Source organism: Salmo salar, chromosome ssa07 (genome assembly GCF_905237065.1).
Source record: "Salmo salar chromosome ssa07, Ssal_v3.1, whole genome shotgun sequence".
NCBI classification, from domain to species: Eukaryota; Metazoa; Chordata; class Actinopteri; order Salmoniformes; family Salmonidae; genus Salmo; species Salmo salar.
In genome coordinates, this window is record NC_059448.1 from 45,291,574 (window position 1) to 45,355,901 (window position 64,328).

The following is a 64,328-nucleotide window of genomic DNA, read 5'->3' on the forward strand; positions in this document are numbered from 1 at the left end:
GAGAAGATCTGCAAAGAGGAGTGGGACAAAATCCCTCCTGAGATGTGTGCAAACCTGGTGGCCAACTACAAGAAACGTCTGACCTCTGTGATTGCCAATAAGGATTTGCCACCAAGTACTAAGTCATGTTTTGCAGGGGGTCAAATAATTTTTTCCCTCATTAAAATGCAAATAATTTTATAACTTTTGTGACATGCGTTTTTCTGAATTTTTTTGTTGTTATTCTGTCTCTCACTTTTCAAATAAACCTACCTGTAACGCCCTGGCCATAGAGAGGGGTTTTTGTTCTTTATTTTGGTTAGGCCAGGGTGTTACATTGGGTGGGCGTTCTATGTTCATTTTTCTATGTTTTTGTATTTCTTTGTTTTGGGCCGTGTGTGGCTCCCAATCAGGCAAAGCTGTAGTTCATTGTTGCTGATTGGGAGTCACACATAAGTAGCCTGTTTTTCCTTTGTTTTTTTTGTGGGGGATTGTTTCTGTTTAGTGCTTTCTGTTTCGTTGTTAGTACCTGACAGAACTGTCGGCTGTCATTTTGTTTATTTTGTCAAGTGTTCTCTTTTTTCAATAAAAATTCATTCAAGATGAACACATCCTCCGCTGCACCTTGGTCCTTCTCTAACGACGGCCGTTACAGAATCACCCACCAAAAACGGACCAAGCAGCGGAGGAAGGAGCAGCACAAGGAGGGGATGAAGCAGCGTGCTCGGGAGGTCATGGCATTCTGGTCGCTGGAGGTGTTGGAGTCAAGGATTGACTGGACATGGGATCAATTATTTGACCACTGCAACAACCTGCCGATGGAGAGCGACGGACACGGGAGGCAGCCCCCAAATTTTTTTGGGGGGAGGCACACGGGGAGATTGGCGGAGTCAGGCGGTAGACCTGAGCCAACTCCCCGTGCTTACTGGAGGCAGCGCAGTACTGGTCAGGCACCGTGTTATGCGGTTAAGCGCACGGTGTCTCCAGTGCGCGTTCATAGCCCGGTGCGCTTTAGGCCAGCCCCCCTGCAAGTGCCATGCGAGTGTAGGCATCGAGGCAGAACCGATTGTGCCAGCTCAGCGCGTCTGGTCTCCAGTGCGCCTTTTCGGTCCAGGTTATCTTGCACCGGCTCTGCGCACTGTGTCTCCAGGGCGCTGGGAGGGTCCAGTTCGCCCAATAACTGCGCTCCGCCCGTGCCGGGCCAAAGTGAGCATTCAGCCTGGAGTGTGGGTAAAGAGCCTTCGTACCAGAACTCCAGTGCTCCCCCACAGCCCGGTTTATCCTGTGCCTCCTCCTCGGACCAGGCCTCCAGTGGGTCTCCCCATCCTGGTCAGTCCTGTGCCTCCTCCACAGACCAGGCCTCCGGTGGGTCTCCCCATCCTGGTCAAGCCTGTGCCTCCTCCATGGACCAGGCCTCCAGTGGGTCTCCCCATCCTGGTCAAGCCTGTGCCTCCGCCACGGACCAGGCCTCCGGGGGGTCTCCCCATCCTGGTCAAGCCTGTGAGTCCTCCACGGACCAGGCCTCCGGGGGGTCTCCCCATCCTGGTCAAGTCTGTGCTTCCTCCACGGACCAGGCCTCCAGGGGGTCTCACCATCCTGGTCAGTCCTGTGCCTCCTCCACGGACCAGGCCTCCAGTGGGTCTCCCCAGCCTGGTGAGTCCAGTGCCTGCGCCCAGAGCGGGGGTGGATTGGTCTGGAGCGGTCCATCTTTGAGTGGAGCGCCCCCTGGCTGTGGACCAGTGGTGATGTTGTTAAAGTGATGAAGTGCAGCGAGTTGCAAAGCTGCTTCCCCCTCAACCCCATCAATTACCACTGTGGTAAGATGGTCTGGGTTGGTAACGGAGAACTGAAGTGGCTGGATGCTTCCTGTCATCAGGAATTACCCTTCATCTGTCAAGGTGCATTGAACAACTTTGGAGCTCCTATTTTGGGGCTTGTTCAGTGATGTGGAACACTCAGAACGTTGCAGAAGACATACATAAGTTTGGACACACCTAGTCATTCAAGGGCTTTTCTTTATTTTGATTATTTTCTACATTGTAGAATAATAGTGAAAACATCAGAACTATGAAATAACACATGGAATCATGTAGTAACCAAAAAGTGTTGACAAATCCAAATATATTTTATATTTAAGATTCTTCAAAGTAGCCACCCTTTGCCTTGATAACAGCTTTGCACACTCTTGGCAATCTCTCAACCAGCTTCAGGAGGTAATCACCTGGAAAGGATTTCAATTAACAGGTGTGCCATGTTAAAAGTTAATTTGTGGAATTTCTTTCCTTCTTAATGCGTTTGAGCCAATCAGTTGTGTTGTGACAAGGTAGGGGTGGTATACAGAAGATAGCCCTATTTGGTAAAAGACCAAGTCCATATTATTGCAAGAACAGCTCAAATAAGCGAATAGAAATTACAGTCCATCATCACTTAAGACATGAAGGTCATTCAATGCGGAACATTTCAAGAACTTTGAAAGTTTCTTCAAGTGCAGTCGCAAAAACCGTCAAGCATTATGATGAAACTGGCTCTCATGAGGACCGGCACAGGAAAGGAAGACCCAGAGTTACCTCTGCTGCAGAGGATAAGTTCATTAGAGTTACCAGTCTCAGAAATTGCAGGCCAAATAAATGCTTCACAGAGTTCAAGTAACAGACATCTCAACATCAACAGTTCAGAGGACACTGCGTGAATCAGGCCTTCATGGAAGAATTGCTGCAAAGATATCACTACTAAAGGACACCAATAAGAAGAAGAGACTTGCTTGGGCCAAGAAACACAAGCAATGGATATTAGACTGGTGGAAATCTGTCCTTTGGTCTGATGAGTCCAAATGAGAGATTTTTGGTTCCCATCACCGTGTCTTTGTGAGACGCAGAGTAGGTGAACGGGTGATCTCAGCATGTGTGGTTTCCACCGTGAAGCATGGAGGAGCAGCTATGATGGTGTGGGGGTGCTTTGCTGGTGACACAGTCAGTGATTTATTTAGAATTCAAGGCACAGTTAAACAGCATGGCTACCACAGCATTCTGCAGCGATACACCATCCCATTCGATTTGCGCTTAGTGGGACTATCATTTGTTTTTCAACAGGACAATGACCCAACACACCTCCAGGCTGTGTAAGGGCTATTTGACCAAGCAGGAGATTGACGGAGTGTTGCATCAGATGACTTAGCCTCCACAATCACCCGAACTCAACGCATTTGAGATGGTTTGGGATGAGTTGGACCGCAGAGTGAAGGAAAAGCAGCCAACAAGTGCTCAGCATATGTGGGACCTCCTTCAAGACTGCTGGGAAAAAATTACTCATGAAGCTGGTTGAGAGAATGCCAAGAGTGTGCAAAGCTGTCATCAAGGCAAAGGGTGGCTATTTGTTTAACACTTTTTGGGTCACTACATGATTCTATATGTGTTATTTCATAGTTTTGATTACTCTACAATGTAGAAATTAGTAAAAATAAAGAAAAACCCATGAATGAGTGGGTATGTCCAAACGTTTGACTTGTACTGTATATTACATAGAACTGTATTGGTTTACCCATGTAGAAAATAGATTTACTGTCTTGACTCTCATGTCAGCTCTATGCAATGTATTACTTTTTGTAATGCTCTAAATATACCTCCCTATTGAATAAGACTCAACCCACATAAGACTGAATAAGACTCAACCCACATCCCAGACACCCCCTCTTTACAGAAACATTTGGGGGCGAGATGTCTTTAACTCCCTCCCTTTAACAGAGTCTAGAATCACTCTTCTAGTAATAGTCTTTAGAATGAGCCAAAACATAATGACAAGGCCTGGTCATATAAGATACTGTACATTGATGTCCTCTAATCCTGTGTATGATGTTTCAACAGATCTCCACTAGAGGGCTCTCCGTGTCATTATGGACAGTCTGCAGACAGACTACCACACTCATGGTCTGGAAGGAACCTGCATTTCAATTCATTATATTTTTACACCACTATTATTAATATTATTACTACTTTTACTTATTATAATCTCTATTACATGATATTGCTTAATGATATTCTACTTACATATACAAACTCATAAGCATTGTTATTGGACCTATTGTAACGCTCTGGCCATAGAGAGTTTTTTTTTTGTTCTTTATTTTGGTTAGGCCAGGGTGTTAAATTGGGTGGGCGTTCTATGTTCATTTTTCTATGTTGGCTGGTTTCGTTGGTTTGGCCGTGTGTGGCTCCCAATCAGGCACAGCTGTAGTTCGTTGTTGCTGATTGGGAGTCACACATAAGTAGCCTGTTTTTCCTTTGGGTTTTGTGGGTGATTGTTTTCTGTTGAGAGTATTTCCTGACAGGACTGTTTTGCTGTCGTGTTTTGTTTATTTTTGTAGTGTTCTCTTTTTCAATTAAATTTCAAGATGAACACACGTCCTCCACTGCACCTTGGTTTCATTACTACGACAGCCGTTACACTTATAATTTAATATGATACTTTGATTGTTTAAAAACTGTGTGATCTGTACTTTTTGAGAACGCTATTTAGTTAGAATGTAATTATTTTAAATTTTGTATTTCCTTTCATCTCTGTTCTGAATAAACAACCATTTAGAGTTTGATCAGTGTGGAATTTCATTCTTCATAGAAAGTGCATTGAGTGATGAATCAAAAGCAATTAAAATGGTCATAATGTAACATTATTTGAGAGGTGTTCAATGATGTCTAGACTAAATCCACTTTATTAATATTTCAAGCAGGACTGAAGGAGTCCATCCAACTGTCAGCGACAACTTTTGACCTAATACTGCCATTCGATTTTTCGGGGAATGAGATGTCTGTGACATTTGTAATGTTGACATACAATTGCACTGATGGGCTGTACTTATGCAACACTGCTTTCCAAACCATAAGCTCAGATCCATTTTTCCCAGGTGCAGCCCCTGACCTCTTCTTTAGCCAGCAGTCCTTGGATGTGTCCTTCAGTGACACCTGAGCAGTCGAACCATGTGAATGTATGCTTATATACTATATCCTTAATGCTTCAGTGTAAATCAATCTAATATTGTAATATTGAGCACAGGATATCGGCATCAACTGGGTGGTAGTAACTGCCTCCATCTGAACACTCCTCTATGGACAATAGAGACTGCTCTCAGAAGAGATTGTTCCTTTGCATTGAAAGTAAGACTATCATATTTTTCTCATCTACGTATATCTTTTTTAACAGAAAGAGAGGATGACAGTAGGGAAAGATAGACAGAGGTTGCATCAACGTGCACTAGGCCAGATTCAAACCTACGCTGACACCATAGACGTGTTCCAGAGGATGTGGCATTACCGTTAGACTAGACAGGCCACAAGACTGCTGTCTTATTGGGGTTATATCTGTAAGACAGGTGAAGGGGTGACATTTTAGCCCCAATAGGGTCCCACTTGAACAAGCACTGTCAGATGCCGGAAACATTGATGCTTCATGTAGACAACACCACTGTCAGATGCCACCTCTCTCTCCCCACTCTTACCAGGGATTAATGCAAATATATGTGCTCATGTGGTTTCTAATATCGGATAATATTTCCATACTGGTTAACATAGAATACAGAGGCTTGCTACTACACAGTTCCAAAGTAATTTACAGCCTTTATAGGACATTGGAAGAAAAGTTAATTATTTGTTGTATATAAACTCAATATCATTTGAGTGGCTGTCTCATCTTACCATTCCAATGTCCCTCTAGAAAAGAGAATCAAGCAGACCATTGTAAGGATGTCACTGAAATCTAACTCAGGAGCTGACCTCAATGACCCAGTGGTAAAGGAACAGATGTTGGAGCAGGTACAGTAGTCCTACATCTCCCACATCAGAAATCAATGTCATGCTCACTCATTTCACTCTTCTCATATGATCTCAAGTTTATATTCCTATTGACCATATTAATAAACCAAAATGCTCGATTAAAATAGGAGGGCTGCTGGCTTTGATCTCATCGATAAGAAAGGAGTTTGCTAAGAATGGGAACTTCATCCTAGGCCTACGCTGGAGAGAACTGCAGAGTGGAGACGTTTTTCTCAAAACAGTTGAACTTGGAAGCCCTGAAGAATGTACACACTTTTTTCCCATATTTATGAAAAAGACCCTCCTCATGTTTAGTCTGTTGTTCAGAGTCCCTTGTATAGTGTCTTGTTAGATTTTGCACCCATTGACAGTATGGAAATTAAGTAAGGTGTTCATGAACTAATTCCAGTGAGAGTCTTTGTACTGTTGTGTTTGCTTTCTAAGGTCAGTGTGGGTCAGGATGAAGAGGACCAGCCATGATGATGCAACAAGAGAGGGATGGATGGTCCAAGATAACTAAATTAGACCATTATAAATAATATATTCAATAAGATTAAATCATTTTTTTTTACGTTATTCAAGTTATGAGAGTTAGCTTTCTCTTATGAAAGAAATATAGGAAGTATATTTATATTAGACTAGATTTTACAATGTTTTACTAATGCAACATCAAATTATAATCTTAATTTGTTGGTTGGTGTTTGGATGTATTGTGATAATATAGCTTGTTGTACATGAGGATAATTTGATTAGTGAAGAGAAGAGGATTTTCAAGTTTGTATATAAAACATGTATGGTGACAACTTTCAGAGATTCTCAGAGAGTAAAAATCTTCATAATGAGAACAATGAAGTTACACTCACTTATGTATGCAACTGTCGACGTACTTACATAAAATATGTTTGATTAGTGACAACAGTACTACCATTATTTTCACCCTCCAGCAAGAATGGTGAGATGGAGGCAGTAATCACATCAATGTAGAATGATGTGTCCACTTCCAGGTGACATCGTTCAGAGAACTGTAAAGATGGAGACAGACAGACTGTTGTGGGTGTGACAGTATGACAGTATCCATGTTATACCTACAGTAAACAACATGACTTGCCTAGTTAAAGGTTAAATAAAATAAAAAAAGCAACATTTGGATATCATTAGAGTTTTCCCTGTTATCATTGTTTGTTGACTGTGTCAGCTATTACAGTCATAAGCACAGGCTCATGGATAGCTGGGGAGGGGTGGGGGTTCTTGCCCTTATTCATGTAGTTGATGGCTGTTATACATTAAACAACTTGATAAATCATCCACCATGAATCATTTATTGGGTTGTTGAAAGCCGCTGGGAGAACTCACTGACACAGGTTAAAATGATATCAGTGGTGGTTTTCTTATTTTTTTAAATCTTATCTCATTAATCAGAGGTCAGTGGACATTGTACTGTGCAATGCAGTTGTTTTGTGAAGCCCATGTCCAGTGCAAATACAATGAATTGATTAGTGGTTATTAAATGTAATGCAAATTATTGTGACAAATGTAAACTTGATACACCAACAGAAATGTACATTCAATCAGGCAACATAGATTTACTTTATAAAAAACATGTAAGAAGTTAACTGTAATAACAGAGAAAATACATTAGGCCTATTGGTCAGTGTTTTTTTATACATGGAGGGAGGGGTTAAAACGGAACTTTCAGCATCACCTGGGGTGCATTCAGTACGATAGAATGGTGTGCAACGTTGAATTCAACGGAAATGGTACTGTACCGAATGACCAGTTGAAAAACGTTGTGATTACTGTTGCTCAGAGGGCGAGTACCATATGGTGTGCTGAACGAGATGTCATTTCAAATGGTCACACCCATACTGATCAGGCCACACCCCACCACACCCACCAAACGGGAGAAAACATACCTCAAAGGCTGTTGAAGAACTGCTCACCGTTTTGGGGAAACATGTTGATCAGTACAAACCGTCACGCAATGTAGCAAACGTTGAATCGAACTGAACGCACCCCTGGTTACCCTGTCAGCACAGAGGGAGGAGAGAAAGACACCTCTATAAATTCATCTCTCTTTTTCCCATGTCTCCCTATTTCACAACCGTCCTGGGGAGGGAAGAGCAAAGCTAACTGGGTAGGTGTGCCATCAGTCCAATGAGTTTGCACTCTGTACTTTTCTTTGAAGAGATACTTACTCACATATGATTAACAACCTTTTGTAACCGTTTTGTACAGTATCTCTTCTAAATTATTTGAATGGTGCTCTTTGCTTAATATGTGTATTTAAATGAAGTTGAGACTGACTAGAGGTCAAATCTAATACTGGAACAAAGCTTGTGAGTTTTATTTATACCTATTATGCATATCATAGTCAATGTGGGAATCAATAGATTTAAATCTCCATCACGTATTTTACATCAACTTAGATTATACATTTAACTGCTATTTTCAAAGTGCGTGTTCAGTTCATCAAAGTTAATGCCATGTAACTGCAATGTTACTTTGGTAGTCAAATTTCCTTATCATAGCTTCCTTGTTGTTTTGTTTCCCTTGAAAGGTACAGCACTGCCTGTGTACTCTCAGAAGGAAATTGTGCACATTAGTTCAGACTCATTGAAATGAACAAAATGTGGAAAAAGTCAAGGTGTCTGAATACTTTCCGAATGCACTCTATCTTGATTATATCAATACGTATTAAAGCCCCTACGTCAATACATGTTAGAATCACCTTTTGCAGTGATTACAGCTCTGTCGTCAGCGTTAGTCTCAATCCACACATGGATTGTGCAACATTTGCCCATTATTATTAAAAAAATTCTGAAATCTGTTGTTGATCATTGCTAGACAACCATTTTCAGGTCTAGCAGTACATTTTCAAGCAGATTTAAGAGATAACTGGCAACTCAGGAACATTCACTGTCTTCTTGGTAAGCAACTCTAGTGTAGATTTGGCCTTGTGTTTTAGGTTATTGTCCTGCCGAAAGATGAATTAATCTCCCAGTGTCTGGTGAAAAGTAGAATGAACAAAGTTTTCCTCTATGATTTTGCCTGTGCTTAGCTCCATTCCGTTTACTTTTTGTTCTGAAAGACTTCCCAGTCCTTACCATTTACAAGCATACCCATAACATGATGCAGTCACTACTATGCTTGAAAATATGGAGAGTGGTACTCAGTAACGTGTTTTATTGGATTTGCCCAAAACATAACACTTCGTAATCAGGAACAAATGTTTGCAACAATACTTTAGTGCATGTTTTAGAATATTTTCATTCTGTACAGGCTTCCTTCTTTTCACTCTGTCAATTAGGTTAGTATTGTGGAGTAACTACAATGTTGTTGGTCCATCCTCATTTTTTTCCTATTACATCCATTAAACTCTGTAAGTGTTTTAAAGTCACCATTGGACAATCCCTGGGCGGTTTCCATTCAATGTCTGCTTTAAAAATGTGTACCCATCTATCAATAGGTGCCTTTCTTGGCAAGGCATTGGATAACCTCCCAGGTCTTTGTGGTTGAATCTATGTTTGAAATGTACTGTACTGCTCTATTGAGGGGCTACTTTGGTAGTCAAATCACTTTATCATCACTTTGTCATTTTGTTTAACTGGAAAGGTACAACACTGCTTGTTAACTCTCAGAAGGAAATTGTGCACATTAGTTCAGACATTGAAAAAAAACTTAGACAAAGACAATTCTTTCTTAGATATTTTCTTCCACATGAAATCTTTCAAACAGGTCTGGATTGATAAATGATTGTGTTTTAACATTTGTTCACAACAACAATGCTTCTCTTGAGTTACAATATAAGGGTTGGGAGCATTAAACCATAATCTCTTCACAGTGGCCATGATTCAGCCAGCACTTCTACTCCTGCTACTGGGTAAGAGATCACATGGGATGAATATTCCTCTCTTGGTATTATAAACCAACCTGCTATGACTTATCTAGTTGACCATGTATTCAAAGTAGTTGGGTAGTGGTTCAGAACCTGTCAACATCTATTTATGTACAATGAGCTTCAGTTTAACCAACATTTAAGATGACATCTACAGAACTCTCTTCTTGAGTTGACATAATATTTTAGTACAGTGATTATGAAGTTGAAATGCTAGTCCTAAGGTTGATGTCGGTGTCACAATCTAAACAGAGAAAGAGACTGACCATCCCAAAAATAACATCTTTCTGATGTGACATTTATCCCCACAGCAGCCATGTCCTCACCAGTGTTTGGGACTGAGATATCAGTACTAGAGGGAACCGCTGTTACCCTTGTCTGCTCATACCTTTGGGGTATAAAGCTTGAGACATGCTGGGGCAGAACTTGTGGAATATTTCAGTGTACTGATCCCATAAAGGAAGATCAATCCAAATATGAAGTTAATGCTGGAGATCGAACAGTGAATCTCACCATTTTAAACCTAAAGCCTGCAGACAGTGTGAGCTACTGCTGCAGAGTTAATGTCCCTGGATGGTTCAATGATCTTAAACAGTCATATAGCCTGAGGGTAGTCAAAGGTAAGTGTTGCTCACTTCAGACTATAGGTAATCAATGGGTTTTGCTCAGTGCAGATGTCACCTTACAGTAGGACGGAACATGAAGGGTTAAAAGTCTTCTCCATGTACAGTGGGGGAAAAAGTTTTTGATCTCCTGCTGATTTTGTTCGTTTGCCCACTGACAAAGAAATTATCAGTCTATGATTTTAATGTTAGGTTTATTTGAACAGTGAGAGACAGAATAACAACAAAAAAATCCAGAAAAACGCATGTCAAAAATGTTATAAATTGATTTGCATATTAATGAGGGAAATAAGTATTTGACCCCTCTGCAAAACATGACTTAGTACTTAGTTGCAAAACCCTTGTTGGCAATCACAGAGTTCAGACGTTTCTTGTAGTTGGCCACCAGGTTTGCACACATCTCAGGAGGGATTTTGTCCCACTCCTCTTTGCAGATCTTCTCCAAGTCATTAAGGTTTCAAGGCTGACGTTGGGCAACTCGAACCTTCAGCTCCCTCCACAGATTTTCTATGGGATTAAGGTCTGGAGACTGGCTAGGCCACTCCAGGACCTTAATGGGCTTCTTCTTGAGCCACTCCTTTGTTGCCTTGGCCGTGTGTTTTGGGTCATGGTCATGCTGGAATACCCATCCACAACTCATTTTCAATGCCCTGGCTGAGGGAAGGAGGTTCTCACCCAAGATTTGACGATACATGGCCCCGTCCATCGATCCTTTGACGCGGTGAAGTTGTCCTGTCCCCTTAGCAGAAAAACACCCCCAAAGCATAATGTTTCCACCTCCATGTTTGATGGTGGGGATGGTACTCTTGGGGTCATAGGCAGCATTTCTCCTCCTCCAAACACGGCGAGTTGAGTTGATGCCAAAGAGCTCCATTTTGGTCTCATCTGACCACAACACTTTCACCAGTTGTCCTCTGAATCATTCAGATGTTCATTGGCAAACTTCAGACGGGCATGTATATGTGCTTTCTTGAGCAGGGGGACCTTGCGGGCGCTGCAGGATTTCAGTCCTTCACGGTGTAGTGTATTACCAATTGTTTTCTTGGTGACTATGGTCCCAGCTGCCTTGAGATCATTGACAAGATCCTCCCGTGTAGTTCTGGGCTGATTCCTCACCGTTCTCATGATCATTGCAACTCCACGAGGTGAGATCTTGCATGCAGCCCCAGGCCGAGGGAGATTGACATTCTTTTGTGTATCTTCCATTTGCGAATAATCGCACCAACTGTTGTCACCTTCTCACCAAGCTGCTTTGCGGTGGTCTTGTAGCCCATTCCAGCCTTGTGTAGGTCTACAATCTTGTCCCTGAAATCCTTGGAGAGCTCTTTGGTCTTGGCCATGGTGGAGAGTTTGGAATCTGATTGATTGATTGCTTCTCTGGACAGGTGTCTTTTATACAGGTAAAAAGGTAAGATTAGGATCACTCCCTTTAAGAGTGTGCTCCTAATCTCAGCTCGTTACCTGTATAAAAGACACCTGGGAGCCAGAAATCTTTCTGATTGAGAGGGGGTCAAATACTTATTCCCTTCATTAAAATGCAAATCAATTTATAACATTTTTGACATTTTTTTAATTTTTTTATTCTGTCTCTCACTGTTCAAATAAACCTACCATTAAAATTATAGACTGATAATTTCTTTGTCAGTGGGCAAATGTACAAAATCAGCAGGGGATCAAATACTTTTTTCCCTCACTGTATGAATGTTGAATTTATGCATCACTACTACTAATTTTGCTGGTGCCTAGTTGTGCTTTATTCTGTGTCCCTTTCTGATGGTCTGTGTGGTGAAAAAGAGTACATCTTGGTTACAGCTTGTGGGAGGGACCTACTGTATGGAGTGGATTTCCGGGGGAACAATATTGAGTATCAGCCACTCAAAACTGAAAATGCAAGTCGTTGCGGGCAGGAATGCACCAAAAAAGACAACTGCCAGTTCTTCACATTTGTTGGGGAAAAGGCAGACATAATAGACAACAGGTCAAAAAGCTAATTGGTGCTGGGCCGGTTTTATGACACCTCACGTCAATCGTAAATCTTATGCAGCAGAGAACCCTCTCATGCTCTTCAGTACCAACCAAATTAATGCCTTTGTCCTCCAGGAAACTTTTGCCGCCCAAACTATAACTTCCAAAAAAGTGAATATTTCAACAATATCTCTAAGATAGGAATGTTAAGAATGTTCTTTAGATCCCCACTGACCAATCATGTCATATTGCGTTTCATTTTGTGATGTTATTAAAAACTCTATGAACCAAATAATGTAATTTAGGAAGGAAACCCCCTTCGGCTGTTAAGTTTCCATCCAATATGATGTTAATACAGTATGAAGAACAATGAAACTTTTTTTGTTAAGATAGGAATGTGATTGTAGTTTTCTAACAAGATAATTTTTTTCATGTTCCTTGCACAATAACTAAGCCATGCCCCGAATGAGGTCAGTAGAGCGTGTCAGTGTGATGGTACCGTCCTTTTCGGCCAGAGTGTTTAAAAGGACTCGCTAAGAATTAACATGTAGACCAGCAGACGTGAAGCTGTGGCTACACGTTGAAATGGTTGGAAACTTTGAAACTCAACACGAGGTGAAGAAAAACTCACTTGTCACGTCCTGACCAGCAGAGGGCGTAATTGTGTTAGTCTTGGTCAGGATGTGGCAGGTGGTTTGTGTTTGTTAAATGTTGTGTTGGTGATTGGGACTTCCAATTGAAGGCAGGTGTGTTGAGTTGCCTTTGATTGGAAGTCCTATATAGGTGTGTGTGTTTTTCTTTGGGTTTGTGGGTGGTTGTCCTTGCACTGCATTGTATGTGCCTGCAAGACTGTTGCTGTTGTAAGTACTGTTTATTGTTTTTTTCAAGTGGATGCTTTACGTGTTTTATTTAATAAACATGAGTGTCCACAATCCCGCTGCGCCTTGGTCCTCTTCTCTCCATGACAACTTTTGTGACAGAACCACCCACCACCAAAGGACCAAGCAGCGGAAGAGGAGGAAGCCACAGGAGAACAAAATGGAGGAATGGACATGGGAGGACGTCCTGGACGGCAAGGGAGCCTACACCTGGGAAGAGATCCTGGCCGGAAGGGATCGCCTCCCATGCGAACAGGTGGAGGCACTCAGGAGAGTGGAGGCAGCTGGACAGAGGAACCAACGCGAACGTTATGCTGGAACACGGCTGGCGAGGAAGCCGGAGAGGCACCCCCAATAAAAAAAATTGGGGGGGCACACGGGTAGTTTGGCCAGGCCAAGGAAGAGCCGTAAGCCAGCTACCCGTGACTACAGGGAGGTGCGTATGAGGTGGAGGGTGCCATGTTACGCTGAGGTACGCACCATCTCGCCTATACGGACGCACAGCCCAGTCCGCCCGGTACCAGCGCCCCGCAGGTGCCAGGGCAAGGTGAGCATCGAGCCGGAAGGGGTGATGCCAACCCTGCACTCAAGACCGCCAGTGCGCCCTTTCGGTCCGGTGTTTCCCGCTAGACGCACTAGCATGGAGGTGCATGTCTCCAGGCTGGCACGTCCAGTACCAGCCCCACGCATCAGGAGTCTAGTGCGTCAGCCCAGCCTCGCCAGTCAAGAGTCACCAGAGCTGCCCGCCAGTCGTAAGTCGCCAGAGCTGCCCGCCAGTCAGGAGTCACCAGAGCTGCCCGCCAGTCGTAAGTCGCCAGAGCTGCCCGCCAGTCAGGAGTCACCAGAGCTGCCCGCCAGTCAGGAGTCACCAGAGCTGCCCGCCAGTCAGGAGTTGCCAGAGCTGCCCGCCAGTCGTAAGTCGCCAGAGCTGCCCGCCAGTCAGGAGTCACCAGAGCTGCCCGCCAGTCAGGAGTCGCCAGAGACGCCCGCTAGTCAGGAGCCGCCAGAGCCGCCCGCTAGTCAGGAGCCGCCAGAGTGGCCCGTCTGCCCGGAGCCGCCAGAGTGGCCCGTCTGCCCGGAGATGCCAGAGTGGCCCGACTGCCCGGATCTGCCCGAGTGGCCCGACTGCCCGGATCTGCCCGAATGGCCCGACTGCCCGGAACTGCCAGAGTGGACTGACTGCCCGGAACTGCCAGAGTGGACCGACTGCCCGGAACTGCCAGAGTGGCCCGACTGCCCGGAACTGCCAGAGTGGCCCGACTGCCCGGAACTGCCAGAGTGGCCCGACTGCCCGGAACTGCCAGAGTGGCCCGACTGCCCGGAACTGCCAGAGTGGCCCGACTGCCAGAGTGGCCCGACTGCCCGGATCTGCCAGAGTGCCCTGCCTGTTCGGATCTGCCAGAGTGCCCTGCCTGTTCGGATCTGCCAGAGTGCCCTGCCTGTTCGGGGCTGCCAGAGTGCCCTGCCTGTTCGGAGCTGCCAGAGTGGCCAGTCACTCAGGATCAGCCCGAGTGGCCTTCCTGTCCTCCGGCCCAGCCCGAGTGGCCCTCCTGTCCTCCGGCCCAGCCCGAGTGGCCCTCCTGTCCTCCGGCCCAGCCCGAGTGGCCCTCCTGTCCTCCGGCCCAGCCCGAGTGGCCCTCCTGCCCTCCGGCCCAGCCCGAGTGGCCCTCCTGCCCTCCGGCCCAGCCCGAGTGGCCCTCCTGCCCTCCGGCCCAGCCCGAGTGGCCCTCTTGTCCTCCGGCCCAGCCCGAGTGGCCCTCCTGTGCTCCGGCCCAGCACCGAGGGGCCCTCCTGCACTCCGGCCCAGCCCGAGTGGCCCTCCTGTCCTCCGGCCCAGCCCGAGTGGCCCTCCTGTCCTCCGGCCCAGCCCGAGTGGCCCTCCTGTCCTCCGGCCCAGCCCGAGTGGCCCTCCTGTCCTCCGGCCCAGCCCTAGTGGCCCTCCTGTCCTCCGGCCCAGCCCGAGTGGCCCTCCTGTCCTCCGGCCCAGCCCGAGTGGCCCTCCTGTCCTCCGGCCCAGCCGAGTGGCCCTCCTGTCCTCCGGCCCAGCCCGAGTGGCCCTCCTGTCCTCCAGCCCAGCCCGAGTGGTCCGTCTGCCAGGGTCAGCCCAAGTGGCCCGTCTGCCCGGCGCAGCTAGCAGTGCCACCGAAGTGGGCGACGCCGAAGGTGGAGCAAGGTCCATGTCCTGCACCTGAGCCACCTCCAGGATAGGTGGGTTGGGGAGGGAGGGTGTAGCACAGTGCCGTCGGTGACGGCAGCCACCCTCCCTTCCCTCCCTTATTGTTTAGGGGTTATTGTTTGTTGGTTTTGTTGGGGTATTGGGGATTTTCTTGTGTTTTTCTTTTTTTTAGGTGCATCCCGGGGTCTGCACCTTGAGGGGGGGGTACTGTCACGTCCTGACCAGCAGAAGGCGTAATTGTGTTAGTCTTGGTCAGGATGTGGCAGGTGGTTTGTGTTTGTTAAATGTTGTGTTGGTGATTGGGACTTCCAATTGAAGGCAGGTGTGTTGAGTTGCCTTTGATTGGAAGTCCTATATAGGTGTGTGTGTTTTTCTTTGGGTTTGTGGGTGGTTGTCCTTGCACTGCATTGTATGTGCCTGCAAGACTGTTGCTGTTGTAAGTACTGTTTATTGTTTTTTTCAAGTGGATGCTTTACGTGTTTTATTTAATAAACATGAGTGTCCACAATCCCGCTGCGCCTTGGTCCTCTTCTCTCCATGACAACTTTTGTGACACTCACTAGACCAAAACATTGACAGTCTGCAGCTGTGCATGTAAAGGGATCTAGAACTTTGACTAAAGACACGAGGTGGGAAGGAAGAAAATCGCATCTCAGTCAATCACGGAGTATCTCTTCTATTTGAACATTCCACTACAAGACCAAAACTACGACTCTGGCCTCTGGTGGACAACCAGAGCCTTACACCCATTAAGGTGAATCCGCATAGAAGGATCGGTTGGTTTCAACAGAGAGACCAGAGATAAAGACATCTACACGTAAATACATTGCATTTCTTACCCAAATGGGTGTTGGCTCTTGTGCAAGGTACAGTTGAAGTCAGAAGTTTACATACACCTTAGCCAAATACATTTAAACTCAGTTTTTCATAATTCCTGACATTTAATCCTAGTAAAAATTCCCTGTCTTAGGTCAGTTAGGATCACCACTTTATTTTAAGAATGTGAAATGTCAGAATAATAGTAGAGAGAATGATTTATTTCAGATTTTATTTCTTTCAACACATTCCCAGTGGGTCAGAAGTTTACATACACTCAATTAATATTTGGTAGCATTGCCTTTAAATTGTTTAACTTGGGTCAAATGTTTCAGGTAGCCTTCCACAAGCATCCCACAATAAGATGGGTGAATTTTGACCCATTCCTCCTGACAGAGCTGGTGTAACTGAGTCAGGTTTGTAGGCCTCCTTGCTCGCACACACTTTTTCAGTTTCCGCACACGCTTTTTTTGCTTTTTCAGCCCACAAATTTTCTATGGGATTGAGGTCAGGGCTTTGTGATGGCCACTCCAATACCTTGACTTTGTTGTCCTTAAGCCATTTTGTCCATTTGGAAGACCCATTTGTGACCAAGCTTTAACATCCTGACTATGTCTTGAGATGTTGCTGCAATATATCGACATAATTTTCCTCCCTCGTGATGCCATCTATTTTGTGAAGTGCACCAGTCCCTCCTGCAGCAAAACACCCCCACAACATGATGCTGCCACCCCCGTGCTTCAGTTGGGATGTTGTTCTTCGGCTTGCAAGCCTCCCTTTCTTTCCTCCAAACATAATGATGGTGATTATGGCCAAACCGTTATATTTTTGTTTCATCAGACCAGAGGACATTTCCCCAAAAAGTACGATCTTTGTCCCCATGTGCAGTTTCAAACCGTAGTCTGGCTTTTTTATGGCGGTTTGGAGCAGTGGCTTCTTCCTTGCTGAGCGGCCTTTCAGGTTATGTTGATATAGGACTCATTTTACTGTTGATATAAATACTTTTGTACTGGTTTCCTCCAGCATCTTCACAAGGTCCTTTGCTGTTGTTCTGGGATTGATTTGCACTTTTTGCACCAAAGTATGTTCATCTCTAGGAGACAGAACATGTCTTCTTCCTGAGCGGTATGACGGCTGCGTGATCCCATGGTGTTTATACTTGCGTACTATTGTTTGTACAGATGAATGTGGTACCTTCAGGCGTTTGGAAATTGCTCCCAAGGATGAGCCAGACTTGTGGAGGTCTCCAATTTTTTTTGTGAGGTCTTGGCTGATCTCTTTGATTTTCCCATGATATCAAGCAAAGAGGCACTGATTTTGAAGGTAGGCCTTGAAATACATCCACAGGTACACCTCCAATTGACTCAAATGATGTCAGATAGCCTATCAGAAGCTTCTAAAGCCATGACATAATTTTATGGAATTTTCCAAGCTGTTTAACAGCACAGTCAACTTAGTGTATGTAAACTTTTGACCCACTGGAATTGTGATACAATGAATTATAAGTGAAATAATCTGTCTGTAAACAATTGTTGGAAATATTATGTCCTAACCGACTTGCCAAAACTATAGTTTGTAAACAAGAAATTTGTGGAGTGGTTGAAAAAGGAGTTTTAATGACTCCAACCTAAGTGTATGTAACCTTCCGACTTCGGCTATATATGGTTACTGTGAGGGTAGTTACCAAATGTACGATACATGTCCCTTTCTCCCTATCTCTCTGTTTGCCCCAACCCATTTTCCATCTCTGTGTAATAAGCTATCATATCTTGTCAGTCCACTAGGGGATTTTGTCTCATGTAAGTGTGCATGTGTATTCTGTGTTATTATTTATAGTCTGTAAATAAATAATTAAATCAATTTGTGGAGAATTGAATTATCAGAAAAGGCTGGGGTTCTTGGGGATTCAAGAAGTTTGCGACGTTCAGAATGAGACAAATATGAGGTGTCGTGACGTGACAATCATTATTGTGATGACTGTTATTTATCGAATCAACAAACGATCGTAAATTGTTACCCGATTTAATTAATCATGTTAGAATTAACTCATTAGGAATTTGGGGCACCACGGAAGAAGTTTTTTAACGAGTTACCATCTCCTGAATTAAACTCGAAGATATATATAAATTATATATCGATAACAGCCACTTATTAATCATTACCTCATATCAGTCTCATTCTGAATGTTGCATAATCCTTGGATCCACAAGAACCCCAGCCTTCCTGAATATTCAGTACTACACAAATTGATTTAATCATTTATTTACTAACTAAATAATAACACAGGATACACATACACACTTACATGAGATAAAAGTCCCTAGTGGACTGACAAGATATGATGGCTTGTTACACATGTGGAGAGGGAGGGGTAGGTAAAGAGAGGGATACATTTGGAAGCTACTCTCAAAGGAATAGGAATAGTTTGCACATGAACCACCGCTCATTCAGATACAAAAATGCAATGTATATATTTACGCCTAGATGTCTTTCTCTGTCGTCTCTCTGTTGAAACCAATCGATCTGTCTATGGGGAGTGGCTCGATGTAAGGATCTGATTGTCCACCAGAGGTCACAATGTCCTTCTTAGTTGTAGAGCTTCTCTGGTAGGGAAGTGTTTGTTAGCCTCTCTGGGCTAGACGGGACGAATTCGTCCCACCTACGCAACAGCCAGTCTAATCCAGTGGCGCGATTTTCAAATACCTTAGAAATGCTATTACTTCAATTTCTCAAACATATGACTATTTTACAGCTATTTAAAGACAAGACTCTCGTTAATCTAACCACACTGTCCGATTTCAAAAAGGCTTTACAACGAAAGCAAAACATTAGATTATGTCAGCAGAGTACCCAGCCAGAAATAATCAGACACCCATTTTACAAGCTAGCATATAATGTCACAAAAACCCAAACCACAGCTAAATGCAGCACTAACCTTTGATGATCTTCATCAGATGACAACCCTAGGACATTATGTTATACAATACATGCATGTTTTGTTCAATCAAGTTCATATTTATATCAAAAACCAGCTTTTTACATTGGCATGTGACGTTCAGAACTAGCATACTTCCGGGGAATTTACTAACAATTTACTAAATTACTCACGATAAATGTTCACAAAAAGCATAACAATTATTTTAAGAATTATAGATACAGAACTCCTCTATGCACTCGATATGTCCGATTTTAAAATAGCTTTTTGGTGAAAGCACATTTTGCAATATTCTAAGTACATAGCCCAGCCATCACGGGCTAGCTATTTAGACACCCGGCAAGTTTAGCCTTCACCAAAATCAGATTTACTATTACAAAAGTTTGATTACCTTTTGTTGTCTTCGTCAGAATGCACTCCCAGGACTTCTACTTCAATAACAAATGTTGGTTTGGTCCAAAATAATCCATCATTATATCCGAATAGCGGCGTTTTGTTCGTGCGTTCCAGACACTATCCGAATGGTAAATAAGGGTCGCACGCATGGCGCAATTCGTGACAAAAAAAATCTAAATATTCCATTACCGTACTTCGAAGCATGTCAACCGCTGTTTAAAATCAATTTTTATGCCATTTTTCTCGCCAAAAAAGCGATAATATTCCAACCGGGAATATCCTTTTAGGTAAACAGACAAAGGAAAAGAAAGCTTTCGGTCGACGCGGGCACGAGCCTGAGTCTCACAGTACTATAACCAGCCACTACCCAAACGCGCTACTTTTTTTCAGCCAGAGCCTGCAAAGCCACGATTCAGGTTTTTGCCGCCTTCTGAGAGACCATGTGAGCCGTAGGAAGTGTCAGGTTATAGCAGAGATCCTTTGTAATCGATAGAGATAATCAAGAAGTTCAAGAAATGGTCAGACAGGGTACTTCCTGTACAGAATCTTCTCAGGTTTTGACCTGCCATTTGAGTTCTGTTATACTCACAGACACCATTCAAACAGTTTTAGAAACTTTAGGGTGTTTTCTATCCAAAGCCAATAATTATATGCATATTCTAATTACTGGGCAGGAGTAGTAACCAGATTAAATCGGGTACGTTTTTTATCCAGCCGTGTCAATACTGCCCCCTAGCCCTAACAGGTTAGAAAAGACCCTTCAGATGCACCAACGGTTGTCTGAGATGGGATTCTTCCTTCCCACCGAGTGTCTTTTACATGCACAGCTGCAGACTGTCAAATGTTCCGGTCTAGTCTTTATCTTCCTCACTCGTGTTGAGAGTTTCTTACCATTTCAATGTGTAGCCACCGATCCACGCTTTCTGGTCTGGTAGTTTCAACCATTCGTAATGTCCGGCTCACCGTCCGTCTGCTTGGTCTAATGTAAATTTCCTTACCAAGACTTTTATCCTTGGGTAAAAAGGAGGCGTTCCATCACGCCGACACAATGACTGTGCTCACTTGGTTGTGGTTAGTGACTGAGCAAAAGTTTATATAAAATAAAAAGATTTAAATCACATTGCTATCTTCACAAAAGTACTCTCATACTTAATCATATATTTGATAAATAGAACGTGTACACTTTCAGAGGTACAGTTATTTAGTTATATCATCCTTTACCTCTTACATCTAGACGTTCCGCTAGCGGAACACCTGCTCCAATATCCAATGATAGGCGTGGCGCGAATTACAAATTCCTCAAAAATCCAAAAACTTCCATTTTTCAAACATATGACTATTTTACACCATTTTAAAGACAAGACTCTCCTTTATCTAACCACACTGTCCGATTTCAAAAAGGCTTTACAGCGAAAGCAAAACATTAGATTATGTCAGCAGAGTACCCAGCCAGAAATAATCAGACACCCATTTTTCAAGCTAGCATATAATGTCACAAAAAACAAAACCACAGCTAAATGCAGCACTAACCTTTGATGATCTTCATCAGATGACACGCCTAGGACATTATGTTATACATACATGCATGTTTTGTTCAATCAAGTTCATATTTATATCAAAAACCAGCTTTTTACATTAGCATGTGACGTTCAGAACTAGCATTCCCACCGAACACTTCCGGTGAATTTACTAAATTACTCACGATAAACGTTCACAAAAAGCATAACAATTATTTTAAGAATTATAGATACAGAACTCCTTTATGCAATCGAGGTGTCCGATTTTAAAATAGCTTTTCGGTGAAAGCGCATTTTGCAATATTCTAAGTAGATAGTTCGCCATCACAGGCTAGCTATTTTGACACCCATCAAGTTTGACCCTCACCAAACTCAGATTTACTATAAGAAAAATTGGATTACCTTTGCTGTTCTTCGTCAGAATGCACTCCCAGGACTTCTACTTCAACAACAAATGTTGGTTTGGTTCAAAGTAATCCATAGTTCTATCCAAATAGCGGTGTTTTGTTCGTGCGTTCAAGACACTATCCATAGGTGACGAAGGATTATCCGCCCGACGCGTTTCGTGACAAAAAATGTCTAAATATTCCATTACCGTACTTTGAAGCATGTCAACGGCTGTTTAAAATCAATTTTTATGCAATTTTTCTCGTAAAAAAGCGATAATATTCCGACCGGGAGTCGTTGTTTTTGCTCAAAGACGAAAGAATAAAAACATGGTGTTGCCTCGTGCACGCGCCTCCAGTCTCTGTTCTCTGATCGACCACTACCTGAATGCGCTAGTGTTTTTCAGCCAGGGCCTGCAAAGACATCATTCAGCTTTTTGCCGCCTTCTGAGAGCCTATGGGAGCCGTAGGAAGTGTCACGTTACAGCAGAGATCCCCTGTTTTGGATAGAGATGATCAAGAAGGCCAAGAAATGGTCAGAGAGGGCGCTTCCTGTTTGGAATCTTCTCAGGTTTTGGCCTGCCAAATGAGTTCTGTTATACTCACAGACACCATTCAAACAGTTTTAGAAACTTTGGAGTGTTTTCTATCCAAAGCTAATAATTATATGCATATTCTAGTTTCTGGGCAGGAGTAATAATCAGATTAAATCTTGTACGTTTTTTATACGGCCGTGAAAATACTGCCCCCTATCCATAGCAGGTTAATGACATCACAAAATAATAAACAATATGACATGATTATTCTTTAGATCCCCACTAACCACTCCAAACATTTGGATGTCAGGAATAATGTTCTAATGTTTACTAAAATAAAAAGTTTTGGCGGCAGGAGTCTCTCAGTAACAAAGGACATTTCAGCCTTTCAATACTAGAGACCAAAAGGAGTCCTTTTCTGCAAACTATTTATGATTGGGTGTGGGGGGGGGTCTGGCTATCTGTCAGCCATTTGCCAAGCTGATCTGGCACCTTTGATCCTTACCAAGGAGAGAGAGTCATGACAGAGGTAATGATTAATAAATGACTGTTATCGATATATCTTATATATATCATCTTGAGTTTAATTCGGGAGGTGGTAACTCATTAAACAACTTCTTCCGTGGCACCCCAAATTCCTAATGAGATAATTGTTACATGATTCATTTAAATCGGGTAACAATCAGACATAGTTAGTTGATTCGATAAATAACAGTCATCACATTAATCAAAGTCACGACACGACAGGGAGCAATATCATTTTTAAACCAGCACTATTCTGATAACTACTACCACATTCGTTGTGATATTTATTCCACAGAAACAAGTGTTTCCTGATGGCCTCATCTGGTAAAATTACAGTACAACCCCTCGAACATGCAACCTCAGGCTACTCTCTGAGAAACTGCAGTGGAAAAGGTCAGTACATACAATGAAATTATTGGATTCATCATTTGTTTTGGCCATTGAATATCTAGTCAACGGGTGTTTCTCAATATACCTTTACAGACCAATGATGTGTGAAGTTCATTTACTGTAGTCTATAGAATACTATACAGTACAAGATAGTGGAAGCTAAAGATGGTGGAAGCTAAAGATGGTGGAACATAAAGATGGTCATATTTGCCACTCAACACAACAAGCAATCTAATAAACATTTTCTCTGTATTTCAAACAGTCACATACTCAACCAAAAAGTACAACCTTGTCCTTGAAATGAAAAACTGGACTGAATCACAAGTGTATTGCAGACAGCACTACACAAACCTGTCCATCATACACACAGAACAGGATTGGAAGGAAGTTCAATCCACTCTGAGTCATTTCAATGGTGGTGTGTGGATTGGGCTCCATGGAGATACACCTAATCCAGATGAAAAGTGGAGGTGGTCTGATGGGGAGGACTTCATGTTCTTTAACTGGAAAACGGGCTATGGTGGCCAGAACAATCATGACTGCACCATTTCTTATTCATCTCAATGGATGACAGTAGGGTGTACAGCTGCATATCAATATATGTGTCAACGAGGTAAGGACTGACTCACTGACTGTCTTTCTTTAACTCACTCACTCTTTCATCAATGGAAAATCTAAATTGTCATTGAACAAATGGGATTGATTAATTGCACAACATATACTCTAATACTGTATTCTTCATCTAATCAGTGTCGTGTCTTCACTATCATTAATGTGATTAACTGTTATTTTATAAAATAATTACATACCACGTTAAATTATTACGCGATTAAATTACTCATGTAACAATTAATGAAGTAGTAATCTGAGGCACCATGGAAAAGTTATTTAACGAGTTACTATCTCCTGACTAAACTCTAAAGATATAAACATCTCTTACATCAGTCACAGCCAATTCATTAATTGTTATTTACCTTCTATCAGTCTCATTCTGAATATCGCAAAATCCTTGGATATCTGCACGAACCCTAGCATAAATGATGAATCAGCGATATACAAATTGGCTTAATTATTTATTTACTAACTAACTAACTAACTAACTAACTAACTAACTAACTAACTAACTAACTAACTAACTAACTAACTAACTAACTAACTAACTAACTAACTAACTAACTAATCACACAGAATTACATAAACACACAAACAGAATAGCTTACACATTGATTACTACATAATGCAATGAAAAGTCCCTAGTGGACTAAACCCGATATGACGGCTTGGTAGACAATGGAAAGGGGTTGTCATGTCCTGGCCAGTATAAGGGTTAATTGTTATTGTAGTTTGGTCAGGACGTGGCAGAGGGTATTTGTTTTATGTGGTCCGGGGTGGTGTTTTGGTAAAAGGGTGTTTGATTTAGTATTTCCGGGTTTTTGGTTTATGGTCTATGTTTATGTATTTCTATGTGTAGTCTAGTAAGTGTGTTTCTATGTGGAGTTAATTGGGGTGGACTTCCAATTGAAGGCAGCTGTGTGGTGTTGCCTTTGATTGGAAGTCCTATATTAGTTGGGTGTGTTTGTCTGTGTGTTTGTGGGAAATTGTTTTGTGTTTAGCCTTGTGCCTTGCCAGACTGTCAGTGGATCGTTCGTTCTCTTGTTTGTTGTTTTTGTGTTCGTTTTGATTTAACAAATGTTCATAATGAACAAACACAGTCCTTCTGCATTTTGGTCCTCCTTCACCGACGATACCCATGACAGAATTTCCCACCAAACCAGGACCAAGCAGCAGAGGAAGGAGCAGTGGGATTTTGAGTTGGACTATGGTGAGAGATAGACTTGGGAGGAGATCTTGAAGGTAGAGGGCTCCTACACTTGGGAGGAGATCCAAGCCGGAAAAGATCGCCTTCCATGGGGACAGGTGGTAAGAGAGAGAGAGGCACCCCCAAGAATTTTTTTTGGGGGGGCACACGGGTAGTTTGGCTAGGCATAGGAAGAGCCGGAAGCCAGCTACCCGTAGTTATATGGAGGAGCGTATGAGGTGGAGAGCGCCATGTTTCGCTGAGGAGCGCACTCTCACCCATACGCACGCACAGTCCGGTGCGCGTTATTCCAGCCCCTCGCAGGTGCCGTGCTAGAGCGGGCATCCAGCCTGGTAGGAGGATGCCTGCGCAGCGCATCTGGTCGCCGGTACGCCTCCGAGGACCAGGCTACCCAACTCCCGCTCTACGCACGGCTACCATCAGGCCCCTGCACAGCCCAGTCTGCCCTGTACAAGCACCCCGCTCGTGCAGGGCTACTAGTTCCATCCAGCCAAGACGGGTTGTGCAGGAGGTAAGATCAAGACCGACTGTGCGCCTCCATAGCCCTGGGTTTCCAGCTCCTGTCTCTCGTGCAGACCCGGAAGTGCGTCAACCCAGTCCGACTCGTCCTGTTCCCGCTCCCCGCACTAGCCTGGAGGTGCGTGTTCCCAATCTGGTATGCCCAGTACCAGCACCACGCACCAGGCTTCAAGTGCGTAAACCCAGCCTCGCCAGTCAACAGTCACTAGAGCTGCCCGCCAGTCAACAGTCGCCAGAGCTGCCCGCCAGTCAACAGTCGCCAGAGCTGCCCGCCAGTCAACAGTCGCCAGAGCTGCCCGCCAGTCAACAGTCGTCAGAGCTGCCCGCCAGTCAACAGTCGTCAGAGCTGCCCGCCAGTCAACAGTCGTCAGAGCTGCCCGCCAGTCAACAGTCGTCAGAGCTGCCCGCCAGTCAACAGTCGCCAGACTGGCCCGACCGCCCGAACCGCCGGGGTGGCCCGACCGCCCGAACCGCCGGGGTGGCCCGACCGCTCGAACCGCCGGGGTGGCCCGACCGCCCCGAACCGCCGGGGTGGCCCGACCGCCCGAACCGCCGGGGTGGCCCGACCGCCCCGAACCGCCGGGGTGGCCCGACCGCCCCGAACCGCCGGGGTGGCCCGACCGCCCGAACCGCCGGAGTGGCCCGACCGCCCGAACCGCCGGAGTGGCCCGACCGCCCGAACCGCCGGAGTGGCCCGACCGCCCCGAACCGCCGGAGTGGCCCGACCGCCCCGAGCCGCCGGGCTGCCCGGACCGCCCCGAGCCGCCGGGCTGCCCGGACCGCCCGAGCCGCCGGGCTGCCCGGACCGCCCGAGCCGCCGGACTGTCCGGACCGCCCCGAGCCGCCGGACTGCCCGGACCGCCCCGTTTTGTAGATTTCTTAACCATTCGTGATGTCTGGTTCACACCGTCCGCCTGCTTGGTCTTATGTAAATTTAGGCAAAAAGGGCATTCCCTCCTTTTGTCATAACGTCTGTGCTCACGTGGGCGTGGCCACTGACTTGGTTCAGACTTCACATGAAAAACAATTCTCTCATTTAGGCGTATATGATCCTCACCCAAAAGGGCAAGTCACGACATCAGATCTCAAAGCACTTTATTAATTAGTTCATCACCTGTAACTTCCAGGTTTATTTCTTATTGTGCAAAGTCATTAACTGTCTCATGAAATCTGATGTGTCAGTTTTCACCTTCCCTCCTATAAGTTCAACCTGGTAATGGAACAACAGAGAAGGAGTATGAGCTGATGCCTGGGCCAAAGACTCAGAAGGCTGCTGAGACAGACTGCAGGACAATAAACGGCAGAGAACTGGCGAGCATCTGTAACCAGAAAGAACAGGAAGCCTTTGATGAGGTGACTACAGGGAACACCTGGATTGGACTTGAGAACAACAACAAACTATGGAAGTGGTCAAATGGAGAACCATTTCATCAATGGAAAAATAACATGGGAGATGGAAACTGTGTACAGCTGGACTCAGACAGAAAATGGACACCAAAAGATTGCTCTCGTCAAAGTGCTTTCCTTTGCTATGGAGGTAAGTTGAACCACGTGAGACTGTTATTAAACTGAAGCGTTTTCAGTCAGTCATAATCAATGACTAAATTGTACATAATCTACACCAAGAAAATCCTAATATATGTTTTAATATGATGACATTTTATATAGAGTAGGCCTACTTTGTTTTCCTATCAATTATAAAAATGTGCCTAAATGTATATGTATTCTACTTCATTCTGACAGATGAACGTCCACTTAACACCACTGGGGATTTGATCATTCCTGTTACCCCTGAAACCACCAGCCATACTTCAACTGGACCTCCCTCTATCAAGACATCCACCACAACACCTCCCACTTTACTACCTACTACTACAAATGGACAGTCCATCACCTCAACACCCACCACTACTATTGGACAGTCCACCACCTCACCACCTACCACTACTATTGGACAGTCCATCACCTCACCAACTACCACTACTACTGAACAGTCCACCACCTCACCAACAACCACCACTATTGGACAGTCCACCACCTCACCAACTACCACTACTAATGGACAGTCCACCACCTCACCAACAACCACCACTATTGGACAGTCCACCACCTCACCAACCTCAACTTCCAGTGGACAACTGACCTCATCGTGTCCCACCTCCCCAGACAGGAATCCCACATCCTCACCCAGTAGTACAACTTCTCCACTCCATCCTGGTGAGTGTCAGACATGGAGCTACATTCTGTACCAATCTGTACAAAGGTGTACAAGTGACAATTGTTGGGCTTTTAATGGTAGATAATACCATAAGTGTATTTGTGGTTTTGTGTTCATGAACTTGCATTTACATGTGTGCAATTTCATGTTTTTGTCTTGTCCATGCAGATTACCTGCACTACTTCAACGAGTCCAGGAGCTGGATCAATGCTCTGGAGTTCTGTAAAAGTCATGGCTCCAAGTCCAACCTGGTACACATCACCAACCAGACCGTGCAGACTGACTTGATCCAGCTCCTGGCCAATGTGGAGCTGCCATGTGGGGGAGTGTGGATTGGTCTGGAGCGGTCCATCTTTGAGTGGAGCGCCCCCTGGCTGTGGACCAGTGGGGATGTTGGTAAGGTGGTGAAGTACAGAGAGTGGCACAGCTGCTTCCCTCTCAACCCTATCAATTACCACTGTGGTAAGATGGTCCGGGTTGACAACGGAGAACTGAAGTGGCTGGATGCTTCCTGTCATCAGGAATTACCCTTCATCTGTCAAGGTGCGTTGCTTAACTTTGGAGCTCCTATGTTGGGGCTTGTTCAGTGGGGTGGAACATTCAGAACGTAGCAGATAGACAAATATTACATAGAAGTGTCATGGTTTACTGCGGAAGAGAGATTTACTGTCTTGACTCTCATGTCAGCTCTATGGAATGTATTACTTAATGAAATGCTCCCATTGAATAAGGCTCAACATACATCCCAGACACCCCCTCTCTACAGTTGGCTACTATCTGAATTGCTCTGAGGGGCTCAGAGTCTATACTCACTACACTCAGTGGTATACTGTAGCTTAATAATCTAAAACAAAATGCAAGGCCTGGCAATATAAGATACATTGATGACCTCTCCTCCATGTCCACCCATACTGTATATGATGTTTCAACAGATCTCCACTAGAGGGCTCACCATGGCAGCCTGGACAGTCTGCAGACAGACACTACGTAACACCATAGCTGATCTAATCTACCAGAGAGACTACCACACTCAAGGTCTGGAAGGAACCTGCATTTCAATTCATTATATTGTTACACTACTATTACTATTATTATTATTATTATTACTGTTATTATTATTTATATTATTATTATTATTATTATGATTACAACTTTTTATTACTTGTATTTATCATTTTCACTATTCGATTGTATTACTTAATGATACTGTATGTTCACTCATAACCATTGCTATTTGACTGTTATTAACTGTACTAATTTGATTGTTTAAATAGAGTAGATAACTCGTGTGATCACTATAGCCTACTGTAGAAGATGACTAGTTAGCAAGTGGTTAGAGCGGCAGGTAGCCTAGTGGTTAGAGCGTTGGACTAGTAACCGAAAGGTTGCAAAATTGCATCCCCGAGCTGACAAGGTAAAAATATGTCGTTCTGCCCCAGAACAAGGCAGTTAACCCACTGTTCCTAGGTCGTCATTGAAAATAAGAATATGTTCTTAACTGACTTGCCTAGTTAAATAAAGGTAAAATAAATAATTACATTTGGTATTGTGTTAAGATGTATGCATTTCATGCGACTTCTGTGAAATTGACACTGATGGGCTGCTATATTGATGCAACAATGTGCCATAAACTCTGAGCTTTGCAAAAACATGCGTTTTGGAGACATAAGAAAAGGGAAATGATTAAGGTTATGGGTAAGAATATTATTTGCAGTAGCCTATCCTAATAGATCAATAAGAGGAATCGCTCCCCTATCTCATCCCCCCTTTCTGCTCAGCAACCCCCATGTCTGAGACATCGTGCTCAGAATCTATTACCAGCTCTCTCTCTCTACTTACTACCCCCTTCTCAGAAATATCGAAAGAGATAGAGAGAGAGAGCAAGAGAGAGAGAGAGAGAGAGAGAGAGAGCGAGAGAGAGAGACGGCCAAGCAGCTCCCCTCTGTGCATCAGTTACCGCGGATTGTGCAGACAGAGCTATCAGTCCAGTTCTAAAAAATTTATTCACGGTAAAAATGTCGGCCAGACCAGGCTACTATCGGCAGGAGCTGAACAAGACTGTATGGGAGGTTCCCGAGCGGTACCAGAACCTGACTCCCGTGGGCTCTGGGGCCTACGGTTCGGTATGGTGAGTAGGCTATATGAAAGAGGGAGGGGCGAGGCTGTCCATACACACAATACAATGCAGATGGAAAACATAATTTAGCCTTATGATTTGTATTATGAATATGCATTATTGGATAATATTGGAAAAACAACAGGCCTATTTATAGCCTATTCTCATTATTATTGTGCAATTGCCAGCATATTATCATTATTATTACTGAGGATGTTTTTATTGTTATTAGGCAGTTATTAGGCCGATTTAAATTCAAATAGTCTAATATAATTCATGTTCATGTAGCCTAGTTATTTTAGTTGTTATGCACGAGAAAATCCTCAATGTTATTTTCATGTTTGTTAAATGTGGATTTACTAGACTACTCTATTGGTATCAATATGATGCTGTCATTTAGGCTACGTTTCCAATTGTATTGGTTTATCTGTCGTTGACACCATTCCCAAATAGTGGGCGTCATCAGTCCAACGGCAGACTGTCTACAGTTGTTGCCTCTCGGTGCGGAGACTTTAAACACCTTAGCTGATTCAGTCTGCCCCATACGATTCCTGTACCGAAAGGAAACAACAAGGAGTTATCGGAGCATCGCACCTGCAACCACGCGCTACGGAAGATCCTCTCAATCGTGACAGTTCTCAATAGGATACATTTAATTTCTATAAGGCTTTTTGAGCTACTGATAACAGGGACAGCACTTCGGCGGGATCTGCACTGAACAACCGAAGGATGCATGACACATCTGTATAGCCATGGGCATGTGTAGGGGCCACCTCAGTGTTGCTGACTGCAAATATGTTGAATTTTTTTGTTTTTATTCAGACATTTATGCTGTTATGGACTTTTATCTTTGATATGTGTATGTTCACTTCAGATAGTGAAGAGGGACCTACGGAAAAGATCTCAACATCTCATCTCAACATCTCAACGGAAGAGATCTCAACACACACACACACACACACACACACACACACACACACACACAGCTGTCTAGCCGATTGAGGTGATTCTTATAGGCTACATTTCCACATGAACAAGTTCATCTTTTCTCACAAGTGGGTTGGGCAATATTTCCTTGTTTTAATTTTGGATCACTCTTTGTCTGTTGCGGGAGAATAGACACTGTTGCCATGGCGAGGTGTCATGGTGATGTGTGCACCTCGGCTTGAGTGTCATACACGCAATCCATATTGATCCATGCATGGGAAGGGAAATGAAGTGCTTGGCGGTTTCAAAATCAACTTTACTGTAACAACACTGGTAGATAGATTAGATTTACATTGTGGGCACAGCTCTCTTTGTTGTTTATATGCTGGTAAAACAGCCAACAATGGCCTGTCAATCCAAGGCTTTTGCATCTCCTAGGACAGAGGGATGTGAGGATGTGATCTTCTGAGGATCAGCCCAGGGAGACAAACAACAGACATCTGTGATGCAGCAGACATGGAAGAGAAGGAAGGCACAGAAACTACATGTTAGCAATATCTAAGCCTTTATTGGTCAATTAGATTTAATGGAAGCTTAGCCTAGCTGATTGATGGGAAGAACTGCAGTGTTTTACTACTCCACTGAGGAATCATGGTGAAATCGGCACAGTTATGTCTGTTTGATTTGATGAAGACCTTGGAAGCTGAGTAGATAGACATGATAGCATTGCTCTAGCAACAATTCAAACAAAGACTATCCCTGTGTCTGCTTCTTTTGACTATTACAATTCTCAACAGTTAAAAACAAAACTCATTTGTCACGATTGTCGTAAGGAGTGGACCAAAACACAGCAGGAAAATGTATACTCATCTTCTTTTTATTTGAAGAAGGAAAAACAAAATAAACACGTATACAAAATCAAACGACTCCAAACAGTCCCGTCAGGTGCAACAAACACTAAACCAGGAAATAACTACCCACAAACCCCCATAGAACAAACACCCCTTTAAATAGGACCTTCAATCAGAGGCAACGAGAAGCAGCTGCCTCCAATTGAAGGTCAACCCAATAAACACCACATAGAAATAGACCAACTAGAAATAACATAGAAATACACTAACATAGAACATAACCCAAACAACCCTGAATGCGTCACTGACGGTTCTTGTGCTACACCCCCCCTTGCCAACCTCCTACTACGGAGGAGGCTCAGGCTCCGGCCTTACTCCCCAACCTAACCTGTCCACCCCCGCTAACTGCTTATTATTATTAACCCCTCCCGAAGTCTCTGGACTAAGGCGCATCGCTGAAGACCTCGGGCTGAGATGCGTCGCTGGAGACCTCGGGCTGATGCGCGTCGCTGGAGACCTCGGACTGTGGGCCGTTTCTAGACGGGGCACTGTCGCCAGAAGCTCTGGACGGGGAACTGTCTCCGGAAGCTCTGGACGGGGAACTGTCGTCGGAAGCTCTGGACGGGGAACTGTCGTCGGAAGCTCTGGACGGGGAACTGTCACCGGAAGCTCTGGACGGGAACTGTCGTCGGAAGCTCTGGACGGGGAACTGTCGTCGGATGCTCTGGACGGGGAACTGTCGTCGGAAGCTCTGGACGGGGAACTGTCTCCGGAAGCTCTGGACGGGGAACTGTCGTCCGAAGCTCTGGACGGGGAACTGTCGTCGGAAGCTCTGGACGGGGAACTGTCGTCGGAAGCTCTGGACGGGGAACTGTCACCGGAAGCTCTGGATGGGGAACTGTCTCCGGAAGCTCTGGACGGGGAACTGTCGTTGGAAGCTCTGGATGGGGAACTGTCGTCGGAAGCTCTGGACGGGGACTGCGCACTGAAGGCCTGATGTGTGGGGCTGGCTTTGGAGGCGCCAGACTAGGGACACGCACCACAGGGCTAGTGCGAGGAGCAGGAGCAGGACGAACTGGACTGGGCTGACGCACTGGAGGCCTGGTGCGTGGGGCTGGTACTGGAGGTACCAGACTGGAGACACGCACCCCAAGGCTAGTGCGAGGAGCGGGAACAGGACGTACTGGACTGGGCTGACGCACTGGAGGCCTGGTGCGTGGTGCTGGCTTTGGAGCCGCAAGACTGGAAACACGCACCTCATGGCTAGTGCGAGGAGCGGGAACTGGATACACTGGGTCATGAGTAGGCACCGGCGGTCTGGAGCGCACCGCCTGCACAACCCGTCCTGGCTGGATGGTAACAGTAGCCCTGCACGAGCGGAGTGCTGGCACAGGGCGAACTGGGCTGTGCAGATGCCTGATGGCTGCCATGCGTAGAGCAGGCGTAGGGTAGCCTGGGCCTAGGAGGCTGGTGGCCAGATGTGCTGTGCAGGTATACTCCTACCCGGCTGGATGCCCACTCTAGCACGGCACTTGCGAGGGGATGGGATCGCTCGCACCGGACTGTGCGTGCGCATGGGCGAGATCATGCGCACTTCCGCATAGACTGGCGATCTCATGATCCGCTGCTCCCCATAATAAGCACGGGGAGTTGGCTTAGGTCTATTACTTGACCTAGCCACTCTTCCCTTGTGCCCCCCCAAAATAATTATTGGAGCTGCCTCTCACACTTGCCAATCTGCGCGTATAATGCCTCGTAACGACGCCGCTCCGCCTTGGCTGCCTCCAGCTCCTCCTTAGGTCGCCGGTACTCCCCAGCCTGGTGCCAAGGTCCTGCCCCGTCCAAAATTTCCTCCCATGTCCATGACTCCAATCCCTCTGCTGCTCCTTCCTCCGCTGCTTGGTCCGTTGGTGGAGGGTAGTTCTTTCATGTTCGTCATAAGGATGGGACCAAGGCGCAGCGGGAATGTGTATGCTCATCTTCTTTATTTAGAAGAAAACCAAAATAAACACTTAAACAAAAACAACGACAAGAAACAGTCCTGTAAGGTACACAGCTACACATGGAACAACTACCCATAAAAACCCATGAAAAAACACCCCTACTAAATAGGACCTTCAATTAGAGGAAACGAGGAACAGCTGCCTCCAATTGAAGGTCAACCCAATAAACTAAACATAGAAATAGAAAAACTAGAATGAACATGGAAATATACTAACATAGAACATAACCAAAAAAAAAAATAACACATGAAACAAACACCCCCTGCCACGTCCTGACCAAACTACAATAACAAATAACGTCGTTACTGGTCAGGACGTCACACCTGTCCACAGAAGCAATCAATCAATCAGATTCCAAACTCTCCACCATGGCCAAGACCAAAGAGCTCTCTAAGGATGTCAGGGACAAGATTGTAGACCTACACAACGCTGGAATGGGCTACAAGACCATCGCCAAGCAGCTTGGTGAGAAGGTGACAACAGTTGGTGCGATTATTCGCAAATGGAAGAAACACAAAAGAACTGTCAATCTCCCTCGGCCTGGGGCTCCATGCAAGATCTCACCTCGTGGAGTTGCAATGATCATGAGAACGGTGAGGAATCAGCCCAGACCTACACGGGAGGATCTTGCCAATGATCTCAAGGCAGCTGGGACCATAGTCACCAAGAAAACAATTGGTAACACACTACGCCGTGAAGGACTAAAATCTTGCAGCGCCTGCAAGGTCCCCCTGCTCAAGAAAGCACATATACATGCCCGTCTGAAGTTTGCCAATGAACATCTGAATGATTCAGAGGACAACTGGTGAAAGTGTTGTGGTCAGATGAGACCAAAATGGAGCATTTTGGTATCAACTCAACTCGCCGTGTTTGGAGGAGGAGAAATGCTGCATATGACCCCAAGAGTACCATCCCCACCGTCAAACATGGAGGTGGAAACATTATGCTTTGGGGGTGTTTTTCTGCTAAGGGGACAGGACAACTTCACCCCATCAAAGGGACGATGGACGGGGCCATGTACTGTCAAATCTTGGGTGAGAACCTCCTTCCCTCAGCCAATGACCCAAAACACACGGCCAAGGCAACAAAGGAGTGGCTCAAGATGAAGCACATTAAGGTCCTGGAGTGGCCTAGCCAGTCTCCAGACCTTAATCCCATAGAAAATCTGTGGAGGGAGCTGAAGGTTCGAGTTGCCAAACGTCAGCCTCGAAACCTTAATGACTTGGAGAAGATCTGCAAAGAGGAGTGGGACAAAATCCCTCCTGAGATGTGTGCAAACCTGGTGGCCAACTACAAGAAACGTCTGACCTCTGTGATTGCCAACAAGGATTTGCCACCAAGTACTAAGTCATGTTTTGCAGAGGGGTCAAATAATTATTTCCCTCATTAAAATGCAAATAATTGTATAACTTTTGTGACATGTGTTTTTCTGGATGTTTTTGTTGTTATTCTGTCTCTCACTGTTCAAATAAACCTCCCATTACAATTATAGACTGATCATTTCTTTGTCAGTGGGCAAACGTACAAAATCAGCAGGGGATCAAATACTTTTTTCCCTCACTGTCCCTTAATAGAAAATGACTCAAGTAAAAGTGAAAGTCACCCAGTAATATAATACTTGAGTAAAATTGAGTAAAAACTATTTGGCTCTAAATATACTTAAGTATCAAAAGGAAATGTTATTGCTAAAATACACTTCAGTATCAAAAGTAAAAAAGTTTAAAGAATTTCCAATTCCTTATATTAAGATTATCTTTTTCTTTTCTTTTTACGGACAGCCAGGGGCACACTCCAACACTCATTTACAAATGAAGCGTGTGTGTTTAGTGAGTCTGCCAGATCAGAGCCAGTAGGGATGACCATAGATGTTCTCCTGATCATTTGACAATTTTCCTGTCCTGCTAAGCATTCAAAATGTAACAAGTAATTATCAGGGAAAATGTATGGAGTAAAATGTATATTATTTTCTTTGTAGTGAAGTAAAAGTAAAAGTTGTGGTGAAGTAAATAGTAAAGTAATGTACAGATACCCAACAAAAATTACTTAAGTAGTACTTTGAAGTATTTTTATTTAGGTACTTTTATACCACTGTGTGAATTTGTGGTTTTGTGTTAGTGCACTTGCATTTACATGTGTGCAATTTCATGTGTGTTTGTGTCTTGTCCATGCAGATTACCTGCACTACATCAATGTGTCCAAGAGCTGGATCAATGCCCTGAAGTTCTGTAAAAGTTGTGGCTCCAAGTCCAACCTGGTGCACATCACCGACCAGACAGTTCAGGCTGACTTGACCCAGCTCCTGGCTAATGTTGAGCTGCCATGTGGGGGGGTGTGGATTGGTCTGGAGCGGTCCATCTTTGAGTGGAGAGCCCCCTGGCTGTGGACCAGTGGGGATGTTGATAAGGTGGTGAAGTACAGAGAGTGGCACAGCTGCTTCCCCCTCAACCCCATGAATTACCACTGTGGTAAGATGGTCCGGGTTGATAACGGAGAACTGAAGTGGCTGGATGCTTCCTGTCATCAGGAATTACCCTTCATCTGTCAAGGTGCATTGAACAACTTTGGAGTTCCTATTTTGGTTCTTGTTCAGTGATGTGGAACACTCAGAACGTTGCAGAAGACATACATAAGTTTGGACACACCTAGTCATTCAAGGGCTTTTCTTTATTTTGACTATATTCTACATTGTAGAATAATAGTGAAAACATCAGAACTATGAAATAACACATGGAATCATGTAGTATCCAAAAAGTGTTGACAAATCCAAATATATTTTATATTTAAGATTCTTCAAAGTAGCCACCCTTTGCCTTGATAACAGCTTTGCACACTCTTGGCAATCTCTCAACCAGCTTCAGGAGGTAATCACCTGGAATGCATTTCAATTAACAGGTGTGCCATGTTAAAAGTTCATTTATGGAATTTCTTTCCTTCTTAATGCGTTTGAGCCAATCAGTTGTGTTGTGACAAATTAGGGGTGGTATACAGAAGATAGCCCTATTTGGTAAAAGACCAAGTCCATATTATTGCAAGAACAGCTCAAATAAGCGAATAGAAATGACAGTCCATCATCACTTAAGACATGAAGGTCAGTCAATGCGGAACATTTCAAGAACTTTGAAAGTTTCTTCAAGTGCAGTCGCAAAAACCGTCAAGCGTTATGATGAAACTGGCTCTCATGAGGACCGGCACAGGAAAGGAAGACCCAGAGTTACCTCTGCTGCAGAGGATAAGTTCATTAGAGTTACCAGTCTCAGAAATTGTAGCCCAAATAAATGCTTCACAGAGTTCAAGTAACAGACATCTCAACATCAACAGTTCAGAGGACACTGCGTGAATCAGGCCTTCATGGAAGAATTGCTGCAAAGATATCACTGCTAAAGGACACCAATAAGAAGAAGAGACTTGTTTTGGCCAAGAAACACAAGCAAAGGATATTAGACTGGTGGAAATCTGTCCTTTGGTCTGATGAGTCGAAATTAGAGATTTTTGGTTCCCATCACCGTGTCTTTGTGAGACGCAGAGTAGGTGAACGGGTGATCTCAGCATGTGTGGTTTCCACCGTGAAGCATGGAGGAGCAGCTTTGCTGGTGTGGGGGTGCTTTGCTGGTGACACAGTCAGTGATTTATTTAGAATTCAAGGCACAGTTAAACAGCATGGCTACCACAGCATTCTGCAGCGATACACCATCCAATTTGATTTGCGCTTAGTGGGACTATCATTTGTTTTTCAACAGGACAATCACCCAACACACCTCCAGGCTGTGTAGGGGCTATTTGACCAAGCAGGAGATTGATGGAGTGTTGCATCACATGACTTAGCCTCCACAATCACCCACCCTCAACTCATTTGAGATGGTTTGGGATGAGTTGGACCGCAGAGTGAAGGAAAAGCAGCCAACAAGTGCTCAGCATATGTGGGACCTCCTTCAAGACTGCTGTGGAAAAAATGACCCATGAAGCTGGTTGAGAGAATGCCAAGAGTGTGCAAAGCTGTCATCAAGGCAAAGGGTGGCTATTTGTTTAACACTTTTTGGGTCACTACATGATTCTATATGTGTTATTTCATAGTTTTGATTATTCTACAATATAGAAAGTAGTCAAAATAAAGAAAAACCCATGAATGAGTGGGTATGTCCTAACGTTTGACTTGTACTGTATATAACATAGAACTGTATTGGTTTACCCATGTAGAAAATAGATTTACTGTCTTGACTCTCATGCCAGCTCTATGCAATGTATTACTTCATGTAATGCTCTAAATATACCTCCCTATTGAATAACACTCAACCCACATAAGACTGAATAAGACTCAACCCACATCCCAGACACCCCCTCTTTACAGAAAAATTTGGGGGCGAGATGTCTTTAACTCCCTCCCTTTAACAGAGTCTAGAATCACTCTACTAGTAATAGTCTTTAGAATGAGCCAAAACATAATGACAAGGCCTGGTCATATAAGATACTGTACATTGATGTCCTCTAATCCTGTGTATGATGTTTCAACAGATCTCCACTAGAGGGCTCTCCGTGTCATTATGGACAGTCTGCAGACAGACACCACACTGATCTGCCAGAAAGACTACCACCTGGTCTGGAAGGAACTTGCATTTCAATTCATTATATTATTACACTATGATTACTAATATTATTACTACTTTTACTTATTATAATCTCAATTACATGATATTGCTTAATGATAGTCTACTTAAATATACTAACTCATAAGCATTGTTATTTGACCTATAATTTAATATAATACTTTAATTGTTTAAAAACTGTGTGATCTGTACTTTTTGAGAACGCTATTTAGTTAGAATGTAATTATTTTTAATTTTCCTTTCATCTCTGTTCTGAATAAACAACCATTTAGAGTTTGATCAGTGTGGAATTTAATTCTTCATAGAAAGTGCATTGAGTGATGAATCAAAAGCAATTAAAATGGTCATAATGTAACCTTATTATTTGAGAGGTGTTCAATGATGTCTAGACTAAATCGACTTTATTAATATTTCAAGCAGGACTGAAGGAGTCCGTCCAACTGTCAGCGACAAATTTTGACCTAATACTGCCATTCGATTTTTAGGGGGATGAGATGTCTGTGACATTTGTAATGTTGACATACAATTGCACTGATGGGCTGTACTTATGCAACACTGCTTTCCAAACCATAAGCTCAGATCCATTTTTCCCAGGTGCAGCCCCTGACCTCTTCTTTAGCCAGCAGTCCTTGGATGTGTCCTTCAGTGACACCTGAGCAGTCGAACCATGTGAATGTATGCTTATATACTATATCCTTAATGCTTCAGTGTAAATCAATCTAATATTGTAATATTGAGCACAGGATATCGGCATCAACTGGGTGGTAGTAACTGCCTCCATCTGAACACTCCTCTATGGACAATAGAGACTGCTCTCAGAAGAGATTGTTCCTTTGCATTGAAAGTAAGACTATCATATTTTTCTCATCTACGTATATATATTTTTTAACAGAAAGAGAGGATGACAGTAGGGAAAGATAGACAGAGGTTGCATCAACGTGCACTAGGCCAGATTCAAACCTACACTGACACCATAGACGTGTTCCGGAGGATGTGGCATTACCGTTAGACTAGACAGGCCACAAGACTGCTGTCTTATTGGGGTTATATCTGTAAGACAGGTGAAGGGGTGATATTTTAGCCCCAATAGGGTCCCACTTGAACAAGCACTGTCAGATGCCAGAAACATTGATGCTTCATGTAGACAACACCACCGTCAGATGCCACCTCTCTCTCCCCACTCTTACAAGGGATTAATTAAAATATATGTGCTCATGTGGTTTCTAATATCGGATAATATTTCCATACTGGTAAACTTAGCCTTTAAAGGACATTGGAAGAAAAGCTTTTTTGTAAATAAACTGAATCTCACTTGAGTGGCTGTCTCATTTTACCAATCCTATGTCCCTCTAGAAAAGAGAATCAAGCAGACCATTGTAAGGATGTCTCTGAAATCTAACTCATGAGCTGACCTCAATGACCCAGTGGTACAGTTGTCCTACATCTCCCACATCAGAAATCAATGTCATGCTCACTCATTTCACTCTTCTCATATGATCTCAAGTTTATATTCCTATTGACCATATTAAAACCTCTTACAGCTCCTTAAGGATAGGGGGCAGTATTGACAATTTCGGAAAAAGATGTGCCCATATTAAACTGCCTCCTACTCAAACTCAGAAGCTAGCATATGCATATTATTAGTAGATTTGGATAGAAAACACTGTGAAGTTTCTAAAACCGTTTAATGGTGTCTGTGAGTATAACAGAACTCATATGGCAAGCAAAAACCTGAGAGAAATCCTACCAGGAAGTGGAAATCTGGATGCATGGGCTCTCTTCAAGTCGTTTCCTATTAAATAAACAGTGACGTGGTAATAATTGTGCACTTCCTACGGCTTCCACTAGATGTCGACAGTCTTTACAAAGTTGTTTGAAGCTTCTACGATGAACAGAGCCCGAATGACAAGGAGGGGGAGTTGTTGAGGCAGGGGGTGACATCACTTCTTGGGGCGTGTTCACGAGGGTGGATCCTCCCGTTCCAAAACCTTTTTCAAGACACAGGAACTGTCCGGTTGAAATATTATTGAATCTTCACGTTCTGAAGGTTGATGTTTTACAATGTTTGAACGAACGTAAATACAACTTTTTTTTACTTTTCGTCGTGACATCGTCCGCGCGCTTTCTACACTTGGAGTAGCTTACTGGACGCACCAACAACAAGGAGTTATTTGGACATAAATTATGGACTTTATCGAACAAAACAACATCTGTTGTGGACCTGGGATACCTGGAAGTGCCTTCTGATGAATATGACCAAAGGTAAGGGAATATTTCTAATGCAATGTATGATTTTAGATGTCCCCAAGATGGCGGCTATCTGTATAGCTTAGTGTATTTTTCTGAGCTCAGTACTCAGATTATTGCAAAGAGTGCTTTCCTCGTGAAGCTTTTTTGAAATCTTTCATAGCATTTGCATAAAGGAGATGTTCATCTATAATTCTTTGAATGACAGTATAATTTTGTATCAATGATTATGACAAGTTTTTTTGTAAATTGTGGCGCTGATTCACTGGCAGAATTTGAGGGAAAATATTTTCTGAACGTCACGCGCCGATGTAAAATACTGTTTTTATATATAAATATGAACTTTATCGAACAAAAAATGCATGTATTGTGTAACATGATGTCCTAGGAGTGTCATCTGATGAAGATCGTCAAAGGTTAGTGCTGCATTTAGCTGTGTTTTGGGTATTTGTGATGCATGCTAGTTGCTAGGAAAATGGCTGTGTGGTTGTTTTTGTCGATGTACTCTCCTAACATAATCTAATGTTTTGCTTTCGCTGTAAAGCCTTTTTGAAATCGGACAACGTGGTTCGATTCAGGAGAAGTGTATCTATAAAATGGTGTAAAATAGTCCGATGTTTGAGAAACAGAAATTATTAGATTTGGTTTTGAATATGGAGCTCTGATTTTATCGCTGGATGTTGATCCCGGTTACGGGATCTGCACAGCAAGAGGTTCCAATGTCCCTCTAGAAAAGAGAATCAAGCAGACCATTGTAAGGATGTCTCTGAAATCTAACTCAGGAGCTGACCTCAATGACCCAGTGGTAAAGGAACAGATGTTGGAGCAGGTATAGTAGTCCTACATCTCCCACATCAGAAATCAATGTCATGCTCACTCATTTCACTCTTCTCATGATTAGGAATAGAAACTTGACATCACATAGTATTACAGTTAGGATGCTGTATTAAAATGGGTGTTTCTGGCTTTATCTAGTTTGATCACATCTCATAGATGTCACGATTCCCAACGACGGTGGCGCCCCCTCCTGCTCGGGTGGCGCTCGGCGGTCGTCGTCACCGGCCTATTAGCTGGCACTGATTCCCTTTTTTGTTTCCCCCCCCATTTGTGATTGTGTGCACCTGTTCGTAGTGGGGGTGATTAGCGGGGCTATAAGTATTAGCTGGTCCGCGTTCTCATTCCTGTTTATGCTTCGTTCGTTTTGCGCCACATGTGTTTTCCCCTGTGTTTGGGGCACTTTGTTTTGTGTGCGCATTATTCGCTGTTTGGGGTGGCTTGTGTGTGTTTGCCGCTTGACCCATTAAAAAGCCACTACCCTGTGCTCGCTGCTTCCTGCGTTTTGATTCCTCACTCACGACGCCCGAGCCTTACAATAGATCAGAAAGGAGTTAGCCAAGAACAGGAACTCCATCCAAGACCTACGCTGGAGAGAGCTGCCAAACGGAGACACTTTTCGCAAGACAGTTGGAAGTCTTAGAAGCCCGGAAGAAGGTACAATGTTTTTGTCACAGTTATGAAAATGTCCCTCTTTATGTGTAGTCTGTTGTTTAGAGTCACTTGTTGAGTGTTTTGTATCCCATTGACAGTATGGAAATGAAATAAGGTGTTCATGAACTAATTCCAGTGAGTCTTTGTACTGTTGTGTTTGTTTACTTAGTGTAACCCTCTCACCAGGCTCGAATTTGACTCAGGATATTACCTTACTTAGAATATCTGAACAGCATTGGATATTAGGTGAGAAGGACATCTCCAATAAGAATCCTTATCGTAAACTCGCTAGGGTGATGACAACCAGGGTATTAACTAACTTCAGATAGAATGATTATAGATTTTTGTTATTATAAAGGATATGCTTTCCTATGCATTACATGAAACTGAAACAGAAAGTGACTCCAATGCAAGACATAAGGTTCAAGATCTGTATTATCACATCTTCAAGGTACCACATCAAAATAAAAATAAAATAAAACCCAAATGGTCATGCACAACCCATGTCCAAATTACTTGCAAGCTTGCTTAAACCCGTTGGCGCACGTTGGAGAAAGAAAAAAAAAATGACGACAGACATAAAGTCCCGAAGCAGCCCACCTTTGTAGTTACTCACTAATCATAGATATTTCCTCAGCGAAGTATAGCAGTTCCGTGCAGGTGTCCTCAGAAGATCCACAGCAAGCACAGTTATCAATTCAGACAGTACTCCTTAGCAGTAACAGATATCCCATCGAAACATGAACTCGTTAATCTTCCACACGCAATTCTCCCCAGGTCTCGCATGATGCTAGGCTAACCTCGAAGCTGTCAAATACCTCCACGATGAGACGGTAGCTTCAGCCTCTACCAAGTCTTTCTCAACAAAATAATAATAGTCTCTTATAAAACCAGTATTTCCCTTAAACTCGGTAGGTATAGGTTTTGCTTTATTTTTTTCTTTCACCGTCTTCCTTCACCAACACTGTCTCATCTTTCTTCTTTCCAACTCCTCTTTTTTCCCCAGGCCTCCTGTTAACCAGGTCAACTCTCCCATTGGCCAAAACTTAACAAGCTACTTCATTGGTCAAAACTTAAAAGTAAACCAACCTATTCACTTGTACAATAAAGACATTTTTCTTCAAAATCAAATGCAATTAAGGTCATTACAATTCTGGAGCAATTCAATCACCTTTTAAATCTAATACCAATGAATTATAACAAATACACTATACTTGGTTTTAACAAGGGTATTACATTAGGTTAGTGTGGGTCTGGATGAAGAGAACCAGCTTGTCACGACTTCCGCCGAAGTCGGTCCCTCTCCTTGTTCGGGCGGTGTTTAGCGGTCGACATCACCGGTCTTCTAGCCGTCGCAGATCCATTTGTTTTGTCTTGTTTTCCCACACGGTATTCATTCCCTCATTACATGTGTATTTAACCCTCTGTTCCCCCCCCTTGTGTTTTTGTACTTTGTGCTGGTTCATTGGGCATTTGTTTTGTGACACTTGTGTTCTGTGCAAATTTTACATTTTAGTCATTTAGTAGACACTCTTATCCAGAGCGACTTACAGTAGTGAATGCATACAATGTTTTTCCATACTGGTCCCCCGTGGGAATTGAACCCACATCCCTGGCGTTGCAAAAACCATGCTATACCAACTGAGCCACACGGGACTGCCATGACTGCCTTAGTAAAGTGCTTTGTCCACTCATCTCTGCTCTCCTGCGCATGCAAAAACCATGCTCTACCAACTGAGCCACACAGGACTGCCATGACTGCCTTAGTAAAGTGCTTTGTCCACTCATCTCTGCTCTCCTGCGCATGACTTCGATGCACCAGCTACACTCACCTCTTGACACAGCTACTGATGCAGCAGAAGGATGGAAGGTCCAAGAACTAAAATGGTCCATTATAAATAATATATGAAATAAGTTTATTAAATAATTTTTTGTTTACGTTATTCCCGTTTTGAAAGTTCTTTCTCTTATGAAAGAATTAGGTTAGATTTAGATTTACAAATGTTTTACTAATGCAACATAAAATTATAATCTCTCTTATGTTGGTGTTTGGATGTATTGTGATAATATTGCTTGTACATAAGGACAATTTGATTAGTGAAGAGGATGTTTAAGTTTGAAGTTAAAACATGTGTGGTGGTAACGTTCAGTGAGGGATTTTCAGTGTAAAATTCTTCATAATGTTACTTATGGATGTAACTGTCAACATTCTTAATTAAAATGTTTGATTAGTGACAACAGTATTACCATTATTTTCACCCTCCAGCAAGAATGGTGAGATGGAGACATTTATCAAATCAATGTAGAATTGTGTCCACTTCCAGGTGGGATTGTAAAAAGAACTGTAAAGAGACAGACAGACAGTTGTGGGTGTGACAGTATCCATGTTATGAACCTAAGAAACATTTGGATATTATAATTTTCCCTGGTATCATGGTGTGTTGACTGTGGCAGCTATTATAGTCATAAACACAGGCTCATGGATAGCAGGGGAGGGGTGTGGGGTTCTTGCCCTTATTAATACAGATGATGGCTGTTATACCTTAATAAACTTGATAAACCAAACACCATGAATCATGTAGTTATTTAGCATTTATCCAAAAAGACAGGGAAGTAAAACCCCAGCTTTTGTACGTCCAGAATTACTCTGTACTTTGTTAACACAACTAGGGATTAGGCTCACACAGCCCTGCAGGTACAACATATAAAACAGTACTTTATTTACAATCACTGGAAGGTCTGTGATACTCATATTCAATCTAGCCAAAAGGTATATGCAGGGGTTATTTGTAATTTTACTGCAGTATGCTCTTATTGTAGCATGTACAGGCTAGTTCTGCGGTCTAATTTTGAAAGATCTTGATCATCTGACCTCAGATGTTGAACTCCCTCTAGTGGAGATTTAAAAAACTGGTTAAAAAAAATTCAGACTGATTGATTGGTCTTGCTGGGGCCCCTACTGTATGCTTCCCCTCACCTAGATGCTCGTGACACTGAGGTTTGAGTTATGATTGTAATGTAATATGTGGTTATCATATTGTTTAATGTGTCTATGGCCTTAAAAGGCAAATGACAATGACCATGCATGGTTGATAAGTTATATAACACAGTCACCAAAGGAAACCTAGTTAAGAGGACCCACAAATACTATTCCTCTCCCAGAAAGACAGATTTAGGGTTAATACCATTACAGGGGGAGAACTGACATGAACATTTTAAACTGAAATTCACCCATTTCCCAGAGCGTAAAATCTTGATTTACCAGTCAAATGAAGAGCAGGACACATCAGGTTGTCTAAACAGAGGACAAAACATTAGGAACAGCATCCTAATATTGAGTTGCAGTTCTTGACACACACAAACCGGTGTGCTTGGCACCTACTACTATACCCTGTTCAAACTCACTTAAATCTTTTGTCTTGCCCATTCACCTTCTGAATGGCACACACACACACAATCCATGTAAAATCCTTCTTTAAACTGTCTCCTCACCTTTATCTACACTGAAGTGGATTTACAAGTGACAATAAGGGATCATAGCTTTCACCTGGATTCACTTGGTCAGTCTATGTAATGGAAAGATCAGGTGTCCTTACTGTTCTGTAAACTCGGTGTATATCACCATGGTGACTTGATTTCTAGTCTTGGTCATATGCCAACCAAGAAAATTAGTTTAATTTAATGATGTCAACCATAAATTGTTATCTTTATGTAAAGTATTTAGGAAATGTTGGAATTTTTCAAATGTTGGCTCCTACCAGATCTTAAAACATATTTAAAGATGAACAATAAATCAAGAATATTATTGCATACTATGCTACAACATACTTATTAAATATAATTTACTCAATGTGCATACGTGGAGTCTCCCTTTCAGGTTGCTTGATTTACAATATAGGAACATAAACACAGTCTTGGTGGGTCCACTCTTTCTAGAAGGATCTTTCAGCAAGACAACAGGGAGGAGGCTTGATGAGGTTGACTGACACAAGGGTGTGTTCAAAGGAGGTCAGATCCTCTTTCTAAACACTCTGGCTACAGTACTTCTCCACCTGTCTGCTCATCAAACTCAAGCCTTGGAGAGAGAGAGAGGAGGAGCCAGAAAGGTGTTTCATTTTACTTTTACTAATGGGATATTACAAGCACTTTCTGACTGTACATCTTACATCATGACCGATATTTTGGTGTCTAAAAGCATTATTTTAATGCTATCTAGTAAATATGCCTAGTGGCTGTCATAATGGGACATTTCACAAGCAGAAAATATGTCAAATTGTGTTTTGTTGTAAGGTACTGACATATAATACTGCAATAGCATACCAGCTGTCTGCAACGGCTGTTCGACGGTTTGGACCAAAATGCAGCGTCGTCGTTGTTCCACATATTTATTTAAACGTGAAACTGAAATGCACTAACAAAACACTGAAGGGAAAAAACGACAAACCGTGACGCAGGAGGAACATACACACTCACAAAATATAATCACCCACAAACAACATGCAGAAACACCCCTACTAAATATGACCTCCAATTAGAGGCAACGAGGACCAGCTGCCTCCAATTGAAGGTCAACCCAAAAACCCCAACCTAGAAATAGACAAACTAGAACTACAACACAGAAAGAGAAAACGGAACAAACACAAACACCCCCTGTCACGCCCAGACCACTCTACCATAGAAAATAACTTATATTGGTCAGGACGAGACACTATCATTTTATCATATCACTCAACACTTGATCAATGACATACAGTACTGTTTGTTTCTAATCAATATGGGCCAAGTAAAAAAAAAAAGGGATTCTCCCCGCAAAATATGTTGTTTTACTTAAAACCTGTTGGGGCTAGGGGGCAGTATTTGCACGGCCGGATAAAATACGTACCCAATTTAAACTGGTTACTACTCTTGCCCAGAAACAAGAATATGCAAATAATTGGTAGATTTGGATAGAAAACACTAAAGTTTCTAAAACTGTTTGAATGGTGTCTGTGAGTATAACAGAACTCATATGGCAGGCCAAAACCTGAGAAGATTCCATACAGGAAGTGCCCTGTCTGACAATTTCTTATCCTTCTGTTGCATCTCTCTCTCAAATACAGCATCTCTGCTGTAACGTGACATTTTCTAAGGCTTCCTTTGGCTCTCAGAAGGCGCCAGAAAGTTGAATGACGTGTCTCCTGTCTCTGGGCGAAGAACAGCAGGAGATTTTGTGAGTGGTCAGGCTGGGGACAGTGACACTGGAGATGCGCGTTCATGAGAATTCTCAAATTTTTTCTTTCAGCCTTTGAATGAATACAACGTCACCTGGTTGGAATATTATCGCTATTTTACGAAAAAAATCGCATAAAAATTGATTTTTAAACAGCGTTTGACATGCTTCGAAGTACGGTAATGGAATATTTTGCATTTTTTTGTCACGAAATGCGCCATGCTCGAACAAAATGGAGGTATTTGAATATAACTATGGAATATTTGGAATCAAAACAACATTTGTTGTTGAAGTAGAAGTCCAGAGAGTGCATTCTGACGAAGAACAGCAAAGGTAATCCAATTTTTCTTATAGTAAATCTGAGTTTGGTAAGGGCCAAACTTGGTGGGTGTCAAATTAGCTAGCCGTGACGGCCCGGCTATGTACTCAGAATATTGCAAAATGTGCTTTCGCCGAAAAGCCATTTTAAAATCTGACACCGCGATTGCATAAAGGAGTTCTGTATCTATAATAATTAAAATAATGTATGTATTTTGTGAACGTTAGTCATGAGTAATTTAGTAAATTCACCGGAAGTTTGCGGCGGGTATGCTAGTTCTGAACATCACATGCTAATGTAAAAAGCTGTTTTTTGATATAAATATGAACTTGATTGAACAAAACATGCATGTATTGTATAACATAATGTCCTAGGAGTGTCATCTGATGAAGATCAAAGGTTAGTGCTGCATTTAGCTGTGGTTTTGGTTTTTGTGACATATATGCTTGCTTTGAAAATGGCTGTGTGATTTATTTTTGGCAGGGTACTCTCCTGACATAATCTAATGTTTTGCTTTCGCTGTAAAGCCTTTTTGAAATCGGACAATGTGGTTAGATTAACGAGAGTCTTTAAAATGGTGTAAAATAGTAATATGTTTGAGAAATTGAAGTTATAGCATTTTTGAGGTATTTGTATTTCGCGCCACGCGATTCCACTGGTTGTTGACTAGGGTGGGACGCTTGCCCATAGAAGTTAAATAGTCAACAGAGCATTCATTTCTGATCCTTAGCCAGCTTAGGTGGAATTTAACTCATAAACCAGTGATCGGGCCTGGGTCCTAAATAATAACTTTTTGCTCACATGGTCTGCAGCTTAACCCACTACAATGACACATAAAATTGTCACAATGTCCACAGGTGGTCGGCGGTCGTCGTCGCCGGCCTACTAGCTGCCACAGATTTCCTTTTCTGGTTCCTTTGGTAATGTCTGGTTAGGGTAGCACCTGTTTTGTGTTTAGTAATTAGTGGGGTATTTAGTCTGTCTGTTTTGTGTTTGGGGTTGTGCGGGATTGTTTCGTGTCTGTTATCGTATGTTGGGAGGATTTCTTTTCTGGTCCTTTTATATTTAGCGTTTTGGCTTTAGGGTTGTTGGGCTGCGCCCGTTATATTCCCAAGACTGTGTTAGTCTTCCTTTTGTTGGAATATTTTTTTCCCTTGCCTTGTAGGCTTGATATTTTGGACTTGTTTTTCTTCATTAAAGTAACTACGTGGTTTCACGTACCTGAGTCTCCTGCGCCTGACTTCACCCCTCCTGCAGAACTATTAGTTGACAGAATCCCGCACCACATTGGAGTCAGTAGGAGCTGAAGCACCAGCCCTGTCCGTGGAGGAACAGGTTAGCCAACACGCCAACGTCCTTCATCGCTTGGGGGCTGCGATGGATCAGGTGTTAGCACGCCTGGAGAATTGGGAGAGACGTGCTCTTCCACCTGACCCAGCTACTGTCCACCACCCTGTTCCCCCCCCTCAGCACCGACGGAGTCCAGCCCGAGTGGGATTAAGCTCACGCTCCCGAGGGAGTTTGATGGGACGGCCGCTGGGTGTAAGGGGATCCTACTCCAACTGGAGCTGTACCTGGAGACTGTTCGCCCCACTCCCTCGGGAGAGGAGAGGGTGAGTGCCCTCGTCTCTTGTCTCACGGGTAGAGCCCTGGAGTGGGCCAACGCCGTCTGGGAGGGCCCAGATTCAGCCAGGGACGACTACCCCGAGTTCATCTGCCGTTTCCGGGCTGTATTCAATCATCCCCCTCAGGGCAAAGCGGCGGGTGAGCGACTGTTCCACCTGAGACAGGAGACGAGGAGCGCACAGGACTTCGCGTTGGAGTTCCGGACCCTAGCTGCTGGAGCGGGGTGGAACGAGAGGGCCCTTATTGACTATTATCGTTGTAGCCTGAGGGAGGACGTCCGCCGGGAGCTGGCATGTCGGGACACTACAAACACCCTGGACCAGCTTATCAATCTGTCCATCAGACTGGACAACCTGCTGGCTGCCCGTGGGCTTTCTCCTCAGGCCCTTTTTGTTCCACCTTCGAGTCTTCCTGATCCAACGCCCATGGAGATAGGGGGGCTGCAGCGAGGAGGACCGGAGGGGGGTCTCTCCTGTGCCCACTGGTCGCAGAGGGCACACTGCCGACCGGTGCTGGAAAGGCTCACCCGGGAGTTCATAGGGCAGGCAGAGTACCATTTCGACACCCCAGGTGAGTCAGCACCATTCTCAACCAGAGCCCCCTGTTGACCACATGCATGTCTTAGTGTCTTTTCCTGAGTTTTCCCCGCACACCTGGACCCCTCTTACCATTCATAGTGGAGGTGGACGCGTCTGAGGCAGGGGTTGGAGCTGTCTTGTCTCAGCGTTCGGCTCGCCCCCCAAGCTTCGCCCCTGTGCTTTCTTTTCTAAGAAGCTGAGTCTGGCGGAGCGTAACTATGATGTGGGGAACAGGGAGTTGCTAGCTGTGGATAGAGCCCTGAAGGTGTGGAGACATTGGTTAGAGGGGGCGCAACACCCTTTCCTCATCTGGACTGATCACCGTAATCTGGAGTACATCCGGGCGGCGAGGAGTCTGAACCCACGCCAAGCCAGGTGGGCTATGTTTTTTACGAGATCCCAGTTTACGATCTCGTACATCCCAGGTTCCCGGAACACCAAGGCTGACGCACTGTCTCGCCTCTATGACACCGAGGAGCGGTCCATCGACCCCACTCCCATACTTCCAGCCTCCTGTCTGGTGGCACCGATAGTCTGGGAGGTGGATGCGGACATCGAGTGGGCATTGCGGTCAGAAACCCCTCCCCCTCAATGTCCTGCAGGGCGGAAGTACGTCCCGCTCAGTGTTCGCGATCGCCTGATTCGGTGGGCACACACGCTACCCTCCTCGGGTCATCCTTGGGTTGAACGAACAGTGCAAGGTCTTAGAGGGAAGTACTGGTGGCCCACTGTGGTGAATGACGTGAGGCTCTATGTCTCCTCCTGTTCGGTGTGCGCCCAGTGTAAGGCGCCTAGACACCTGCCTAGGGGGAAATTACAGCCCCTCCCCGTTCCACAGCGGCCATGGTCCCACCTGTTGGTGGATTTCCTCACGGATCTCCCGCCGTCTCAGGGGAACACCACGATCCTGGTCGTTGTGGATCGTGGTGCCGTCTACTCCCATTGCCCAGTCTTCCTACGGCCCTACAGACCGCGGAGACCCTGTTTACGCATGTCTTCTGGCACTACGGGGTGCCTGAGGACATCGTCTCTGATCGAGGTCCTCAGTTCACGTCCCGAGTGTGGAGGGCGTTTATGGAGCGACTGGGGGTTTCGGTTAGTTTGACCTCGGGTTTTCACCCCTGAAAGTAATGGGCAGGTGGAGAGAATTAACCAGGATGTGGGCAGGTTTCTGTGGTCCTATTGCCAGGACCGTCCAGGAGAGTGGGCGAGGTTTGTACCGTGGGCCGAGTTGGCGCAGAACTTTCTTCGCCACTCCTTCACTAACCTGTCGCCCTTTCAGGTGGTGTTGGGTTACCAGCCGGTCCTGGTGCCCTGGCATCAGAGCCAGACTGAAGCTCCTGTGGTGGAGGACTGGGTACAGCGCTCTAAGGAGACCTGGAGTGCCGTCCAGGAATCCCTTAAACGGGCTGGGGCGGCACAAGGAGAGTACTGACCGCCGCCGCAGTGAGGTCCCCGTGTTTACTCCGGGGGACAGGGTCTGGCTCTCGACTCGGAAACCTGCCCCTCCGCCTGCCCTGCCGGAAGTTGGGTCTGCGATTTGTGGGGCCGTTCAAAGTCCTGAGGAGAATAAACGAGGTGCGTTATAGGTTGCAGCTTCCTTCATATTACCGTATTAACCTCTCGTTTCATGTGTCTCTCCTCAGGCCGGTGGTAGCTGGTCCAATGCAGGACGCTGAGGTGCGGGAGGTCCCTCCGCCACCCCTGGACATCGGGGGGGGGCCCGGCGTACACAGTCCGGTCCATCTTGGACTCCAGGCGTAGGGTAGGGTGTCTCCAGTACCTCGTGGACTGGGAGGGGTACGGTCCGGAGGAGAGGTGCTGGGTACCGGTGGAGGACATTTTGGATCCTGCAATGTTGCAGGAGTTCCACAGCATCCATCTGGATCGCCATGCGCTTCACCCTCCGGGTCGTCCTCGAGGCCGGTGTCGGCGCGCTGCGGGAGCCGCGTCGGGGGGGGTACTGTCACAACGTCCACAGGTGGCGCCTCTCCCGTTTGGGCGGCGGTCGTCGTCGCCGGCCTACTAGCTGCCACCGATTTCCTTTTCTGTTTCATTTGGTAATGTCTGGTTAGAGTAGCACCTGTTTTGTGTTTAGTAATTAGTGGGGTATTTAGTCTCTGTTTGGGGTTGTGCGGGATTGTTTCGTGTCTGTCATGTTGGGGGGATTTCTTTTTTGGTCCTTTTATATTTAGCGTTTTGGCTTTAGGGTTGCTGGGCTGCGTCCCGTTATATTCCCAAGACTGTGGTAGTCTTCCTTTTATTGCAATATTTTTTTCCCTTGCCTTGTAGGCTTGATATTTTGCACTTGTTTTTCTTCATTAAACTGTTGGGGCTAGGGGGCAGTATTTGCACGGCCGGATAAAAAACATACCCGATTTAAACTGGTTACTACTCTTGCCCAGAAACGAGAATATGCATATAATTAGTAGATTTGGATAGAAAACACTATAAAGTTTCTAAAACTGTTTGAATGGTGTCTGAGTATAACAGAACTCATATGGCAGGCCAAAACCTGAGAAGATTCCATACAGGAAGTGCCCTGTCTGACAATTTGTTATCCTTCTGTGGCATCTTTATCGAAAATACAGCAGCTCTGCTGTAACGTGACATTTTCTAAGGCTTCCATTGGCTCTCAGATGGCGCCAGAAAGTGTAATGGGGTGTCTGCAGTCTCTGGGCAAAGTACAGCAGCTCTGTTTGTTACTGGTCAGGCTGGCGACACTGACACTAGAGATGCGCCATTTTTTGTCACGAAATGCGCTCGCGTCACCCTTCAGATAGTTACCTGAACGCATGAACAAAATGGCGGTATTTGGATACAACTATGGATTATTTGGAACAAAAACATTTGTTGTTGAAGTAGAAGTCCTGGGAGTGCATTCTGACGAAGAACAGGAAAGGTAATCCAATTTTTCTTATAGTAAATCAGTTTGGTGAGGGCCAAACTTGGTGGGTGTCAAATTAGCTAGCCGGGCTATGTACTCAGAATATTGCAAAATGTGCTTTCGCCGAAAAGCTATTTTAAAATCTGACACCGCGATTGCATAAAGGAGTTCTGTATCTATAATTCTTAAAATAATTGTTATGTATTTTGTGAACGTTAATCGTGAGTAATTTAGTAAATTCACCGGAAGTTTGCGGTGGGTATGCTAGTTCTGAACATCACATGCTAATGTAAAAGCTGTTTTTTGATATAAATATGAACTTGATTGAACAAAACATGCATGTATTGTATAACATAATGTCCTAGGAGTGTCATCTGATGAAGATCATCAAAGGTTAGTGCTGCATTTAGCTGTGGTTTTGGTTTTTGTGACATATGCTTGCTTTGAAAATGGCTGTGTGAGTATTTTTGGCAGGGTACTCTCCTGACATAATCTAATGTTTTGCTTTCGCTGTAAAGCCTTTTTGAAATCGGACAATGTGGTTAGATTAACGAGAGTCTTGTCTTTTTAAATGGTGTAAAATAGTCATATGTTTGAGAAATTGAAGTTATAGCATTTATGAGGTATTTGTATTTTGCGTCACGCGATTCCACTGGCTGTTGACTAGGTGGGACGCAAGCGACTATGGTGGTCTGCTTGAAACATGTTGGTATTACAGACTCAATCAGGGACATGTTGAAAAGCGAGCGTCGCACCTTGCCCAGGGAGGTTAAATGTTTTACTCACGTTGGCTACAGTGAAGGAGAGCCCGCAGGTTTTGGTAGCGGGCCGTATCAGTGGCACTGTATTGTCCTCAAAGCGAGCAAAGAAGTTGTTAAGTCTGTCTTGTTTGATTGCCTTGCGGAGGGAATAGCTACACTGTTTGTATTCGGTCATGTTTCCGGTCAACTTGACCTGATTAAAAGCAGTGGTTCGCGAGTTCAATTTTGTGCGAATGCTGCCATCAATCCACGGTTTCTGGTTGGGGAATATTTTAATAGACGCTGTGGGTACAACATCACCGATGGACTTGTTAATGAACTCGCACACCGAATCAGCGTATTCGTCAATGTTGTTGTTCGCCGCAATGCGGAACATATCCCAGTCCACATGATCGAAGCAATCTTGAAGCATGGAATCCGATTGGTCGGACCAATGTTGAACAGACCTGAGGGCGGGAGCTTCCTGTTTTAGTTTCTGTCTAGGTTGGGAGCAACAAAATGGAGTCGTGGTCAGCTTTTCCAAAGGGAGGGCGGGGGAGGGCCTTATATGCGTCGCGGAAGTTAGAATAACAATGGTCTAGGGTTTTGCTACCCCTGGTAGCACAATCGATATGCTGATAGAATTTGGGGAGCCTTGTTTTCAGATTAAGGTACAAATGTCAAATGTCTGTCAACAATCCTTCCTCCAAAGGACTCTTCTATGGATGACATTTCTTGGTTTAGTTTTGTGAGCAACCACCCATAAACCACCCATAAATCTAACTGCCTGTAGCTCAGGACCTGAAGCAAGGATATGCATATTCTTGATACCATTTCAAAGGAGAAACTTTGACATTTGTTGAAATGTGAAATTAATGTAGGAGAATATAACACATTAGAACTGGTAAAAGATTATACAAAGTAAAAAACATGTTTTTTTATTTTTTTATTTGTACCATCATCAAGAAAATGGCCATAATATATTTTTCCAGCAACGGGGCAATTTAGATGTTGTCCACTAGATGGCAGCAGTGCATGTGCAAAGCTTTAGACTGATCCAATGAACCATTGCATTTCTGTTCAAAATGTGGTATCAAGACTGCCCAAATGTGCCAAATTGGTTTATTAATAACTTTCAAGTTCATAACTGTGCACTCTCCTCAAACAATAGCATGGTTTTCTTTCACTGTAATAGCTACTGTACATTGGACAGTGCAGTTAGATAAACAAGAATTACATTTTTCTGCCAATAGCAGATATGTCTATGTCCTGGGAAATGTTCTTGTTATTTACAACCTCATGCTAATCACATTAGCCTACGTTAGCTCAACTGTCCCGTGTGGTCCCACCGATCCTGTAGAGGTTTTAATTTAAAACCACATTGGATTTATCTCAATTTAGAGCTTTTTTGCAACTCCTTGACAATGTGAATGCTGACAATATGTTTAACAGTTCTCTATTTTCGATAGAGATGCCACAGAAGGAGAACAAATTGTCAGACAGGGCACTTCCTGTATGGAATCTTTTCAGGTTTTGGCCTGCCATATGAGTTCTGTTATACTCACAGACACCATTCAAACAGTTTTAGAAACTTTATAGTGTTTTCTATCCAAATCTACTAATTATATGCATATTCTCGTTTCTGGGCAAGAGTAGTAACCAGTTTAATTCGGGTACATTTTTTTTATCCGTGCAAATACTGCCCACAAGCCCCAACAGGTTAAACGTGTTAACCCTCGCAAGGCTGCATGCCCAGACGGCATCCCCGGCCGCGTCCTCAGAGCATGCGCAGACCAGCTGGCTGGTGTGTTTACACACATATTCAATCAATCCTTATCCCAGTCTGCTGTCCCCACATGCTTCAAGAGGGCCACCATAGCTTTCCTGGGAACAGGAACAAAGGTAACTGAGCTAAATGACTACCGCCCTGTAGCACTCACTTCCGTCATCATGAAGTGCTTTGAGAGACTAGTCAAGGACCATATCACCTCCACCCTACCTGACACCCTAGACCCACTCCAATTTGCTTACCGCCACAATAGGTCCACAGACGACGCAATCGCCATCACACTGCCCTAACCCATCTGGACAAGAGGAATACCTATGTAAGAATGCTGTTAATCGATTACAGCTCAGCATTTAACACCATAGTACCCTCCAAACTCGTCATTAAGCTCGAGACCCTGGGTCTCGACCCCGCCCTGTGCAACTGGGTCCTGGACTTCCTGACGAGCCGCCCCCAGGTGGTGAGGGTAGGTTACAACGTCTCCACCCCGATCCTCAACACTGGGTCCCCACAAGGGTGCGTTCTCAGCCCTCTACTCTACTCCCTGTTCACCCATCACTGCCTGGCCATGCACACCTCCAACTCAATCATCAAGTTTGCAGACGACACTACAGTGGTAGGCTTGATTACCAACAACGATGAGACGGCTTACAGGGAGGAGGTGAGGGCCCTCGGAGTGTGGTGTCAGGAAAATAACCTCACACTCAATGTCAACAAAACAAAGGAGATGATCGTGGACTTCAGGAAACAGCAGCGGGAGCAGCCCCCTATCTACATTGATGGGACAGTAGTGGAGAGCTTTAAGTTCCTCAGCGTACACATCACAGACAAACTGAAATGGTCCACCCACACAGACAGCATGGTGAAGAAGATGCAGCAGTGCCTCTTCAACCTCAGGAAGCTGAAGATATTCGGCTTGTCACCAAAACCACTCACAAACTTTTACAGATGCATAATCGAGAGCATCCTGTTGGGCTGTATCACCGCCTGGTACGGCAGCTGCTCCGCCAATAACCGGAAGGCTCTCCAGAGGGTAGTGAGGACTGCACAACGCATCACCGGGTGCACACTACCTGCCCTCCAGGACACCTACACTACCCAATGTCACAGGAAGGCCAAAAAGATCATCAAGGACATCAACCACCCGAGCCACTGCCTGTTCACCCCGCTATCATCCAGAAGGCGAGGTCAGTACAGGTGCATCAAAGCGGGGACCGAGAGACTGAAAAACAGCTTCTATCTCAAGGCCATCAGACTGTTAAACAGCCATCACTAACATTGAGTGGCTGCTGCCAACATACTGACTCAACTCTACCCACTTTAATAATGGAAAAATTGATGTAATCAATTTATCACTTTATTATATAATGTTTAGTTACCCTACATTACTCAACTCTTATGTATATACTGTACGCTATACCATCTACTGCATCTTGCCATCTGATGTAATTAAATGTATCAGTAGCCACTTTAAACAATGCCACTTCATATAATGTTTTCATACCCTGCATTGCTCATCTCATATGTATATACTGTGCTCTATACCATCTACTGCATCTTGCCTATGCCGTTCGGCCATCACTCAGTTATATATTTTTATGTACATATTCGTATTCATTCCTTTACACGTATGTGTATAAGGTAGTTGTGAAATTGTTAGGTTATATTACTTGTTAGATATTACTGCATGGTTGGAACTAGAAGCACAAGCATTTCACTACACTTGCATTAACACCTGCTAACCATCTGTATGTGACAAATACATTTGATTTGATTTAAAGCATACTTGAGAAATGGAAGTTGGAGTATTTGTGACATTTTGGCCTTACCCAGGGCTCCTTTAGGACTCCATAGATTAATCTGTAGGTGCTACAAAGTTAAAGTTGGAGTCAAACGAAGCTTTACCGCATGCTATGTCATGAGTTGTATTTTGATTTCAATAGCAAATTTCTTACATACATTTATGCATATTGAAAAACATGACCATGAATATTAAAAATATATGATTTTAGATTATATACATTGTTCAATATATGATCACTTTATCCATCCCATAAAGCTAATACTAGTAGAGATCCCACTCTGGAAATCTAATATGGATGTAGAATACAGATGATTCAGAAAGTATTCACACTACTTGACTTTTTCCAAATTTTGTTGTTTTACAGCCTGCTTTTAAAATTGATTAAATTAAGATTTTCTTTGTCTCCAGCCTATACACAATACCCCATAATGTCAAAGTGGAATTATGTTTCTAGACATTTTTACAAACTAATTCAAATGAAAAGCTGAGATGTCTTGAGTCAATAAGCATTCAAACACTTTGTCATGGCAAACCTAAATAAGTTCAGCAGTAAACAAGTCACAGAATAAGTTACATGGATTCTTTGGGAAATACTATTGTTTAACATGATTCTGGAAGCGAGTATAGATACCAGTGTTTACTTTGGTTAGCGAGGGGAGGAGCACGGCTGAAGCCCAGAAGTTCTGCAGGGAGTACTACGATGAACTGGCCACCATCTTCAATGCTGAGGACCAGAAAGCAGCTCTGAGAGCAGTGTCAGCACAGAGCCTCACTGACGCTGTCTGGGTCCACTTCCAATACCATGCCAGAAAAGTACATTTAATTTGCATCCCTTCTCCCTTCTACACCAAAGTAATGAAAACACTTTACTTGAAGGGGGATAGTCATTCTTAACACCTTGGTAAAGTACATAGTACATTTCAAATAATGTCACCTTTATGAGTTACTGTATCCTTTGACAAACGTCTAGGCGCATTTATTTAACATCAATGTCCAAGGCTTTAAAAATGACCCTACTTTTGTTTAGTCTGTTGTTCAGAGTCCCTTGTACAGTGTGTTAGGTTTTGCACCCACTGACAGTATGGAAATAAAGTAAGGTGTTCATGAACTAGTTCCAGTGAGAGTCTTTGTACTGTTGTGTTTGTTTTCTAAGGTCAGTGTGGGTCAGGATGAAGAGGACCAGCCATGATGATGCAGCAGGAGAGGCATGGAGGTCCAAGGAAACCAAATTATATATTATATACCTTATAATACAATATTATTTTTGTTAATGTTATTCAAGTTATGATAGTTCAATTTATGAAGGTAAAATATGAAGTCAATTTATACATTTACATTTTTACATTTAAGTCATTTAGCAGACGCTCTTATCCAGAGCGACTTACAAAATGGTGCATTCACCTTATGATATCCAGTGGAACAACCACTTTACAATAGTGCATCTAAATCTTTTAAGGGGGGGGGTTAGAAGGATTACTTTATCCTATCCTAGGTATTCCTTAAAGAGGTCCTTTATATAAGGATTGATTTAGTTTTACTATGTTAGACTAATATAACATCAAATTATAATCTAAGATTTTTGTTGGTTTATGAATGTAATGTAATAATAATGTTTGTTGGACATCAGGGCAATTTGATTAGAGAAGAGGAGTAAAAAGGACATTTCAGTCAGGGACTTGCATTGTAATGAAAAATAATGTTACACACTCAATTATGGATGTGACTGTTGACATTCTTCAATAAAAGATGTTTGATTAGTGACATCAGTATTACCATTATTTTCAACCTCCAGCAAGAATGCTGAGATGGAGGCAGTAATCACAACAGAATTATGTAGAATAATGTGCCAAGATGCAAGCGGCAACCTTCAGGGAACAGTAAATATAGAGACACACACAGACAGACAGACTGTTGTGGGTGTGACAGTATCCATGTTATGAAGCTAATCAACATTTGTATATCATTAGAGTTTTCCCTGGTGTCATGGTGTGTTGTGGCAGCTATTACAGTCAAACACAGACTCATGCATAGCAGGGGAGAGGTGTGGGGTTCTTGCCCTTATTCATGTAGTTCATGGCTGTTATACATAAATCAACTTGATAAACCAAGTCATCATGTAGGCCTAGTTATTTAGCAAATGCTTTTATCCAATTTGACATAGACCAGGAAGTAAAACCACATCCTAACTACTTGTACCGTAGCACTAAACCCCAACCAAATAAGCTATCAGTATGGATTACAACGTGTCCAAACCAGGAACTATGGGCTCTTGTACATCCAGAATTACATTGCACTTTGTTTACACAATTGGGGATTAGGTTGCCATAACCCTGCAGGTACCACATAGAAAACAAAACCTTAATTACAATGCATTGGGCTGAAGGAAGATGACCTGCTTTGCCTGGCACTGGGAGAACTCACAGGTTACAAATCAAATCACATTTTAGTAGTCACATGCACCGAATACAGACCTTACAATGATATATTTGGTGTTTTCTTTGATTCTTTAACCACGTATCTTCATGTCTCGTCAATCAGTGGATATTGTACTGAACCATGCTCTTTAGTGAAGCCCATGTCCAGTGGAAATAATAATGAATTGATTCCTATTTACCAAATGTACTGCAAATTAGATAAAATACATTGAGTCTATTGGTCAGTGTTTGTTTATGTGGAGGGAGGGGTTGGAGCTGAAGTTTCAGCATCTCCTGGGTGTGTTCACCTGGTCAGCAGAGAGGGAGGAGAGAAACTCTATAAACTCATCTCTCTTTCCCCGGTCTCCCCATCTCACAACCAAACTCTGGAGAGGACAGCTAACTGGGTAGGTGTGCCATCATTTCAAGCTGCATTAAAAATGTTTGATCAATTGAAAACATCAAATGATTTTGCACTCTGTGCTTTTCTTTTAAGAGATATTCATATAACAACCTTTTGTAACAGTTTGGTACAGTATGTCTTTTAAATTATTTGAATGGAGCTCTTTGTTAATTTTCTGACTAGAGGTAAAATCTAATATTAAATCAAAGTTTGTGAGTTTCTTTTAATATACAGTGAGGGAAAAAAGTATTTGATCCCCTGCTGATTTTGGACGTTTGCCCACTGACAAAGAAATGATCAGTCTATAATTTTATTGGTAGGTTTATTTGAACAGTGAGAGACAGAATAACAACAAAAAATCCAGAAAAACGCATGTCAAACATTTTATAAATTGATTTGCATTTTAATGAGGGAAATAAGTATTTGAACCCTTCTCAATCAGAAAGATTTCTGGCTCCCAGGTGTCTTTTGTACAGGTAAGGAGCTGAGATTAGGAACTCACTCTTAAAGGGAGTGCTCCTAATCTCAGCTTGTTACCTGTATAAAAGACACCTGTCCACAGAAGCAATCAATCAATCAATCATATTCCAAACTCTCCACCATGGCCAAGACCATAGAGCTCTCCAAGGATGTCAGGGACAAGATTGTAGACCTACACAAGGATGGAGTGGGCTACAAGACCATCGCCAAGCAGCCTGGTGAGAATCATGTAGTAACCAAAAAGTGTTGACAAATCCAAATATATTTTATATTTAAGATTCTTCAAAGTAGCCACCCTTTGCCTTGATAACAGCTTTGCACACTCTTGGCAATCTCTCAACCAGCTTCAGGAGGTAATCACCTGGAAAGGATTTCAATTAACAGGTGTGCCATGTTAAAAGTTAATTTGTGGAATTTCTTTCCTTCTTAATGCGTTTGAGCCAATCAGTTGTGTTGTGACAAGGTAGGGGTGGTATACAGAAGATAGCCCTATTTGGTAAAAGACCAAGTCCATATTATTGCAAGAACAGCTCAAATAAGCGAATAGAAATTACAGTCCATCATCACTTAAGACATGAAGGTCATTCAATGCGGAACATTTCAAGAACTTTGAAAGTTTCTTCAAGTGCAGTCGCAAAAACCGTCAAGCATTATGATGAAACTGGCTCTCATGAGGACCGGCACAGGAAAGGAAGACCCAGAGTTACCTCTGCTGCAGAGGATAAGTTCATTAGAGTTACCAGTCTCAGAAATTGCAGGCCAAATAATTGCTTCACAGAGTTCAAGTAACAGACATCTCAACATCAACAGTTCAGAGGACACTGCGTGAATCAGGCCTTCATGGAAGAATTGCTGCAAAGATATCACTACTAAAGGACACCAATAAGAAGAAGAGACTTGCTTGGGCCAAGAAACACAAGCAATGGATATTAGACTGGTGGAAATCTGTCCTTTGGTCTGATGAGTCCAAATGAGAGATTTTTGGTTCCCATCACCGTGTCTTTGTGAGACGCAGAGTAGGTGAACGGGTGATCTCAGCATGTGTGGTTTCCACCGTGAAGCATGGAGGAGCAGCTATGATGGTGTGGGGGTGCTTTGCTGGTGACACAGTCAGTGATTTATTTAGAATTCAAGGCACAGTTAAACAGCATGGCTACCACAGCATTCTGCAGCGATACACCATCCCATTTGATTTGCGCTTAGTGGGACTATCATTTGTTTTTCAACAGGACAATGACCCAACACACCTCCAGGCTGTGTAAGGGCTATTTGACCAAGCAGGAGATTGACGGAGTGTTGCATCAGATGACTTAGCCTCCACAATCACCCGAACTCAACGCATTTGAGATGGTTTGGGATGAGTTGGACCGCAGAGTGAAGGAAAAGCAGCCAACAAGTGCTCAGCATATGTGGGACCTCTTTCAAGACTGCTGGGAAAAAATTACTCATGAAGCTGGTTGAGAGAATGCCAAGAGTGTGCAAAGCTGTCATCAAGGCAAAGGGTGGCTATTTGTTTAACACTTTTTGGGTCACTACATGATTCTATATGTGTTATTTCATAGTTTTGATTACTCTACAATGTAGAAATTAGTAAAAATAAAGAAAAACCCATGAATGAGTGGGTATGTCCAAACGTTTGACTTGTACTGTATATTACATAGAACTGTATTGGTTTACCCATGTAGAAAATAGATTTACTGTCTTGACTCTCATGTCAGCTCTATGCAATGTATTACTTTATGTAATGCTCTAAATATACCTCCCTATTGAATAAGACCATTTGGGGGCGAGATGTCTTTAACTCCCTCCCTTTAACAGAGTCTAGAATCACTCTACTAGTAATAGTCTTTAGAATGAGCCAAAACATAATGACAAGGCCTGGTCATATAAGATACTGTACATTGATGTCCTCTAATCCTGTGTATGATGTTTCAACAGATCTCCACTAGAGGGCTCTCCGTGTCATTATGGACAGTCTGCAGACAGACACCACACTGATCTGCCAGAAAGACTACCACCTGGTCATTATATTATTACACTACGATTACTAATATTATTACTACTTTTACTTATTATAATCTCTATTACATGATATTGCTTAATGATAGTCTACTTACATATACTAACTCATAAGCATTGTTATTTGACCTATAATTTAATATAATACTTTGATTGTTTAAAAACTGTGTGATCTGTACTTTTTGAGAACGCTATTTAGTTAGAATGTAATTATTTTTCATTTTCCTTTCATCTCTGTTCTGAATAAACAACCATTTAGAGTTTGATCAGTGTGGAATTTCATTCTTCATAGAAAGTGCATTGAGTGATGAATCAAAAGCAATTAAAATGGTCATAATGTAACCTTATTATTTGAGAGGTGTTCAATGATGTCTAGACTAAATCCACTTTATTAATATTTCAAGCAGGACTGAAGGAGTCCATCCAACTGTCAGCGACAACTTTTGACCTAATACTGCCATTCGATTTTTAGGGGGATGAGATGTCTGTGACATTTGTAATGTTGACATACAATTGCACTGATGGGCTGTACTTATGCAACACTGCTTTCCAAACCATAAGCTCAAATCTATTTTTCCCAGGTGCAGCCCCTGATCTCTTCTTCAGCCAGCAGTCCTTGGATGTGTCCTTCAGTGACACCTGAGCAGTCTATCCATGTGAGTGTTTATGCTTATATACTATATCCTTAATGCTTTAGTGGAAATCAATCTAATGTTGTAATATTGAGCACAGACAATCAGCCTCAACTGGGTGGTAGTAACTGCGGCTCTCTGACCCGTAAGGCCCATGGACAGACTGAACACTCCTCTATGGACAATAGAGACTGCTCTCAGAAGATATTGTTCCTTTGCATTGAAAGTAAGACTATCATATTTTTCTCATCTACGTATATCTTTTTTAACAGAAAGAGAGGATGACAGTAGGGAAAGATAGACAGAGGTTGCATCAACGTGCACTAGGCCAGATTCAAACCTACGCTGACACCATAGATGTGTTCCAGAGGATGTGGCATTACCGTTAGACTAGACAGGCCACAAGACTGCTGTCTTATTGGGGTTATATCTGTAAGACAGGTGAAGGGGTGACATTTTAGCCCCAATAGGGTCCCACTTGAACAAGCACTGTCAGATGCCAGAAACATTGATGCTTCATGTAGACAACACCACTGTCAGCTGCCACCTCTCTCTCCCCACTCTTACCAGGGATTAATTAAAATATATGTGCTCATGTGGTTTCTAATATCAGATAATATTTCCATACTGGTAAACTTAGCCTTTAAAGGACATTGGAAGAAAAGCTTTTTTGTAAATAAACTGAATCTCATTTGAGTGGCTGTCTCATTTTACCAATCCTATGTCCCTCTAGAAAAGAGAATCAAGCAGACAATTGTAAGGATGTCTCTGAAATATAACTTAGGAGCTGACCTCAATGACCCAGTGGTACAGTTGTCCTACATCTCCCACATCAGAAATCAATGTCATGCTCACTCATTTCACTCTTCTCATATGATCTCAAGTTTATATTCCTATTGACCATATTAATAAATCAAAATGCTCGATTAAAATAGGAGGGCTGCTGGCTTTGATCTCATAGATAAGAAAGGAGTTTGCTAAGAATGGGAACTTCATCCTAGGCCTACGCTGGAGAGAACTGCCGAGTGGAGACGGTTTTCTCAAAACAGTTGAACTTGGAAGCCCTGAAGAATGTACACACTTTTTTCCCATATTTATGAAAAAGACCCTCCTCATGTTTAGTCTGTTGTTCAGAGTCCCTTGTGTAGTGTGTTGTTAGGTTTTGCACCCATTGACAGTATGGAAATGAAGTAAGGTGTTCATGAACTAATTCCAGTGAGAGTCTTTGTACTGTTATGTTTGTTTTCTAAGGTCAGTGTGGGTCTGGATGAAGAGGACCAGCCATGATGATGCAACAAGAGAGGGATGGATGGTCCAAGATAACTAAATTAGACCATTATAAATAATATATTCGATAAGATTAAATCATTTTTGTTTACGTTATTCAAGTTATGAAAGTTAGCTTTCTCTAATGAAAGAAATATCGGAAGTATATTTATATTAGACTAGATATAACAATGTTTTACTAATGCAACATCAAATTATAATCTTAATTTTTTTGGTTGGTGTTTGGATGTATTGTGATAATATAGCTTGTTGTACATGAGGATAATTTGATTAGTGAAGAGAAGAGGATTTTCAAGTCTGTATATAAAACATGTATGGTGACATCTTTCAGAGATTCTCAGAGAGTAAAAATCTTCATAATGAGAACACTTATGTATGCAACTGTCGACGTACTTACATAAAATATGTTTGATTAGTGACAACAGTATTACCATTATTTTCACCCTCCAGCAAGAATGGTGAGATGGAGGCAGTAATCACATCAATGTAGAATGATGTGTCCACTTCCAGGTGGCATCGTTCAGAGAACTGTAAAGA

The 64,328-nt window shown here is 43.4% G+C and overlaps 1 protein-coding gene across 1 annotated transcript; it reads left to right on the forward strand.

Annotated features, from left to right (window-relative positions):
• The first annotated feature begins 7,808 nt into the window (after positions 1-7,808).
• LOC123743778 (C-type mannose receptor 2) lies at positions 7,809-28,824 on the forward strand. Its single transcript, XM_045722050.1, has 10 exons — positions 7,809-7,914; positions 9,622-9,660; positions 9,987-10,295; positions 12,111-12,276; positions 22,724-22,821; positions 23,081-23,431; positions 26,361-26,693; positions 26,900-27,373; positions 27,543-27,917; positions 28,307-28,824. The coding sequence occupies exons 2-10, from the start codon at positions 9,627-9,629 to the stop codon at positions 28,315-28,317; spliced, it is 2,151 nt and encodes a 716-aa protein (XP_045578006.1). The 5' UTR covers positions 7,809-7,914; positions 9,622-9,626; the 3' UTR covers positions 28,318-28,824.
• Positions 28,825-64,328: the final 35,504 nt, after the last annotated feature.

Coding starts and splice junctions, on each gene's coding strand:
- LOC123743778 (XM_045722050.1), top strand. CDS start 9,627: ATGATTCAGCCAGCACTTCTACTCCTGCTACTGG. Junction 12,277..22,723: donor GCAGACATAATAGACAACAG/GTCAAAAAGCTA, acceptor TTTATTCCACAG/AAACAAGTGTTTCCTGATGG. Junction 22,822..23,080: donor GAGAAACTGCAGTGGAAAAG/GTCAGTACATAC, acceptor TATTTCAAACAG/TCACATACTCAACCAAAAAG.